Here is a 72,089-nt window from a genome sequence, read left to right on the forward strand (position 1 = left end):
TAGTTCAGTCAGCGAATGACATTTCAATTAAAAAACATGTTGCCTCGAATAAAAATAACTCCATTAAGTGGTAACTAGAGACTATGTAAAATGCAAATGGTTTAGGAAATCACACAGAGCGAGAAACAGCAGTACTGTTTTACATGTACAAATTTGCAGGGAGAATGAGAAAGCACAGTTGTCAAAATGAAGGCATGTTTTTTTTTTTTCAGTTTTGTCCCAGCTTTCTACCTGGTGACTCTGAAGTCTCTCCTGCACAAACTCCGGCTGACGAGAATGAGAGAAGTAATGTGGGAAGTGCCTGCAGTCAGCCTCTCCTTTGCATGCCTGAAATGGAATGAGTTTGGCAATTAGAGGAGGACCAGGGACAGAAAATCATTAGCTTTAGATATTTATGGGCCCAGTCACTGAAATGGACCACCTCAAATAACATACGGTGCCACCGATGGTCCACTGTTGACCACACAGAGCTTGGACCTTCCAGCTGATAAATCTGAATGGGTTTAATGCCTTCATTGTCCTGTAGCTGCAGACAAACACTAAGTCTTCACACATAAAGGCCACTGCAACAGAATTTTTTGCCTACATTAGCTAACTGTATTATTTTTAGTACTGTTTTTATTGCAGCCTCCCTCGTGACATTCAAAATCAGCAATAGGCAGCAAGGAAATGGAGCATTTGGTGTAGTACTCCACTGTGTCAAACATTTTGTTGGTTGTCAGCTAATCCCGGGGTGAACCTCCACCAGAGGTTAGAGTGAATAGGAATAGTTGGTCACAATGAGGCAGGAGCAGCTGCAAGCTCTTTTGATAGAATGAGGTCGCTGCAGCCACTGAGATCAGTGGGCCTGATTGAGGAGGGGGGCTCATTCAAAAGAACAGGCTACAAACTATTTTGTACTGAAGGAATGTAAAGCTGCAGGCCCTCCTCCTGCTCTTTTCAATGCATGTCTGTGTCAGAAATAAATCATTTTAATTGTTCTCTGATTCCCCCTCTCACCATTTTGCAAAATGATAATTGAAACATTAATAGGATGTTAATAGGATGTGTGTCCCGGTAACCTTTGATATAAATCTTGCAATAATGGCGAAAATTCACCCTGACCAACGTGAATCAGAAGTAATTAAATATGCGTAGACAAGCACCATTTGGGGGAATTACAAATACGGTTCCTGCATTGCAAATAAGGTTTGACTCATGGGAATCCTGTTGATATGGAAGACAAAGTTTTTACACAAGGGTTTGAAAGAATTACTGCAATATTGTGTTACTGAGCCATTTTGTAATGTTAATGATAATGAGATCAGTCTCTTTAAAATGCATTTTAAAATGTATACTTTGACCTTAAATTGTAGGCCGTACTCTAGCCTTAGGTTGGCGGGAGATTGTTATGGAGACCCAGGGGTCTAAACACTACTGTAAGAGCATGAGTTATTCATATGAGTGGGGCAGGGTTGGTATAGTGCTATTGCCCATGAGGAGAGAACTTAGCTGGAAGAAACAAGATCCTCCTTATAGACTAATGGATGTGTTAGCGAGTGCATTTTCAGACCAACTTTCATGTTGGCTCCACCAGAGGGTACAGAAGGAATGGCAAATTAATTATAGAAATGAAGCCAGCCTCCTTTTCTTATCACAGAGGGCAGCTGTGTGGCAGCTGTGGGTTGCTCCTGCTGGTTTTCCGTCTTCTCTTTCGATAGCACTGGAATGTCTCCTGTTCTACATCTCTTCTCTGCTTCCCTGCATCAATCCATGCAAACTTACTCAACTGAAGGATCTGCTATGTATGGGGGAGGTGAAATGTGAAGCTTTTATTGAGTGAAAATGACGAGGAAATTGCAGCAGATTGGCAAAGACCATATGTTGAAGAGTGAGGCTCTGCCTTGCCTTTCAACTGATTTTCTAGCTTTTAGAGTTCTACCCATCAAAGTCTACTAATAAATCAATATTTCAAGTGGGATATAGTGTCATAATGGCATCCTGCTGTTGGCTGTGAAAGCACATTACCCACCAACCTAATGTAAGTGAGTCTCAATGACTGGCTGCATGGTCCTGATCAATGTCGGTATTGTAGTGTTTTGAGAGACATTCGGGAATGTTAAATGCCTCAAAAATGGCATGTGACCCACTCTAGCAAATGAAAAGAGCGTTGCCATTAGAAATAGACACTTTGACTGGAGCATTCCCAAAGGTCTGCTTTGGAAATAATGGGAAAGAGCAACAGTGGACACATGGAATATTAATGCAGACTGGGAACCAGCCTGTACTCAAACTGTTAATTTCCATTTCATCATGACAGACATGATAGTCATCACTCCATGTGTTATGCTGCAGCTTTCAAGCAACGTTCTCTAACAGATATTCACATCACATTATAGATTTTAATGAATTATGGAAAGACAAAAGATATTTCAAAATGGAAAATTAGCTCATTAAAATTTGTAATAATGCACACACACTCACTTTCATTTGGCGGCTTATTCATTATGAGATATTTGATGGCAATTTCAAGACAGATATTAAAGCAGATATTAAAATGGACTCATGTTGAGTGAAGACAAGGAAACAAAGTGGAAAACATTTAATAGTTTAATTATAAGCTGCTGTATACATTCAGTGATTATTCCGATTTTCATGTTGCCAGAAGCCATGGGTGAGACCAGCAAAAACATTCAGCTACAAGATCTAGTTTGTTGTATGCAATTTGTCCTTTTTCATTCATATTTTTCCACATTGTACATAGTTTACTGCAAAGCAACATAAAACCACATTGCTGATGTGCAATACGGTTCTTCCAAGACCTTAGTTCGTTCAAACATATGATTCCACCCAGTCTGTTGCGTGGTGCCTGTAGGGGGGAGAGCCCTGCTTTTGCCACTCTGGTCTCAACCTTATCCTTGAGATTAACTGAAAGCAGATGGCACAGGGTGACAGTACTGCTGAGCAAAGCTAGTCCGCATGTCTGCATACTCTCAGTTGAAGTTGGAAAAAGACTAGTCTTGTTAAACTTGATTGGGCCCGATAGGGAACCTGACTCATTAGACAGATAGAATAGGTGGAACCCTGTCACCAGCTTTAAGAACAACGGTAACCCTCTTTCTCTTTCTTAGATACTAAGATTAAGCAACATCCTGCAATCTTTAAGGTTTTGTTTGCGTCTTTTTTGGTTTCTTTTGCTATCTCACTCTAAGCTCATTGAACTGACACACTAATGTTGGTGCTGAAATCGCTTCTTTTTTTTTTTTGTCTTTTTACATTTTCTATTAGCCCACACAGAAACTTGATGGCACAAGAACTGACCAATAAGAAACTCTTTACAACAAGGTAGACTGCAAGTCAACAGTTGCCAGGGGTCACACAGTAAACAAAAAATAATCCAAGTTCATTTTGAAAAAAAATAAAATAAAATAAAATAAAATCAGGTTCAATAAAAAAGCAAAAAACAAATAAACAAAAGCAAGTTAATTTCAAGTATAACTTACTGATAAAATAACTACACAGCATTAAATATTCTCATTATACATTTTTAAATTATTTATAAAATATATTTTGGCATATATGTTTTTTTTATTTTTGTGTTTGTGTAACAAACGCTACTGTAGCTTCAGTTGAACACCAATGTTTATTCGTTTTTTTGTTTTTTTTTTACTGTTGAAACAAAACATTAAAGGGATTGTCACATAACAACAGGTTATTAAAAATGATAATAGTAAACCCTATACAGAGTTTCACATAGCAAGACATGAGTGACGATCCCTTCTATCCTAGCCCCATAGTCAAAAGTCAGAAAAAAGTACAAGACCAGAGCACAAAGTTCTAATTTGTGCTCCACTGGCTACAATCAAGGTTGGGCACAGGAGATTTCAAAAGCAATAAGTCTTTTTTTTTCATACAGCTCAATTGGAACACAAGGATCTGTCTGTCCCACTTCCAGTGTTCAGAGTGGCTGGGCAGATAGCGAGAGTTCATTTAGCTCCATCCGTGATAAAACATAAATACTGTAAAGACCTCACAGTCTGATGACACTAGGATGTCCTCAGGGATATGCAGAGAAGGCTTCTCTTATTAGACAGGGAGAGGGGGAAATGAGACTGGATTGTGTGAAAGGCCTCCCTTTCTTTCTCCTGTGTGCACTGAAAATTGTTGAAGGAGCAAATTGAGGATATTGTTGAGATGAATCCTGTGTATGTCTGTTGCCGTTTATTACACTGACGGAGCTCACTATACAAAGGAACAAAGAGCGATTTTGGCAGCTAGAACAAACTGCAAAACCAAAGAAGGCAAATATCAGTTTGTGATACAAAAGTAGTTCAAAAGGCATAACTGTACTTCTGAATTGGCACCTTAGGTGTCCAAACAAGTTGCGTCCTGCTTTGGCGCAAGGGGCTGGAGAGCTCCACTGGCCACGTCCATGCAGTCAACAGTAACCTGCCTGTCCACTCGTTGCAGACTGATAAAAAGAAAACTGAACAAAAAGCAAACAAGGAAAAAGTACTGCGACTACAACAAAGCCACATCCACTACCTTGGCTGGAGCACACAGCTAGCTGCAGCATACTACAGTTCCTTATCCTCAGCTTGAGCTGTTTCCTGGATATCGTATACTGCAAATGGGTGTGTCTCTCTACTTCCACGGCCTGACTTTCTCCTGCGTACACACAGCTATTGCGGGGTATATATATGTGAGTTTACACTGTATGTGTGTATGCATGTGGGTGTGTGTCATAGAGAAGCTCGCTAGAGCACAATGTCCTTCAGGCGCTTGCTGCTGGGGGATTCCTTGTCTCGGCCATCGTGGAGAAGCGTGTTGATCTCCCTGACAGCCGGCTCACTGTCCTTCCCCTCGGGCTGCCGCAGCAGGCTGTGGTTGGCGATGCGCTCTGCGTCGCGGCATTTCAATGTGTTGTAGGCAGATGACGGCTTGGACACTGGGCTCTTCAGGTGCACAGGGGAAGTGATGGGACTGGCTGCCTCGCGCCCATTGCCAGCTTCACGGACAGCACCGCCGTTGGCCTTGGGGCTGCACACCTGAGACTCCTGAGTCCGCTTTCCCTTAATCTCTCCCCGCTCCACGTCCTCAGGGCCATCCTTGCCAAAGGTGGCAAAAGTCCTTTTGGTGGTGCCATCCTCATAGTGGGGCACATCCACTGTGGTGGCCTCGATAGACAAAGCGATGACATTGCGGCCATGCTCGGGCGACTTGGCACGTGCCGGGATCGGGACACGAGGCATCCAGCAGCGGTCAGAATGGCCTAGGATACGACACTCATCCTGGCAGTGGAAGCCTTCACTGGGGTCTGCAAAACAAATGGGGGAGAGAGACAGAGAAAATGAGACTGTTAGATTTCTCTGTTAAACCAGCCTATGTTCCACTTTTTATATTAATTTGCGTTTGCTTTCACAGATTTCATCATGGCATTTTTTCCAGGGCTTTCATTTTATTTAAGCACGTCAAAGCTGTCGTCCAGAAAAAAGCAACAACAACAACAACTAAAAAAACAATGCTGCAAAGTTTATATCAATTTGAAACTCCCAAGTTTAAATTGTTATGGATGATTTGCTTTCACTTTTATGTATGGCATTCTTGCCTCTACACAAGACTCCAGTTCTGCTGTCTTAACACTACTCGCTGACAACTAGAGCTGGATGTTTGAGGCACTTTTAATATGCCAATTAAATGATGTATTGTTAAATCAAAAGTCCATTTGCAGCTCATGCATAATTGGGTTTTCTGTAGCAACACTTGATGAAAAGCAGGTTTAAACAGTGCAATCAGATATCTCACTGAGAGAGACACCAGACGAGTTGCGGTATTGTTGCCTGGTTCATCTCTCTCTCTGTCTCTGTCATCTGGCACCGAGTTATAAATATGTAATGATGTTTAACGCTGGAGTGAAAAAAAGATTTGTCTGAGTCTGTATAACTGCACTCTTTCAGGCTTTGTTGTGTTGGAGGGGAAGGGCTTTCAAGACAATTTTTGCATCATTATAACAACAAAAAAGAGCCATGCGCTCTTGCTCAAACTGTGGAGCTGTCATTTTCTTTCTCCTCCTTGTTATCCAAAAGAAAACTGTCTTTAATTCACATATACACTTTAGTTGTCCAAAGGCCGATAGTTGGCGCTTGAAGTGTTTTGAACCCATACATATTTCATTATTAGCCATCTGCTCTAATAACCTAACAGGCATGTCCAAGATGCCCTTATGTTAACAAATGACCTCAAAGAGAGCTACTCTGCAACACTCACATAAAGAAAAATGCGTGGGGGACTCCAGCCTTGAAATGAAAATAGTTAACATGCTGACAAAGAATCTTCTGTAGCTCAGAAATAAAATTTGTTGAACATGAATGCAAGGTATCTTCAATAGCCTTATTGAAAATATGTGGAGTGCACCATTTCAACATGATTCAGCTCCAGCAAACATCATTTCTTTTCTAATTTTCTTTTCTTCGCTATGCCACCGTGTCACGTCTTCTCTCCACTGGCCCCAAAAGAACCTGACACACAGATGTGCAATGACACATTTCTAAGCTCCCCTACTGGTTGTCTCTCTCTCTCCATCCTCCCTTCCAGTGGCCCAAGGTGACAAGAAGGCATTGTGAGAAGGATTGCCATCGACCCAAGTGCATACGCTTACATCTGGCAATTGCGGCTTGACAGATCACCTAATTAAAATCACTAATTATCTGTTTTTTTCCCCTCTTTCCTGCACTCTGAGGGCACCTCTGCTTAGGGTCTGGGGATCAATATTTAAAGATTGGAGACAGGCTTTTCAGGGACAGACACGCCAGAGCTATCTCTCATAAAGCATAATCTGATTGACAGATGACTTGATGACTAAATGACTGACTGAATGAGTAAAGGGTGTCATGGGCTATTTGAACCCAACTAAGGTAACCTCAGTGATGGATTAAGGATTATGGATCTTGCCTACTGCCAGAAACATAGGAATACCGAGGCCAAGCAGGCAGGGACCAAGAGCAACCAGTGTCCATCATGAATGCTTCATGGCGAGACGGTGGCAGCAGAGGATTAGCCTACTTTGAGCTTGTGTGTGTCTAGACGCACACACACGCGCACACACACACACACACACACGCACGCACTCACACAGACATGCTGTTCTCTCCTCCAAATGCAGATTCAGACACCCTCCTACCCACAGGGGAAAATGATGCAATTAAAACAGAATAACAAATAAAGTTCTGGATTGACTGCAGTAGCCTAAGTAGCTCAAATTTAGTCTGCAATTATAAGACCTAGGTGAACACACACAAGTCCACATCTTAGAAAGACTTCTCATTATCTTAACTCAGTATCACAATAATAACTCGGTATGAATTATAACTATCCATTGTGCAGCAGAAATTAGGTATTTTACATAGGTATTTTCTACAGAGCTAAAATCCTTTCATAAAGGTGAAATAGAAGAATGAGCAAACTCAATATATGTTTCACAGGTTGCACATCTGTATGTGTATGTAAATGTGTGTGAATGCTGATTGACCCGAGCAACTGCACTGGCAGCAGCCAAGCAGACAAGAGGCATCAAGCAGGGGGATTTGTATAAAGAGAGGTTTAAAATTCAATATACAGGGATCCAATCCAGAATGTAATAATGTAATCACAACTGAAAATCTTCACTAGGTACTGGGAACAAAATGCAGGGCAATGAAAAAAAGAGAAACATGCCCACACACTAGATTAATGCTCCCTGTCCACCATGCAGGTATTTTTTAATGCCCTTTCAAATCCCATGTTCTTTTCTTAATCCTGCCTGCATCCTCATGAACTGTATCTTCAACTTACCTGTTTATACAAATACCCCCGCCTGATGCCTTTTCTCTGATATGGTGTTGCCAATAGAGTTGATTGAGGCAGTCATATAGCATCTACTTGCAGTATATTTGGAGAGATTATGTTTTAGTTCTTAGAGGCAATTATAATCTGTGTGTGTAAACACCACAATACACATTTGGAAATTGTTATATAAATTTGCAACTTGTGATACGCATATGCTTGTGATCTAGATTTTAACTCCATACCTAGTTTTCTGAAATCCCCACTAAAAACTTCATGTTTAACAAAGCAGATCTCCTTCTCTAAAGATTAAAGATTTACTAGCATCTTCTTGATGAATGCAACTTCCTCTAAATAGATTTGCTTCTTTCTACAGCCCGGAGCATTTTTCTAAAGCCTGAAAAGCCTTGAGGCACAAAGAAACATACACAAGTCGTATGCTCTCTACTTAGCAGCGCATGCATATGCAGTGAATACCCTTTTCCCCCTTTCCTTTAGGGTCTATGGGAGAGCAACTGGGTTGTAAATGACATTGTTATGAAAGCCAAGTGCCATTAACACTCACACATCCTGCCTCTGCCTAGAGCTCCACAAAAAGCAGATGTCACTCTCAAAGACCCACAAAAAATGGAAGACAATTTTTTTATAAATAAGTGATAGGCCATCGACCTCTGACAAAACACAATCTCTTCCTATTCCAAAGAAAGAAAAAATTCTAATGCTAAGAGATGAATTAAATGGCTTTCACATCAGCGCTGAGATTTGGAGGCAACATGCAAAGCGTAGAACACAGAGAAGATACCTCCTGCTGTGAATGTCTATTCAAAGTCATCAGGAAAATAAGCTTGCCAATCAGTTCCAGGAACAGACTTAAAGTACAGTACAGAGCAGGATGTCAGTGGGAACATTTCCTATCTAGGATTTAATACCTATTAATTACTGAGGGAGCTCCATCGGGAGGCAAAGGCTGCCCGTGTTCTTCAGTGTTCCAAATTTGAAATAGAAATAAAATGTAATGGCAGAGGAGACAAAAAATTGAGGTTTCAAGTACTGCAGCACTGCTGACAAATCGGGAATGCTGTGCTTTTATTCTGAATTAAGCTCCAAAGACTAGCAAAGGCATTGGGGAGCACTTTAAATATGTATGTACTGATGCGCATGGCATTGGCGAATAATAAATATTGCCACTTCAAATGCAAAAACAAAACTCTCCTGATAGCACTGGCCATGTTTTGCTGTTTGTAGTTACCTGGAATAACATCACTTTGCATCAGCAGGGAGAGAAAACCCACATGTTCCCTGCCATTTCAGCTTCATCTGCTGCAGTCTGCCAGCAGCCGACTCAATTCAACTTCACTCCCTCAATCAGATGAAGGCGTCTGAACTTCAAGTCACAGCAGACAGGTCTTCAGCATGGGGCTCCGGAACCTGACAAGCTCATTGCTCAATTTACCCTTGTGCACAGCCTATAATGATCCCTCCAAGTCATACACCTGGAGGTGCTATTTGTTTGTTGCTAATGTAGCAAAAGAGGGGAAATCAGTGAAAGACCAAGCGTATAATCCCCTGCCACAAAAGGGAAGGGCTGTGTTCACTGGAAGAGGCAACTCCCCTAAAAACTCTCTGAGCTTTCGCCAGATATTTTGCGTTCTGGTTGGCAGCCGTTGAAATCTGGCTTGGAAAACAGAAGGAGTTTTCCCTCCAAAAGTAGTGCACAAAGCCTGCAGGTTGAAAACAATGATGTAATCCTATACAATGAGTGTAGGCAGGCACAAGAAACAGAGGGCCAGATTAGAGGGCCAGACGCAGGGTTGACTTGATGTGAACCCAGATTCAGGTGACACACTCTCATATTCTATTGGATAGTTTAATTGTAGCCATAGGGCTATGGGGACTTGCAGTATGACACAATTCAGTCAGTTTGGGTTTACAGCAAGATGAGCCCTAAAAAGAATTTGGAACAGCAGTGTGGCATGATAAGTCATATTATAAAGAATGTCTGCCACTTTTGACCTAAACTGCTTTTTTGTATTTTTTTCTGTATACTGACATTTTTGTTACAGCAGTAACAATAAATGTCCTCATTTTGACTGTCATATGAAAAGAGACACTTCTAAACAGAAAGCCAGACAGTATCAAGTAAAGTTATTATCATGCAAGGAAATAATGTCAAGACATTTTAAACCTGGAAAGGCTTTCCTTGTGGCCACAGTTTCCCTTTGCTTTGCCTTGCTTTCCCCGTCTTCCCTTGCTGTCGTTGGTATTACACCCTACATCCAAATCCTAAGACAATGGCATCAAATCTGGCCTGTGTGAATAGACAATTAATCGGCTCTGGTGACTGAGAACAGCAACCCTGACATTTTGTTTCGTCTCTTTCCTTCCAGCTGCATGAGCGGTGCTGGGGAGTGGCACAGAATGAGACTTAAATGAATGGGGCTGCAGTCAGTCCTGCTGACCCGCTTTGAGGACAGACTGGTAGCCAAGACTCCCTGTCATGTCTGGGTTATGTGCAGTAGATCTGCATTACAGAGCTCTCCGCTGTCTGCTCTCAACTTGTTGGTGTACTATATGTTTGACAGTAGAATGGCTGTTTTCTAATTGGTCTCCACATTAATTTTCCATCCTAGCAGCCACATGGCAAAGATTGATTAAATCTAAATTATCACTACAGACTGTTGATGGAATCCGTGATGCAGAAGCTGATGGGGAATCACGGGGGACGATGAAATTCAGGAAATGAGGCACCTGCGGAACAGAGGGTGACTCTACTGTTTGTAGTTGGTTGGTACAGGGGTCGGGACAGGCCAGTTAGGTCTCGAGCAGACCTAACTGGATGGAGCTTAACGTCTAGTCTGCCCTAACTACAGCAGAGGACAGTTCTATGGCCAGCTGAGGCTGAGGCTTGGCCAAGCAGCCTCCTACACTACTCACCAGGGAGAGTCCAAGCGCTGCTGTCATCCCAGCCAGCCAATTCAGTCTGTGGGCCATAAATCAGCCTGGAGGCCTGGCTCCTGCGGGAGCGGCAAGATGGAGTGTGATGGTCTTGTTTTTACAAACAGTGGAGGGGCACCCTTACTGCGCCACGCAAGCCATCATTCTCTGCACAGCGCCGAGTCCTCTCCCTCTCCCCACAGCATCTGGTTCAGTCACATCAAGTAACCCCCCCACCCACCCCCCCAAACACACACACACACACACACACTGCATCCATCCATCCCTTGCAGCCCATCCTCTATGCTTCTCCTTCTGTCCTCCTCTTTCATCTCATCAGTATTGCTGTCTCACGTACATTGGCTTAATTAAATAAATCCTTCACCCAAAAATCTCTTCCTCTCTTTTCTGCCTATCTGACCCTCCAGACTTCCTCCTCCTCCAGTCAGATATTAATTATTGAGGAAATTAGACTCACTGGGCGGCCTTGTTAGGACTGTCGTACGGATGGTGAAGCCAGGGGTTCATGTGGCCCCAGTTCTATTTCTGAGCATTAGTACCAGTCAATTTATCAAGAAGGGATTCACTATCTAGTCCATCGAGCATCGGTGAGTGTGTCTGACAGCTCGTCACTTCCACCACGCCTGCCTGTGTCTTCTCAACAGCTAACACAAAATGACTTGTTAACTTACAGTATATCTACAGTATATCTAGCATCAGCACTACATCGTGCCTGTTGTTTATAAGCATTTCTTTCATTAATTGCTTTAAAAGCTAGCAGTAATTCAAGCCACATTCAGGTTTACTTCCACTCTTCTGCTTTCTTTCTGCCTTGCCTTCCTTGCTATTAGCCCATCCACCCCAGTGTGTGCATTCTATAGCAGGTCCTTGTATAAAGAATGAATTTCCAAACTGGTGTTGACAAACAATGCACTAGCTTCTAAATTGGTACAAACAGCATCTGTTTAACAGCTGTGTAACTGCGGCGGGAGAAAAAAAGCAATCGCTATGCTGTTTTATAAATCACTTTGTCATCGCAGTGCACTGTTTTGTTCAAAGGCAGGACCACTAGCCAATGGACTGCTTGATGTTGTGGAAACGAAGCAATCTGGTTGTCATGATGACATACGTGGGTGGGCTGGTTTCAATGCCCTGGCAACAAATTCTATTTTGCTGAGAGGAATCTCCTCACACCCTGCTTTACTGTGGCTCTATACCTACCATCAATGGCAGATAGAGGTCCCAGTTCCTGGGTAAAGGTCCTATAAATGCCACTGCAGGCTCTGGGGGCATTACCCTTGGCTCGTACCGTGACATATGGAGATATGGAACGCTTGCAGCGGCAGGTTTCAGAGTGATAATAACTGATCTGGTGTGATCTGTGGGTTTCTGTAACTAGCCAATGTAATAATTCATGCAGTGGCTTTCATACATTATATGAGCCTGTGAGCCCGAGGCTGCCTCAACAGCCCCTCTGAACTGGATTTAACCTGGGCAGACACGCATGAAGAGTTAAGACAGGCTGAGTGAGGCTGAACTGGGCTAAACTGAGAAAAGAGGGTAGAGAGAGTTTCCCTGGAGAGGGACCAAGACCAGTATGGCACACATGTATATATCCACAAAATGCCAGGAAGCCACTGCACAGACAACCTTGGGAGAGAACTATGTCTGTATGAACAGAGACTTGGTGGAGAGAAAAGGACTTCTTCCAGAGAGCCTTTCTCACTGGAGTTTGACACTGACTGTCTGAAGACTGTCTCATGATGTAAAAATAATCACATCGGTCAGGTTTTACCGTGAGTGCCATGTCGCTGCCCTTAGAACCAATTAGTTATATTGTTGCCTGCAAAAATATAATTATGTCATTACAATAACAATTTGATAACTTTGCAGTCACCAATACCCAATACAAGAAAAACTTGTCAGTGATGTGATTCAGCAGAGGAAATTCATCCTTCATCATTCGTCTTTTTGAGAGATTATTTTTTTAAATACGAAGGATACAGAACAGGAAAAAAAGAACACTCTTAAACTCAAAATGAAACAGCATTTTGAAAACATCTAGCTTCCATAATATGACGTATTTATAGTTGAAATAGGATGTTGGGGTGGAACATAACGCAGCATTGTTCATAAATCTGTGATGGTATTATTGGTTGGAAATTTTATGTATGCCAACTGTTTTTTGTTTTTTTTGTTTTTTTATTCAACAATAATGTCTGCCAACTGTTACATTTAGATAACCACTAAAGATTTCAACACCGTTTTCCATGAAGTAAAAGTAATGCAACATTGATAAAAAAAATACAAGAAAATAAAAAATGAAAATAAAAAAAATCATTCTTTGGCATATGGCCTGGGAATAAATATAACCCTCTAGCCTGAACACCTTTATAAGTTTTTAAAATACTTCTTCCTTACAGAAATATAACACAGGATATTCTTGACTCTTCTTGAGTTGTTTTTTTGCTTTTATGGTTTTAAGGGTCTGGCTGGGAGACTTGATGACTTAGATCTAGCTTAATGACTGGGGTAGTTAAAACATCAAAAACAGTTCAACATCTCTCTTATGTGTGTAAACAATTATTGAACAATATTAAATTGTTGACTAAAAGTTTAATCATTTTAGCACCAATTACTTTTACTTTCCAGCTTCATATTTGACCCAGGAGGTATTTACAGTAAACAGTGGGTTATAAGTGATGTACTTGACTATTTGGAAATGGAAAATGTCATCCTTGTCCATGCTCATCCACCAAATTGCCCTTCTAATGATGGGCCTCAAATTAACCTGGGTCCTGGCATCCGGCCCCACAACAACAGCGCAACGCACTCCCGAATCTCAGCACAACAGGCCATTGGCGTCCCGGTTGCAGGCCTGCCCATGCCGCCATGCCAGCCTGTCTGCCTGCCTTTGTCTGCTTGGCTCATTTCCTCTACAATGCATCTGCAGAGGACATCTTTAAATACACTGGAACAAATGCAGCATTTCTGTGTTTAAGCTTGACCGAGCTAGCAAGCTAATTTGCTCCTAAACCCTTGAGTCTGAGAGAAGCAAGGGGGACAGAAACAGACAGTAAATTACATCTGTGAATGGGGTTTGGGGGGCAGAGGAAAGCTATAGGGGGATGGGGGATGCAGAGGAGCAGGAGAGAGCGGGCTCAGGGACGCAAGCCCACTCTCTCCTCTGTGTTGTTGATGTCATGACCTCTGAGTAATACATTGCTTAGGTCACTGAGGTGACTTTCTCTTATTTCTAAGTAAGCACCCTTAAACCAGTATTGTCAATTAGATATTCATAGACTGAATCTAGTGATCTGCTGGTCTAAATCCCAGTTACAGAACTGTGAGGTTTTCAGGAATTCTATGGGGGGGGGGGGGGGGGTTACACATGCAAATACCAGTGAAATAAAACAATGGATGATGGATAAAAACAAGCCTTTTTGTAGCAGGCAGTGCTTACATGGAGCTTTCCCTCCTTGAACAGGAATTCTATGCAATTAAGAAACAAACGTGTTTAGTAAAGCTGTTGTGTTTGTTCTGTAAAATCTATATGAATAAAGATCGTTCACCAACACTCCGATTTCTATTTGCCGATCCATGTTTTCCTCCCTATACTCTCACAAAACACGACCAATCATGTTCGCAGAAATGGATTTGTGATTGAACATGGTTTTGAACAACCTATACAATCCGCCACAGCCTACTGTAAGAAACCACTATATCCTCACACATGTTTTACCATAAAGAGCCATTTCTCACATTGTTTCCTTCCCATCCAAGTGCTATTTGTTGTAGTCAGTGGAAATAAACACAATACTTCAATGCCTCATCAAAGGCAAACCCGTTTGAGTATCCCATAGCCTGAGCTCAACAAATCAATGTGTCTTGGTCCAAACAACTGGGCCCAGCACACCGGGGCGGCATACTAACATCTTAGGATTTCCCCTCCCTCTGTGAGCTTCAGCTCTGCCTCAAAAGAGTGCCCTTACATAATTAATGTAATGTGCCTTCTCATTCAGTCATGTTCGCTTTGTGTCATCCAGGACTATGTGTTTTATATTCCATTTTATCTCGTCGCAAAAGCACCAGCATCCTTTCTACTCTCTCTCATTTCTTTCTATCTTTTTCCCTGTTCTTTTTTCGCCTTCCTCTTTTTTTTTTTTTTTTCTTTTTTCCACTTGTCCCTTTTCCCTACAATTTTAACAACCTCTGGAAGTAGGACAATGTAGCCTGGTGAGTGTAGTGGTATGTACTGTATGAGGGGCAGGTTTAACTCAGCATGCACAGACATTGAAAAGGGGTTGGCCCTCCTATGGAGAGCCCAGCGTTCCATTAGGATTTGATAAGAGAGCCCTGATTCCCACTAACCCTGACTGACAATGTCACTCAGGGACAAGTAGCAAATGAAAGAAATAAGCAAAACACAAGTGTGGCCATCGCTGTGCGGCAGTGCATTAGATTTAGATCTGCTGGGCTGAGGAGAAGCAAGAGGGAAGGCTTTCTTACTTTTTATTTCCCAGTCAGAAAAGGCCATTTTGTTTGGCATCTGGGAGGCATGTTGATTCTCTCCAAGGTTCTCCATTATCCACCACAGTGAGGCCTGGGCCGTGATAGCACTTAATATCAGACAGTCAGAACCAATGTCCGTAGTATTCCTTCAGCCACCCACCAGCCAGTGCTACACTATAGGGGAGATTGTCAGCAGTGAGCTAGTCTAAGCGAAGAGCCGCAGCTCGTATCTAAGACACACAGATTGAAGTGGAGGTGGGAGACTGGACTGAAGAAAAGAGAAGGAACTAATAGGCACATCTTTTCTGATTTGAGGAACATGACTATAGCATACATAAGGATGATGGCAGGGGTCTGACACAGTGGCAGTAATTGGATTTCCCAGGCCCTGTGCCCACTCGTGATACCACGCTGAGCTGTGACATGAAAAGCCCTTATGTGTGGCAGGGGAGCAAGGTGCAGTAGAGTGGAAGTGACAGGTGTCAAAGATCCAATTCCCCCGCTCCTCTCGATCCCCGAGTTCCTTTTCTCTGGAGACAGCCGAGGATCAACCTGCCCTGTGGTAAAGCCAAACACCAAGCCTGACACAGTTGCAAATCCACGCTAGTTAAAACTATGTAAGATGCAGTGGAGGGGGGAGGGGAGGGGAGGGGGGGGGGGGGGGGGGGGGGGGGGGGCATGAGTGCGTGGGGGCGGGGGCTGTCAGCAGCACTGTGGGGATAAATGGTCACAGCCTGATTGCACAACAGATGCTTTTGCACTTCTTACTATCGGTTGCTTGTAAATTTGAATTAAAGCTTACTCTACAGATGCAGTCATTGTAAGTCTCTCTGGATAAGAGTGTGAACTAAGTGCCTAAAATGTGATGTAAATAGAACATGTAAGCACACTCACAGAGACATGCACACAAACGCACACACACACACACACACACACACACACACACACACACACACACACACACACCAACAATATGCCATATCAGATGTCAATGGTGAATGCTGTACCATGTGATGCCAATTTCTGCTAACATTCTAATTAGGACTTATGAGAATGCTTTCTTTAGATATTTTCTGATGCCAATGTGAGCTGAATGTGGAGGAGCACAAGGTTTCTATTATAGTATCATGCTGGAAAAGACACAAAGGAGCCTGAGACCCCTATTGTGGTTCCTGAGTGTTGGGGGCAGTACAGTGTCTGGCCATAGCGCTCTCCCTGCTCTCTGCATGCATTCTGGCCTCATCTTTAATGGGGAGTGCATGAGAATAGGGACATCATTAAAAAGAGCCATTCCGAGGCTTTCCTGTCTGCCATTAAACTTAACAGCCGACCTCTCCCATTACCTTTTATCCTCCCTTTAAAGGAGGTAGGGGGCAGTGGGGTCTGAAAAATCACAATCCGGCTGGCCGGATGCATCAGTTTATTGAAATCTGTCCCTTTTTGAGAAAAACACAATCAATTGTAGATGAAAAACACTATTCCTGGAATGTACTGAGAGTATGTTTTTTCTATCACTTCTCTCATTGAGAAATAGCCAGAAAATGGAGGTTTAAGAGACTGGGAGGCATTTGCATATGAAGGTGTATTGGAAGAGCGAGTCCAAGCAAGGAGTAGTGGAGACCTTGTGGTCAAGAAAAGGTTGAGTGAGGCACCCTGGGTCCACACACACACACACACACCTCTGCGGGTCCCTTCTCTCTGTAGTTGTGACTTTAATCCCTCATCAATAGTTCATAATCTGGGTCGCTAGCAGCCACGGAGCTCCCTCTATTGAGATCCACTCAAAATGGTGAATTACAACACGGTGAGCTCATCCTGGCAAGGTCATGCGGGGGACAGAGAGTGGACACTGACACTGAGTGGTGAAGCAAATATGGCAATGATAGAGGTGCTTTGGATGACTTCTCCTTAACCTGTGCTGCTGAGGAAAAAATCCACAATGTCTGCCAATGGTGTATGCTTTATAGGTCTGGTTTGAGCACAATGTTTCTGCAAGAAAAAGTCTGTATTTCAACCGATAAAATGTTACAGAATAAATCACTCTCACTGAATATACATGAGGGGAACAAAATATGGAAATGCCATATGCCCGAGGTAGTAACCTTTTGTTGCCACAACTGAGGAGGACGACATGACTTTACTGCTACATATTCCGTCTGAGTTGTAATGTTGTCAGGAGAAACGAGGGGATGAGGCACAAGATAAAAACCAGGATGGAGGTGACAAAAACAGTGGCAGAGACATCAGAATGAAAGAAAAAGGGAGTAGAGGAAATCTCATATGGATTAAAGAGGAGAGGTATACTGCTTTTCCCACAGAAGGGAAGTGATAGGGGTTAAAAAAAGAAATGCACGTTGCCGCAGCGCAGGAGAACCCCCCCTCTCTCTTCCTCTCTCTTGCCCCAGCTGCAGTGATAAATGTCTCTTTGTATTCTGGACAGAAAACTGCGGGCTACAATGTACTTGTCAGAAGACAGCTGATTTTCCCCTTAAACAGAGCAGAGTATATTCTTAATCTTTCCTTTCGCAGAGGGAGAAGATAAAACAAATGCCTCTTGCCAAGACACATAATGCCCAGAAAATCTCCCCCCATTCACCACACGTTTGTGAGGCGTGCGGCTGCGAATGTGCTTGTGTGTGTGCAATGTATGTTTGCAGGTGTAGTTATAGCATGTGACACTGCATATTATTTGTACTTTCCTATATTTCACAGCATCCTTAATCCCTATAGTGTAGCCACGGTTCCACTATGAGGGCTCCTAAATGGGAGTCGGTGCTACAGCTAATGGAGCTGATTATAGCTATCTGGGCTATGGGCCAGCTGCCAGACTCTGCCCTGCCTAGAGGGAGCACAGGACGCCTGGTGTCTGATACCCTGGGATCCCTGTAATACAAGCCTTGCTTTGGCAGTCACTCGGCGACTACCCTGCCCACTTACAGCCACACACTGAGACTTAGTTGAGTTAGTCTATGTGCACGCTACATCCTCATCGTACTGTCCATCATGGCTACTGTACACGGTACCAATCAATAGTCACACCATTTCAGTGTGCCTCACCGGACCGGTGATAATGAGTAAAGCTGGGCTCAGATTACAGGAGTTTTAAAATCCTAACTGATTTTGAAATCGGGTTGCATCACGCACATAAGGAGAAACTTAACCGATTTTCTTCTTTCAAATCGCAAACAAGCTCACACTACAAGTTTAGAACATGACGGTGCATCACACACTACAAGATATTATTAAGATTATCTTGCCCGACGGAGCTGCTGTATGCAACAACTCACGTGACCAGGCAGGAGGCAGATGTTTACAAACATGGAAGCGGAACAGCTGCTTTGGTGTGTTCAGTAGTTTGCAGTAGTTTGCCAAAGAAAAGCGAAAGGCCAGACGAATTTTTTAATGAGGAAATGGTTGGAGAGACAGACATAAGCAAAGCGGGCTGTCTGTTCCGTAGGACCGGAGGTGAGATTAACCGTCAGTTTTAATATCTGTTCGCTATCACTAGCCTAGTGCTAAAAGTGCTAAAAGGTTTACCGTTGCTAGGCAATACCATCAGCTGTCCTGGCCGGGACGTTAAAGTTGCATTGTCCAATGTTGAAAGGCATAATGAAGTGACGTCGCCGTGCAGATACCCGCAAATATCAAACAGGTTAGAAAGTATTGGGGCGGCTCCGATGCATCTTGGAATGGTTCGGGAGGGTTAAGATTTGATTTGTAAACCGCTCACATTACCGCTCACATTACCGCTCACATTACCGCTCACATTACCTATACCTGACGAAGGTCGCGTGACCGAAACGTTGTGTCATTTAATAAGTTCTTAGTAAGTGAAGACAGTGTGCGGGAGTCTACTGATTTTACTTTAAACCGCTCACATTACCAGATATTCTGCACCGAACTTCGGTTCCGACCAAGACTCAGGTCCAGATTTCTCCTCCGATTGTCGGGAGGGGCGAATCGAGGATAAATCAACGAAAAACTCCTGTAATCTGAGCCCGGCATAAGGTCACATGTACTGAGGTGGTGATAGCAGGTCGTGGCATTATAAAGGTGTGGCACGGACTTTGCCTCTGGAGAGGAACTGGGGTCGTCACCAGAGGGCCAGGATCAGGATCTCATGGCTGTCACTTGGTGTGTGTGATTCGAGTGCAGATGGGGCTGGAGCCTCCCCAGCCACCAGACCTCTGCTTCAACCCATAGTCTTATTACAGCTGGCTCTGTATTGGAATGGAGAAGGAGCTGGGCATACACTGTGACCTCAAAGGACTGAAACACACCGGCCCGACTAGGAAAAATGGCTACTGCCTTGGGTTCCCAGACAAGGAGCAGAATCAATCGAAGCCACAAGCTGGTAGACTGGAGACGGTGCAATAGCCCTGCTACTTGAATTTCACTCTATTTCCCCCTACCCACAGTATTTCTCTTGTGCCATCTCTTTATCTCTCTCTCTTTCCCCCTTCCTGCGCTCATTAACCTTTAAACACACACACACACACACACACACACGCACACACACGCACACACACTCACACTCCACATACTGTGTACACACACTCAGACAGATTTAAAATTCAGGTGCTCTCTCCTCTCCCCTCTCTCTAACACACTCGGTCCCCATCAACTTCAGCACATTACCTGTTCTTAATCTCCCTCCCTCTGTCTGGGATCATCCTGATCCCCCTGTTTTCCCATCTGCTGTCGATTGGGGCCCAGCTTGGCTAGGTGTTCGACAAACAATTGTGATTCACTTGGTTTCTGAGGAGATTATTAACACACCTAGCATGCCACAGCGTCATGAATAAGCAATGGAGATCCGGAGCCCTATTTTCTCTCTCTCTCTCTGTTTCCCCTCGCTCTCTCTTTCTCTCTCTCTTACCCTGGCGCGTTGTGAACTGAATGCCAGGATTGTCTAGAAAATGAGCTGTCAGTGGAGGGTCTGCAATGAGATACATCAGGCTCATTGTGAGCCCTAGAATATAATGAACCATTCCCATTTCTCTCTCTGATATGTTCAATACGCTATCCATGACAAGTGCAGAGAGATAAGCAGTCCCCTCTTGAGCTGATTAAATACACTGGGTGTATTGAGGAGAGCTTTGGCAGAATGAGGGTTCAGGGGATGCCATTATAGCATTATAACGTTATGTTGTGAGTCATGGGCTGGAGATGAAGACCTTTTGCGTGTGCTTTTGTCTGCGTCTGTGTCAATGTGTCTGTTCATGCATGTACACGTGCAAACGCATGTGTCTGTGCCTGCATGCAGTTCAGGAAGAGCTTGTAAAACTCCACAGAGATCCAAAACATTTCTGTCAAGTTCATGAAAGTCCTTCCAAACAACTTTTAACGTATTCTCCCGTGGAATTAACTAAAGAACTAAAGGGATGGGCCTGCACATGATTTTGAAAGAAACTGTTGATTTACTTGTGCTTGTATTGCAAACAAATACTACCAAGAGGCCATAACCCATTTTTCAAAAAGTAGAACACAGACATAAAAACTGGTTTGCCTGAAAGCAGACTTGGTTTGCACAAAGAGATATGTTTGGAAAAAAAAAAAAAACTTCAGATCTTCCCGTTAAGTGATAGAGTGGGTGTCGTCTATTTTACCAAGGGCAAAGCCAATATAATAGGTCAACTCTGGTTTATTATAATGGGTGTAATTTCAATAAAACCGTGCCAGACAAAGACCTCACTGACCCGCACTAATTTAGACATGTAAAGTACGATAAAAAAAAGATGAGCACAGATGGACACAGCTTGAAATTACATTTTATATCTTTATATTTATTCTAGTCTCTACATCTCAGAGGCAAAATCTTCAACTTGGTTGTTCATTACAGATTTCATTACACCTGCTTGCATGAATTCTCTGGTGTGTTTGAGCATACAGTGTGTGCACTGTATCTTCCTTAATGCTTGTATTGCACTCTTTGTCATTGTCAGCCATTTTACCTCCACGGGTTCCACATTAGATTAGGCAAATCCAAATCAAAATGGATGGTCCCAGTATAGTGTTTGTATGTTAATCTAATCATAAAATATCATAAGGCGACACGCGTTGTTGCCAGCCAGAAACACAAGGAGAGTTTTGATGTTTAATTCAATCAAATGTTGTTTGAGAATCAGTCAAATCCTCTGGCGCACTCATGGAGTTATCTTGCAGCGAGAGAAAGAAAAAAAGCACTCCTACCTGTCAGAGAGATTGTTTCCTCTCTTCCTCTTTTTATTTTCCCTCCCTAAGACTGCTTACTAGACTCGCAGCTCATCTCTCCATCTCTCTCTCTCACACACATACTCTCTCTCCCCCTCTCGTTGTCAGCACAGCCCTGTTCCTGTTGCTGTCCTGATTCTGACACCTGTCAGCATTTTCATTAGTAGATCAGAGAACTGCAAACTAGAGATGTTCCCGTGTTGAATTTAGGGCAAGTTTGCAGCAGAAACATGTAAGGTGCCTTTACTCTTTCTTTAATTCAACAGGGGAAGGGAACTGCTTGACTGGCACAAAGTTGGGAGATGTGGGTTGGAGATGTTTGCAGTCAGTAGATGGAGACAAAAGAGAAAAAGAGAGAGAGGTAGAGAGGAAGAGAGAGAGAAGGGGGGTGTGTGTGGCTTGAAATCAATTAGGAACAGTGAAACCCTGCGGATCCACCAATGGAAGAAAGGGAATATGGAGAAGTCTGCGGCCCACGGAGGGGCTTCCATTCCTGGGCTGCAGCTTCAGGCACACACCCATAGGGAGCTAACAGATAGATGAGAGATATCCTCCAGGGGTGAAGGCCATGGAATATGTCAGAAATGACAGAAGCCTGTTCCCTGCTCTGGCTAATTGAGCAGTCTTGGGTCCCTTTGAGTCTAATAAGCCAAGAGGAAGAGCTTTTTTTGACAAACACTAGCACACTGACCCGGAAATAATTCCAAAGCCAAGACCGCAAACCTCTAAACCCGCAAAATGGACACTGTGAAAAAGACATCAAGATTATACTCTCCCTCTCTGTCTGTAGAGATAGCTTCAGCGATTTAACAATACATGAATCTTAAGCCTTAAAAACCATGGCTCATCCATATCCGGGAGGAATTAAGTGTGAGCTATGACAATCAAAGGAAGTGGAAAAAAAAGGAGCAGATTTAGCTCTCTTTGTCACCAGACCCCCTCGGAGTCTGTTCGCTTGCTTCTCCCTTGACATTAATGGTTCTCCAGAGCCAAAGCTAGCATGTCGTACATTTCAGCCAAATCCCCCTAACTTCACAGACATGCCTATAAAGATAAAGGAGAATTCATTTTATATAGCTCTTCTTCCCAGTTTATAGTTACAGTGATATCACCCATATCCACTGTATTGGCAGATATGAGGGAGCCATTACAAGTTAAAGATAGCCCTTCCTTTATAGATTTTAAGAGATTTAATGTAATTTGTTCTTCAGATACTCCCCTAATCTAATCCACTGGGTGAGGATATTTCAGGTCAGGTTTTCAGAAAGAGCACACACTCCTCTTTAGATTCTTGGCAGGGTTTCAATGAAGCAACATTCACCCAGATTTAAGTCTGTAAAATGTCTCTTCAGAAGCACTTCGCTGAAAGTTACCTTGGTAGTGGCTGGTGCAGGAATAATGAACAGTGTTGTTGAAACCCATTACTGAAGAAGAAAGAATAACAGTGCAGGAGATGGACAAAAGCCAAATATCCAGCTCCTCAATGGAAACACAGAGGAACCATGCCCATTGTGATATGGGGCTGCATTTGTTCGCAGCTGGATCTCGTCACATACATGGATTCCCACGTGAAGGCTGACAAGATGGAGGGTCTTTGTATAAAGGTAACGGCTTGTCCCCTGGGCAAGCACCACCTTTACATGGCACTGGGAATGGTAAACATTTGCACTGTAAAAGCCCGGGAGTTTAACCCTTCCTCCCTCCCCCCTCCTCTCTTTCTCGGCACTTATCAGCACAAGAAAACAGAACAATAAAAACACAAAAAACAAGGCTCCTCTATCCTCGGCTTGTGTTGGTTGTTGTCCTTTGGCAATTGCAGTCTCTCAACTTGTTTTCTGCTTTAGCTGGCAGGAGAGGCACACTGCACAACAGAGTTATTCCCAGCAGACATCTAAACAGCGGGGCGTTTAGTGAACATGCCTATTTGTTTTCTGACAATTCCCTCCATTCACTCAGTAGAACTACCGGATGGTGTCCATTTATGTCAATTAAGACAGATGAGCTCAAAGTAAAACCACGTCTTCACGACTGTAACCACTGTGGTTCTCATATTATACAAACCTCAACTGTTCCATTCCTGCCTTTGTACTTGAGTCAATTAGCACAGTGGAATATGTAACAGGGAAATCAGGAAGCTAATGTCCTCTTGGGAAAAAAGAGAAAAAAACTGATGATGTAAAAACCTCATCCAACGAAAGAGGCAGATTCAATTGTGTGTCATGCTGAATCTGTCCAGCTTAGCCAGCCCATCATGCACTTTAACTATGTAATTAGACCGTTGAGATAGTAATGGAGGGACAATTTCATTTGCTATGTCATTACATTTCTGCATGTGTAAGGATCTTTGGTCAATTCATTTAATAATTATGAACAGCTCTCATTACTCTCTGGCCTCACCACTGCTACTGACTGCTTTTCAAGACAAAGAGTAGGACAGATTCCAATGAAGCCATTTTGTTCAGTCCTCACTGCCTTTTTTTGAGGAGGGAAAATGGCCTATTGCTTGGACATAACTAGGTCTGGAGAAGACTGTAATGAAAAAACGCCAATAACAACCACCCAATTGCAATTCCAAACAGATACTTTGTCATTATCTATTCGTTCTGGTCAAAAGAATGGACAGCACTGTGAAATAGCCTCTTGTTCTGTTTACCAGCAGTGTGTGTTGCATTACACATTCAGGACGCATGCATCCATTTTGCTGAAACAGATACAATCATCGGTGGCGTTAATGAAAAAAGAACTGCCTCCGAGAGCTCTTCCCACTTGTAATATTCTTCATGTACATCATTTCTAATTGTCTCCAATAATGAGATCCCAGCACTAGAGGACCTGTCAGCATGCATTTTTTAGAGGCATAGGAATTTTGCGGGTTGTGAAATAATTACAGCTGGCAACCAATAGTCAGCGAATTCGCTTATCATTGTTCATTATGTCTGACGCTGCCGAGGGAACACCCAGTGCAAGATCAGTCCAACGGTCCCCCATTTTCTGACCCTATCTATGTCTATCTTTATTTCCCAACCCAGTCAACACAAAGCTACATAGGCAGCGGCCACAAAGGCAGATCCTCTCCTATGGTCACACTTGCATCCATGCCTTGTGGAGATGAACACAAAGTGGACGTTGTCTGAAGTCAATATTCCCCAATCACACCATTTAAACAACAGCCAAAATGCTTCAGGCCAAACGTCTGGTTTCTGAGTCATAGGGACCAGATCCACAGACAACACGAGTCTCTTACTGCTTCTTCAACCACACCCTCACACTTCACGATCCACTGATAAAAATAGATAAATAATTAAAAAACTTGCACCCACATAAATTACTTTTTTATGCATTTTCATAAAGTATGATTCCCTTTCCTCTTGCTCATTAAAATTTCCTCCCTATGCGAGTTGAGAAGCGAGAGAGTAGAATAGTGAGAAAGTAGACAGCCTTACTAGGGCAGCGTTAGTAAAAAAGGAACCGAAATCCTGCAGACGTTAACTGAGGGGAGAAAAAAAACTTGGGCAAAGAAAATCACAGCACAAAATTTGACACAAGTTCATAAAATGGAGCACAGTGTAATCAGCAAAGTCCAGATACAGTGTGTGATATCATTAAGCCGGGTCCTTAATAGTGCATTTTTAAGATAAAATGTCCAGTGTTTCCTCTTCCCTCAGTAATAAAATTGTTAATGTGAGTCACCCTAAAATGTCTTCAATTTTCACACACACTGACTCTTGTGCTCTACTGAGCCTGTGCACCTGTGCATGCTGTGTTTCCTTTGAGCTCAGTAAATACCCTCAGGTGCATATAGTTACATACGAGTCTGTTCCAGACAGCTTTATCCGTCTCTCTCTCTCTCTCTCTCTCTCTCTCTCACTCTCTCTCTCTCTCTCTCTCTCTCTCTCACTCTCTCTCTCTCGCTCTCTTTCTCTCTCTCTCTCTCTCTCTCTCTTACTGACCCACTCTCCTCAGTCTTACTCTGGAACATTGACTGGCAGTAGTTAAGAACGAACATGACCCTTACACTGACTTCTGCCAACCAAGTGGATGTCTTTTTAAACGGCGAGTCAGAAGCGTAACATCAACATTAATTCCCTGCTAAATGATCCCGCTGAATAATGGATGAGGGCACATAGAGATATGTAGATTTCCACCTTCTACCTTTGTGAGCCTAAGTGCTGCCATTCAAGCACATCTGAAGTCGGCCACCCCTCAAGAGCAGACATGGCTACTATCAGTCAATAATGTTACCTAAGCCTGTATCAAAGGCTAGCCTTTGCTGTCAGATATCCCTCACATTAGCTGCCTTAGCAGGACATCAAAGACAGGCACACTGTGATGTTATTCATACTTGCACATCTGAGCCTGCGATGGGCATAATGCACCTTAAAAGATGCTCTGGCAGCACAAACAGGCTCGGACACACGCACACGTGCACACCAGTCTTATCTTGAAATCGGCATAACGCACTCCTAAGGATGTTCCAGTTCTACAAACACACACACACACACATTTTCTTACCTTGGTCAGGCAGCTGGCAGACGTTGGGGGGGACAGTCATATTGAGCACGTCATTGACAGCCGTGTCCACGTAGTGACCTCTCTGGACGTCGTGCTCACTGTCGGTCTGGTCGCTCTCCTCGTGGCCGCTGTCCTTCAGACTGTTCCCCTCCAGGTCCTTGAATGTCGATGTGCTACATGGGGGCCAGGAGGGAGCACAGGGAAATGTTGATTAACTGTCACATCACCTTTTCTCACATGTTGTCTCTCTTCCCTTGTGTCTGATGGTCTGTGATGAGCTGTCCATCTATCCCCCTGTTCTTGTGCTTCCTGTATATTCTGTCCTTTTATGTGGCCCATTTCCAAGTATGTAGCTGATGAGTAATTAGTTTTGAGATAAATCTTAGTTTAACCTTACACAATTTCACTATGTCATTATTTCGCAGGATTACGTCATTATTTCTGCAAAGAACAATGCCTCACTTCTGCCTCTACTTTTTCAGCAACCATGAAATAAGGAGATGCAGTTTGCAAGTGTTGAGGGCCTTTTTGGATTAAATGGGCATTTTTAAACCTCAGAGATAGCATGGCAGCTGTGGGCTGTTTCAGGCAGGGACATTTTGAATGGATGCGCTGACTTCAAGGACATCACATTGAACAAACAGGAGACACTCACTCACTACAATCAAACAAATACTGCAGTAATCAGGAATTCCTGGAAGGAAGATGGATGTAGGAAATGCTGGAAGCATACAAACTGAGCATCTGTCTTGTTTGGGGCTCACAGTCAATAAAGAGGGTGGGGTGGGGGGCACAATCAACAGCTGCACAGTAACAGCGTGATTTCCCCTCATTTGATTTCCATCCCACTGGAACAAATTCTGCTTTACAAACAACACTAAATAGGGGTGAATATATGAACATGTGTTCTTGCAGGAGAGAAGACTGTATAAATATGGGTTCCTGTAGGAGGAGAGAAGAGTGTGGAGACGCAGAAATAGGCAGAAAAGGAAAGGAAAGAAAACAAAATTGTGAAGAAAAAAGAGAAAGGTAGAAGAAATGAAGGACAAGGTAGCTGCATTCCCCAGCCCAAGCCTAACATTCTCCAGCCTGGGAGAGAGGACTGCAGTGGAGGTAATGCTGGCTCTCTGATGTTATCACTGTAATTGCACCTGTCCCAGACCATAGGCTCACTGGCTCCTGAGGGGATTTCTTTGTAGTGTGCTGCAGAGCCCCACACTTGAACGCTCTTTGTTTACATTAACGCAGGGAATCTTTGTGGAGGGAAATTGCCATAATGGGTTTTCAAAAGGCCAGGATGGCCTCAAACAAAAGAAAGCCTGGAATGTTCCATAGCTGCAGGTAAAAAGGGGGAATTATAGTATTGAAGAGAGCCTGGTCACAAAACCCTCTAGGCCGGAGGGCATTATTATGACAACCCCCCCCTCCCCTCACCCCTGCATTCCCACAACCCTATATAATACCCCACTTCAGGTGGACTGAAATACCCAGTAGTCCTTATCTCCACAATGAAAATGTTTGTTCTTCACTTCTTCACTCAAAAACAAATCTCCTGTGTATCATTTAATCATCTGTATATAATTTAATCACCAGCTTTAATCATCTTAACAGTTAAGATTGAGTAGTTATTTTAAGCCATGACTTGATGCCATTTAAACCAGGAGTTTTTGATGTTGCTAGTGAATAGAATTATTATAAGTGATAAGGTTATTTGTAATTGTGAAAATCACTGCTTTGAGATCCTACTGATGTATGTAATCTAATACCAATACTACACATATGAGTTTGTGCCTCATCTAAACAAGTGAACTTGAAAAATGCATTATGGAGTAATACGATTTATTCCTAAATTAGATCCCCTCCCCCCAATTAAACTGAATGAAAAAAAAAATGCAATAATTCATAAAGTAACTGCTGCAACTGTAGCTGTGCCTTCATTAGATAAAACAATTACAGATAACAATGGTTAAGAGGTGCTGGTAACAGTTCTTAATCAAGACATACCTTTTAATGAGGTGGGCTCTGCTGTTCACATAACTGGAGTCAATGGAATAATTCTCCGTCTGTAACAGAGGGGATGCGGGGGATGGGGTGGGGTGGGGTGGTGGTGGGTGGGTGAGAGGGGGGCAACACAGAGGGGTACTTTTAATAATGGAAGGAACCAAAATAATGTTACCAGTAATTGCCTTTCAATAGAAATGTTATTTTACACAAAGGCCCCGGTGAGCAGCCTCAGCTTTCAAAGGGCTGAATCTTATTCTCTTTCAAAGCACACACACACAGAGAAGCTGACTGGGAGTTGAGAGCTGAGGAGAGTGCTGCAGTGAGCGCAGCCTCTCTTCTCCTCTTCACCCTCCCCTTTCTCTATCCCTTGCTCCCTCCCTCCAGCAGCCTTCTCCTCCACTGCCGGTCAGCCCACAGTCTTTAAAATGGAGTCATTAGGGAGGACAGAGCATCATGCAGAGAGAGGGAGAGGAAAAGTTTCCTTTTTTCTTCTCCGAACGCTTCACTTTCACCATTTTTGAGAAGACATTAATGTAGGAATATTAAATAAATAAGTGCAAGAGGAGATGAAATTAAGAGTGTACCAGGGGAATCTTAACTTCGCAATTGCAGATGAAAAGGCTTTCAGAATATGCATACGATGGATCTCTGACCCACATTACTGAACACAGTTCAAAGGCATCCTGCATTAATTTTTTTTTCCCAACGTTTATTTAGTAAGGAGAGTTTTTGAGGAGGAAGAGCACACTGACAGAGGAGTCAGTGTACATTGAGCAGGTAGCCCCCTGTGCCTGCCAAGCATCTACTCACACTAGATAAGATGTCAGAGGGCCAAAGGGTATCAAAGCCTCTCAAAGGACTTTCCCAGTCCTGCGAAAAGCCAGGATACGACCCTTTCGACAAAGTTTGATAAGATGCAGGTGTTTTCTGCAGAAAAATAGCAGACCCTTCACTTTAAATTCCTCTGTGCTGATACTGTATCCAGATAAAAGCTGCAAGTCAATGGCTGACTTCCGAGGGAAGTCTACATTCCCAGTATCAAAGCCATGATGAAAAAAGTCACCCCTATGATAAGAAAGGTTAATGCAGGCACTGGAGCACAGTTGCTGATTATCAAGTGAGCTACACATTTGACACAGCCCTGCTGTTGAGGCAGCGGCAGCCCTGTGCAGCTGTCATACATGGTGACCAAACACATTTGGATAAAACCCGATGTGCGCACACTCCCTTTTAGATGTTAATGGGGTTGAACTTTTTTGAATTCTCTCCTGTTTACAAAGTCTGTGTGGAATTCAAACCACAACGCGGAAACAGAGCAGCGAGGACAGTGGAAATGTCAAACATTAGCCCCACTCTTCTTGGATCTCTCTCGAATAAGAACAAAAAAAAGTGACGCAGGCAGATCACAGCAGCCAGTCTGTGCTGTTTACCTCTGGTAAATAGCTCCCACGACCTGTCTGCGGTCTATGAAAAATGTAAGAGCTTGTTAATGCTACCAAATGCACGTCCTTGTTTGTTTAGACTCTTGGTATCCATGCCATATTCTGACGGCTTCAAAGACAGTATACACACACTGTGCAGCATTCTGCTGCTCTCTGCTGCTGATGTGGATCTCTTCTCTTCCGTGAAACTTGAGGAACTTAACAACGTATGTCAGAGGGGTAATTATTGCCCAATATTCTCGAATGTCCTTAGGTCCACTTGGCCTATCAAAATACCTTCAATCAACAGAAAATAAGGTATTGTTTGCCGTCTCACCTCCATTGCTCCTAATTATCTTTGCCGGCAAATTATATAATGATTAGCAACAATGCAAGGGCAGGCCTCTGATTGAGGTTTGAATGAGGCTAAATGATGATGCAATGTGTTTGTACTGAAGGTTAGCATCATTCTCTCTCTTTTTTCACTGTTCACCCCTAATTAAACTTTAACTCATTACTATCAATGAGATAATTCATAAAAGGCATTTTAATTAACATTTTATTATTAGCCCTTAATTTGGAGCACACCATGTTTGTTCACTAGCATTGGTTCTTACGCCTTTGTTCCTGTCCAGCTTGACTCCATTAACATCAAAGTAATTGGCACCAGCAAGACTCTTACAGGGGTGTAGGCCTATTATTAAAGGGTCTAATAATAAAAAAAACCATACAGATTAATTAATTAATTGAGAAATTAATATATGGCATGCTTGACCAAAAAGAGCACAATATCATTTTCTGACTAGAATTAGCTCTATAATATTTCTATATTATTGCTAATGTATCTGCATAATTATGCTTTTGGTGGAGTATACCACCTGTGCTCAACCTTGGTCCCAGTGAATACTCATTATACTGCCTCTCCATCTAGCTGTGCATCCAGTGAGAGACTAATGAACATGCATGGCATGAGTAACAACGGGAAAACTTAATTTAAGAGACAGGATACAAATTTCCTTGTGAATCCCACTCTGGCTCCAGCCTGTAATTGGTTTGGATGGTAGGCTGTGTGAGCACGGCCTCCAGAGGAACACAGTATGCCATGGCTCTCATGCTGTTCTAGTACTGAACAACTATATTTTCCAAATGCAACATTCCCTCAAGGTCTTTACATAAAGCCCTCTTACAAGTATATAGTAGGTGCCAACCAAAAGAGACCCTTCATAATACTCAATCATTCAATGTTTTTGACATTTTTGAATAGCCTGTTCTCCCAATGCTCATCTTCAATGGTCGGAGTAGTTGCTCCCAGAAACTCTATTAATCAGTGGAATCGGAAAAGATAACCATATTTCCTCTTTTATCAAATAGTCAGTGGAAATAAACAAACAAAAAACAAGAGAGAGCATAACCTTGGGCCTTTATGAGTCACTCAAGAGTGCCTATTCTGAGAGAGAATCAGATGCATTATCTCTGGCTTCCTGTAAAGAAATGTTCGCCCCCACTTTTCTGACTGACCTCAAATTGGAGGACATGTCAATATTTCTTGCTGGGAGGTCAAGTTTCAGGCAAGAGGATGAGAACTGCTTAACTACAGCGAGGACACCACAAATAGCTACTTAATCAGGTTGGACAATGTGTTGTTGTGATCTGAGCAGCCCCAGTTTGCCGGCCAGAGCCACTCTATCCCCGTAATTATTGTTCTGTTTCATCTGGAGGACGGCAGGGAGGAACGTAGTCCCTTGCGTCACAGAGTGACTGATAGGTAGTGTCAGGACTAGTGGAGAGGGAAGTGGGAAGAGAGGGGAAGGGAGGGGAGAAGATGGGGAGTGATGGGTGAGACTTGACCTGCGGGAGACTTGTGGTCCAGCTGCAGCCCAGCAGCTTTCCCCTTTTCACCCTTGCTTCTTTCTCTCCAGTAAACCTGGGGCACAGGGACGATGGACTCAGTTCTCTGCCACTGAGAGGAAAAGCAATCTCCTCGCCTAGTTGCTGCCGTGAGATTTGATTTGCCTTCCTCCCAGCGTGACAATTGGTTCCGTAGTCTGGATGCAAGTGTATTCATTGTGTGGGGGCATGGGGAGCACCAGAGAGAAGAGGAGGGGTGGGGGTGGCGGGTGAGTGAAGACACTGGTTGTTACACCAGTAAGCACCAGACAAGTTCAGCAGATGTCACAGAGATAGGAGAGAAAGAGAGAGAGAAAAATGTCACACAGCTGCCCTAATATATATATTATTGAGGCTGATACAGCAAACTATACAATTTAAACAGCAAAGCAAGCCAGAAAAAATATGGACAGACTGAAGCAACATGTGCTAATAGCATATTATTTTTTAAATAATGGGTGCTTAAAATGGCAGCCTCCTGTTTGTAATCACTCATCTGCCTGGCTCATTCCACAATTTAATATGTAGCCAGTGTTTTGTTCTGCATCTTCCCCTCTGTCCAGAGTAGCAAGAGTGGAGAGTGGAGCCATTAATAGTATTGACATAAAACCAGAAGGCTGTCATCTTGATACACATGCTCCACTATCAGGCTGCATCTTTCTCTGGATAAAATACTATATTTTTTTAAATGCTCACATTTACTATTTAGTTCATTTAACAGAAAAGAGACAATTACAGAATTAAACCTTGCTTATGGGATGTGTTAGATAAAATTGTCTTTAAAAAAAAGAGCATTTAAAAGATGGAAAATCGATTGGAGAAGTGAGTGCTTCACATCTGTCATGGATACAATGCTTTAATCTTATCAATGTAGCTGAAAAAAACACAAACATCCAGCCACAGCTGTTTTGGACTTAAAACTCCCTTATAGTCCTCCCATCACACTAAAATACACAGTGAAAACATATACACGTACAACAGACTAGACAGAATCAACTAAAACTGTCAGATGGCATTTTGCTGGCTGATTTTGTGTTTGAACAGTTTGAGTTTATGTCTCAGTCTTCATTCATTGTGGAACAGGCTTACTCATGCACTCCCTTAGGTCCGGGAAGGAAATGTTGCACATAATGTGCCTTGTTATTGATATCCTATTCCTCAGGAAAAGGACGGACGGAGAGAGAACCAGGGGGTGTACAGGGCAAGCCAAGTGTAATTTGAAAATAAAAGAAGCTTTATTGTCTGGCTAGATTTGGTGTGGCAAGGCTGAAAGAGTAGTGATGGAGGGAAAAGGAAGAGAAGAGAGGAGAGGAAATAGGAGCAAATCCTCTATTGGCTGAGGAAAGGTCAGTGTCTGAAGCTGCCTGTTTACAGATGCATATATTCCTCCCTGTGTAATGCTGCAGTGAAGCTGCAGAGGAGATGCTGTGTGTGTGTGTCTGTGTGTGTGTGTGTCTTGCGTGTGTGTGCGGGTGTGTCTATGCATGGATTTGTGTACATGTTCGTGTGCCTGTGTGCCCAGTGAGACAGTACGGCAAATAACTTCCTTATCCCTGATCTGCTGCTCATACATTGCGACTGTGAAAAGAAATGCTTCACTTCGAGCCTCTCACACACTCTCATTCTTGCGCACACATGTCCACACAATCTCTCTCTTTCCGCTTCTCCAAAAAAGCGCTGCTCCAACAATCCCTGATTTGCATGGCTGTGCTGGCGCCCCCACCACCTCGGCTCTAGGTCTGCACCCAGCAGCACCTCTAAGCAGCTCAGATTCACTCTGTGTGGCACCCATGACAACGACACAGACCACCAATGCACCTGCTAGGAGTGGGCTTATTTTGTGTTTACCATGCGAGAGGGAGGAAACGCTCCTCAGTCCCTGTAAAGCTGCCAGATCGCCCCGCTACCACTAACCCCCCACCCTTCGCTGCCCCCCCCCCCCCCGCCCTCTACCGCGACTACCATCATCACCACCTTCTTCCCGATTATAGAATTTCCCATAGATCCTCTGCCATCTGCTAGATTATAGATTTCCCTCTTCCTTTAGAGAAGGCTGGGCCCCTCGGGGAGGATCAGCGGTAAAAAGGGTGAAAGAGTGCCTGAGGCGCAGCCATGGTTGTGGATGAGATTACATTTTCTATTTCTGCCTGCTAAAGGGGGCCTGCCATGATGAATACAGAGAGTTGTTACCATTTAATATCAACTGGCTCCCCTGCAAACTCAAATTATACACAATCAATCGTGACAAAGGGGTACACATGTGACAAATAACCTGCCACTTTCTCTGCATCATTTTACTTCATCACCCATCAATTCACCCCAAACCCAGTTGCCCATTTGGGAATCAATCATGTTATGAAGGTGAGTGATTTTGGAGAGAGATTGTTGAAAGAGCCTTTTAAAACTCCCTGCTTTGCAATAGTTTGTATATGTCTGTACTCTGTTTGGCTGCAGGTGCTGCTGCATTTTATGCAGGACAAAAACATCAACAGGGTGAACTAAATGTCATCATGGGGTCACTTGTGACCTTGACCACATTTAAGTGTCGTTGGTATTGTTTGAGTGAACTCTATAACTGGTTGTCAGAAACACAATGAAACAGATACGTAAACACAATACTACTTCCTGGTTGTGTTTCCCACTCATTTATTCTGCCTTCCCGTGTGACATGGACAAATATTTACCCATTCTGACCAAAAACAATCACCCCATGCTCTCGTGAAGTGAGGAAAAAGGCCTAGATAGTAGGACTACTGCCTTGCTCCACCTGTGTATCAGGCCCAAACACTCTAGGAAACTACAGATCATGACCCGTCTTTTATTCTGAAACAGAGACAATAGCCTGGACCAGTCTCCATGCCACTCAGGCCCATAGGCTCCATACAAGTCCAGTCAGTAGAGATGTGATTAATTATACATACATTGATAGCAACAGCATTAATTATTCATGAGCTTCTCAACGTCAAAGCTATTTCCCTCCCTTTCAGCATGATGAAAAGATTTTAAATAATAGGCTCCCCTTGCAGACGTCTGCATTCCAGCATAGTCGGCTGACGCTAGCGAGGCTTAAGTCCGGACTGTTGTCTTACCAGGGAGTCATTGTTCAAGCCTGACGAGCCCATGTTTCGACATGCTAGTCGACAGGGCAGCTGAGTGGCTACCTGGGTTAATGTTTTTGTTTGGCCTTTGTGCTTTCCAAAACCGTCTCATAAAATTTTGTGAAGCAAGCACAAACACAAAACAAACACAGATTACGTGTTAAGGGCGCAAATTATGTGAATATTACATTCCCCCACAAATTGCACAGGCCATTTTCACCTGTTCATCCCATGAAAAGGTTTGCTTAAGTTAAGTTTAGGCAAGTAAAACAACTTTGGTTAAGATTAGGCTTAGGTTTAGGCAACTAAAACTTGGTTTAGGGTTATAGGCAACTAAAACAATTTGGATAAGGTTTTGGTCATGTTAAATAAGAAAGACTTTCAGTAAAATGTAAAAAAAAAAGTAGAGAACTTCTTGGCATCAGTTGGGAACTGAACGCGGGTCGTCAGAGTTGAAGGAAAGCGCATACGGCCATCTACCACCACAACCTCCACACCCTTACTTTCCACCGCACTACTTCAATGTCAAACTACAGCTGATTCAAGCCATGCCTCCTACATGTAATCCTTTTATAATGGGGAAAGGTATTTCTCTCACTTTGCACACCGTATGTATTTGCATTTTAAGACATCGTGCTTGTTTCAAATAGTTTCGGGAGCTCAGGCTGGTGATTTCATGTAATTCAGATGAAGGCACAGTATCCACCCAGAGTAGTAGGTTATCAGTGTATCGGTGCAAAGGTGTCTGCTTCTTCACGCCATTCACATAAGGCTGGATGGGTTACATTTAACACCTGTGTCTGAAGCTGAACCTGCGTGTGTGCGCACAGGTCTGTGCGTGTGTGCTTTCAGACTTATTCTATCTGCCTGTCTGTTGAGCATGAAAACCTGAGTATTTCTATGAGATTAAGATTCATGGTTTTACATAGTAAAAAGGGGGAGGGAAAAAAAAGACTTGACTATCTATGCTGTTTCCAAAAAAGAAATCGGCTTACTTTTCTTAAAGCCCGTGGAGCCTAATCAAACTCAAATAGCAAGAACTTCCCCCTTAGGCGAGTCCTGAGGGATTTTCCTTAATTTGGATGTCAGACCGAAAAGTTTTCACACTCCTCTCATCCCAAAATCCGTTAATGTGTGTATGGCGCCACATGAGAAAGGTAGGTGGTGATTCTTTGAACATCCGTCCGGAACTCTCAGTCAAACGTTGAGGGTAACATCTAATCCAGGTAGATTTAGAGGGATTCCAGTCCTTCTGGGAATGAGCATTACAAACAGAAGTTATTAGCAGCCATTTAAGTTTCCTAAAAGAATTACCAGCAAGCATTTTTTTGTGAAGTCTCTTCTCTGTTGTGGCCTATATCTCTTAACCAGTGTTGAAGGGGAAGGGGGACGCACTAATTTAGTGTACAAGGAATTCCCAAAGGTTTAGCCAACCTCCCTGGGCTGGGCCTTAAAAATAAACATTCAGAAACACTCCATATTAGGCAGCCATATTCCCCTAAAATGTGTACCTGAGTGCAGTGACTGATTATACACAGTATTTTGTAATAACGCTGTATTTTTTTAATTAATTTTTGACTAAATGAATGCACGTAATATTAGAAATCTGTGCGGATGAGGACTGTGAATCTGCGAAAAGAACTGATCAGCTTGTTCAACGCTTGATCAACGCTGCAGCATGGTGGAGCATGGCTTCCCTCTGAGGTATATTTTCTCTTAGCAGCTTGTAGGTGGCAGCCAGTCACATCAGTTTTGCTATAGTCCTCCCCCGTCTCTCTCTCTCTCCCTCCCCCTCTCTCTCTCTTTCTCGCTCGCTGTGACAAGGCATCTTTCCAGACATTTTTGTTGGATGGAGATTTGCGGCAGCTCATTACAGACTGGGAGGCTCTGTAAGCGGATGCACTCACTCGGAGATGGATTGAGTGGGTCTGTTTATTGACATGCCTTAATCTGACACTGGGTAAAGGGAATGAGTCACCGCCTCCAGACACACTACCACATCACAGCCACTCCAGCAAATAGGGAGGCAGCGCCCAGGATACAAGTGGAACTTCATCAGCGCTCATTAATCCAACTACCCCAGGCCACTTGCTCAAACAAACCATGTTTACACTGTGTGTTGGCCGGATGGAGGGGTGATGGAGCTTTGCAAAGGGCATGTGTGCAGGTGCTCAGACCCAAAACACACACACACAAATGCATGTATTGTCGGCACACAGACACACACATACACACACACGAACACATCCACCCGCCCTCCTAACCCACAACCCCCTAAACACAATATCTACATACACCAGCTGCTGAAACTCTGTTGATGCACTTTGTCTCGCAAATGAGAGCTGGTGCTCAAATCAGGGCTGGATATGATAGGGCTTCATGCCAATGCATCATAGAAAGGAGCTTTTTAATAAACAGATGGGCACACTAGATCTTCAGCCCGCGTCACAACAAGGCTACTCCAATCAGTGATCTAGTAATGGAAGCCTAGTTAGCTTTTTGATCCTGTTTGCTGGTGGTTCAATGTGAGGCACATCTGGTGCTAATATTTGGGATGGTCTATCTAGGCAGCTGTCAGCAGGGGGATTGACAGCAGAGTATTAGCTGCTTGCACATCACCACCACATCTGTAAATCCAGCTTGTTAACAGGACTGTGACAGGCTGCATCAGGGCACAGGCAGGACAAAACAACATCCAACTCTATACGGTTGAACTCCTGACCTCCTCCTATGTGAACAATCAAATTCCTCTATATTTTAGATTTCACTGTAAATTAAACAATCAAAACTAACATCAGCATAAACAACAAGTATGGGGGAGTTGTGTATGCCAGAAACAAACAAAAAATCCTGAACAAATGCACACACGCATACACACATGAAACAAACACAGGACAATGCACATTGTGCATTCACGGTAAGACACACAGGGAATAACACACCACAAATTTACAGTAAAACACACACACACTCACACACACACACACACACACACACACACAGTCTCAGTGGGGTGGAAAGGCTGAGCGGGGCCTGCTGTCGTTTCCGTCAGGGAGTGGGAGCCTAGCAGCTTGAGAGCAGGGCCAGTGGAGAGGGGGCAGATGCAGCGGGCTTGACCCACTCGTTCGTGGGGGGCTTCCAGCAGCTGAAACACACAGGGATTAGCCACACTGACTTCATTTAATTTAATTTGTATTAGGGCCGTCTTTAGGGGGCAAACATCGTTTTTTTCACTGTGAGAGAGAGTGTGGGAGGATATCCAGGGTCATGGAAAACAGCAACAGACGGTGGGTCTCTGCCTCCTATCCCAGCGCTGCATCCGCAGGCACACTATAACCCAGACCTCGAGCACACGCACACACACACACACACGCGTAAACAAACCCATATCTTGTTTCCCCCTAATTATGTCTACATTATGAAGTCAAATCCTTCCAATTGAAATGCATCTGAGACCCCGCATACACCTTTCCACAATATGACTTCCTTGAAATGAAGACCTTGAATCCTTTTGTTCTGCCACCGTAAACAACTTGTAGTAATTGTTGGTGCTTATCAGAGCTCTGCTCTGTGTCTGTGTGTCTGTGTGTGTGTGTGTGTCTGTGTGTAGGTGTGTGTGTGTCTGTGTGTGTAGAAAGCACACACACTGAGCTGTTATCTACCAAGAACATATCTTAGGGGTGGATGTTTATCTGGTTTGATGCAGATTGGAGGAGTTCTCTTTGTCTCAGCGCAGTGGTACATAATATTATTTGTCTTTTGTTTTTTCATCACTTATTTCTCCTAGGCTGATATAGTTTGATATCCTATAGCGGAGAAATCCTTTTAGTTACCCCCAGGCATCTAATGTGCTTTTACTTGTAATCTGGGAATTTAATAAATGAAAAGGAGAGGAAAAAATCTGTACACAATCGAATAATTCAACTCCCCACTGTATACTATGGAACATGACTTACACTGTTAAGCAGAGGAAAAAAACAACTGCAGGTCTGAGAAATGAGAGCGCACAAGCTGACAGTGGATACGTGGGCTATTTGAGTGAGTGAGCACATCTCATACCTCGCCACAATTTACAATAGCTCTCTGGAAAAATATGGCAGCGTTCAGCCATCAAGTCTGCTGTAGCCAAAGCCTGCGGTCATATGAAAGCTTCCTTTTTGTCTTGTGCAGGTGACAGAGTCTGAGAGAGAGCTAATGTACCATGCACTGGGAAAAGTAGTTTTATTACAAACACATCCAAACAACAACAGAAAAAAATGTGTGAGCTGCAAATGCATAGCTTTGTCCCTGCGAGACAGAAAAGACTACCGCTGGCGTCTGTTCAAGACTATCAAGCGCTCACTAGCAATCGTTTTTTTCCTCTCTCTCCCAGCCCCTATCAAAAGATGTTACTGTGTAAAATGTCAAAGAAAAAAGAGGCAAGAGAAGTAATCTCCTTCTCCTTTTTGATCGCAAGTGGAATAATTGGAGCCCTCTTAGGCTCATTACATGAGTTGCCCGCCAGCCAAAAGAGGCTCCAACTGCCCCTCTTCATTCATGTTGGAGCTTTGAAAAATATTGCTTCCTCTAGTAACCACTCTTTATGAGATGCAATGACTAGAGGTCCCGGTACCTACATTAATGGGTAATCCCACAATGCCTTTGAAAATATGTCTTTCAACTACCACTGTCAAACATCGATTCACAGAAATGGGAAAGAAACAGCAACAATCTGGCTCTGTAATAACATCATTATGCATACTGCACAGCACTTCTCACTCTCACCCTTTTTTGGCAGTGTCGTTCCTCTCATTTACATAAGGTATTGCATATGTGCAGCGGGCTAATTTGGATTCCTATTACTAATAGCCTGGTCTTCAATGTTATTACAACTATGCTTGTAATTATTGTGACTATAATTACTATTACTGTATTACCCAAATTAACCTTATTCCGAGTTTAGATCACCCGCGCTGACGGTAGCAAAGACATGCCCATGAAGAATGGCACCACTGTCCCTTCAGATAAATCCAGTATAATTAGCTGTGTGCCTTACAGGGCCTGTGTGATGGTAATAATTAGCGCTACTGTAGCAAAGGTCATGCAAAACAATTTAGAGAGGATGCTAGTTGCATGGGTAATGGGAAGAGAAGGGGAGAGAATAGGGGAGGGGAGAGCCAGGAGGGATGGAGGTGACTCCACTCCAGTCTTTTCCATTTGTTCCGATATGGAAGATGCCAAAGCATATGGCTGCTGCTTTACCTCTCCAGTTGGTTCATTTTTAACCAACGCTCTCCAAACAATAGAAACTGAAAGCCCATTATAATGGCAAGTAGACTCCCAGCTAACGTAGTTAAAATGGATTCATGATTAGATTTGAGGAAAGTGCTACAGGGTCTACCTGTGAACTGGCATCAGCTGAAATTGATTCTCTACCTCTGAGGTGTAATGGCTGCCCCATCACCCTGTTGTTGTATGTGTTCATTAGCTTAAGCCTAACGTTGTTTATGCTTACCCTTTGTTATCATTATTAATTGAGAGAGAGAGAGAGAGAGAGAGAGAGAGAGAGAGAGAGAGAGAGAGAGAGAGAGAGAGAGAGAGAGAGAGAAAGAGAGAGAGAGAGAGAGAGAGAGAGAGAGAAAGGGAGATGTGTTGCTCCACCCAGGCGCATAGGTTAATGGTTAATGAGCGGAGTCAAAAACGTTGACACAGAGGTAAACAAGTACTCTCAGGAACTTCTATTTCTACACTCCCCCCACGCGGCTCAGCTCGCTCCGCAACTCCCAGGCTGCTGCTGACGCCGGAGCCCGAGTTTCTCAGCCTGCACCCATGAGGAATCCTCTCCTCTCCCTTACCTCACCTCCATTACACCCAATGAGATAAGCAACAGCCTCACACTCAAATATAGCATCTCAAACAACACATGCGCTTACGTGTGCTAGATTGGTCCCTATTCCCTGTTGAAACTCTGACAGCCCCCCCCCCCCCCCCCCGCCAACAACACTTCATTAGCACTGAGAGATACAAACAGCCGTAAATTGGTAGGATAAACCACTCCTATGTCTGCTGTCTGTGCTGGAAAGGTGCTCTTTGTTCGCTGATATCACCAGAACTGTGCATTAGCTGCTTAATACTTATGTAGTTCAGTGATTATTAGCTGAGCAGATATCAGCACCACTTGCACTAGTAATTTAGAGATGGAGAAATGTGTAACGCAAAGGCTCAGCAAGGGCAAAGCAGTAATTTCAGCATGCGCCAAAAAAAAAGAAAAAATAATTATCCTATTTTTCATACGGCCCATTTCCTGAAAAGAAAAGAGGGTTGTTTACAAAGCAAACTGTGTGTTTATTTTGTATACACAGTAACCTAGGGAATAAAAAGATAAATAAAAAGATATTTTTTTTTACTGTTGATCATTTTATCTCTGACACTTGCATGTTTAAATTAATTCCTATTTGGTCTTAAATCCATATCTTCCCACAATAAAGAGCAGGGCCGCTGTGTCAAACGCGGTTACTTAATGTGTGTGTGAAGGTGACTGTAAAAGCGAGAAGCACTGAGCTCATGAAGCGCAGCTGGACATCTGATTTCGCTGCTTTATTCAGTCAGATTCTACTTACTGATGAAATTCACTAGGGTGGAAGTGGAAGCATATGCTAAGATCCATATGCCTTTGTGACTGTGGGGGTTTAAAAACCGTAAATTGTGATTATCATTGATCTCAGTTGTCAGAAGTCTAATCTGTATGACTCAAATACGCAAATAACCGGCCACATTGGGTGACTGTGAACCATCCTCCCCCACATTTGAAGTCCCTAAGAAGTGTTGAGGGAAGCGCTGATAAGCAGGTCCTTATCCTTTTAAAGACGTTCCCATAATCCAACAGTTGTGGGAGGAGGGAGGGGGCTTCAGCTTTAAGGGACTTAGTCTGGATTATAGCTAGTCCTCCAAATTAAACCAAAAGTCAGCTTTCTGCAGTTGCTCATGCAAGCTGGCAACGAGCTTGGCACCAGAAGCACCAGAACAAGGCAAATGGAGGAGGTCTGTCATACGGAAATGCTCTCAATCAGCCACCAGGCAAACAAACCCAGGTAAGGCAGGAGCCAAACTTGATCCGGTCCTGCCCAAACTGAAAATTCCTCCCTTCTCTCTTCTCTCCCGCCCCGGCTGACCTCCTGCGACTACCCTCACAATGTCTTCCTCGCTGTGTACCTGACTCTCTCTGCCAACCAGCTTAGCTACAGACAAGCTTCTCAGCCAGGGCAAGGCTGCTCTGTCCCCGTTGATGCTGCTTCCCACAGCAAAACAAGGCCAAATCTGGGGCTTAGAGGCTAAAATAATCATTACTGGGTAGCAAACAAATGAAAAGTCAGAGCACCACTCCCATTTCTGTCCTCCCCCACCACTCTTGGTATTTTGTCTGGTGTCCTATCACAGACAAACAAAAAAGGGACAGCAACACATTAACATTTAGGACAGACAGAATTTTGGCCTGATAATGTAAATTGAGGCTGCTGGGCAGCACTGAGGCAGGACTCGTTCTGTTCTTTCTGGAAAATATAACTTCTTTGAGGAAATTACCAAAAGGACATATATTTCTCATTTGACCAGAGAGCGTAATATGAGAATGAGAAACAGCAGTACGTTTTTATACCCATATCCATTCCCACTACAGGACCAACAAGAGAATATATGTAGTGTGTGTAATAGCATCACTCATGAAACTTGAAGCAATTGTTAAACCGTTTATTTTTATGATACACCAACAAAGGGCCTAAGGTGGCGTTCATGTGTCCGTATGTATATGCTTGCATCGCTTGCATGCATGTGTGTGTTCTATGTGTGTGTGTGTGTGTGTGTGTATGTGCTTGCACTATTAACAGCCCTGTCAGCCTGCTTTGATATAACGATCCCTCAACTCTTTGGTGAGATCAGAGCGCCCAAGCACAGCTCCATAGTGACCTTGTTGCCACGCTCCCCAAAGGAGCATTCAACCCTTGTTATTACAGCACAGAGATTATATGCAATCTTCCCTATAACAAGTAAAGACACGCTCCCTTCCTTAACCACTAGCTCCACCTAAGACTGATCTGGGAACAGCTGTCAGACAGAGAACAGGTAGAGGGGAGTAATCTGGAGCTAAGGGGGTTACTGGGGGAAGTACTGCACTCGGAGCAGTCTGACAGAGGCCGAGTGCTTTTCATTCATTAACTTTGCTACCTGCACTGTGGTATGTCAAGCGGCGGACGTGAGAGGAAAGTTAAACCTGACGTCCCATTGTGCTCCACCGCCAGACACTGGCTGAACCCTCAGCATTGTTTTCTGATGCCATGACAGACCACAGAGAGACGGGCATAGTCGTTATCAATTCCCTGGCAAAGCAATCATAACTATTATAATTAGTAGTGTTTTCATCCTCCGTGCTCAGCCCAGAGTAGATATTTAATCTATTCCCAGACACACGTTCTTGTCTTTCCAACTTGACCTGGTATCACTCAAGCAAAGAAATGGTTTCCCGCCTCCCAGGAAACCAGATATGGGCGTAAATAATATGCCCAGGCCCTTTCTGAAAAGCCCTAATCCCAGGAAAACAAACCTGAGTGAAACAGGCCTACCTGAATTGCTTTCAGGAAAACTAGATAATCAAAATGCAAAACAGGCTTTGAGGGAAAAATGAGCCGACTTCTAACAACAAATCCCTTACACCTAACATCAGCAATTTCTCCTCCTGAACTTTTATTTGTATGCTCTGTGTTCGGGTTTTTAATGTAGTCACACACACTGCATAGCCTGCTCCATCAATGAGCTATTCTGGTTTATGTCAGGCTGAATCCGAGTGACTGCTTAGAGCTTTACAGACAAGAGAGAAAAAAAGAGCCACACACTGAACACGTTAGGGGTCCCAGCACCTCCCACCACAGGGGGACAATGGGTAGGGAAGGGGAGATAAAGAAGGAGAATCACAGAGGTGAAGGAATGTCTGAGGATGATGGAGCAGAGGGAGAAGGGAGGATGTGAAACGAGAGATGAGGCTAAGACACTGGCGACACAGGGCAGAGGGAGCGCAGGGGCTCTGAGAGGCCTATACCCGGTCATAGCCCATTAGGCTGGCTGGAAGAAAATGCTACAGCTCATTACATGCTCTGCCTCTGTTCTGTGGATGAACAATGCACAATTACGCTAGCCTGCTGTTCCTCTAGCCATACTGCTGCAAGCCTCTGAGGCGGCCGATATTGCTGCTATAGTGGCTTTCCTGCCAACAGCATGTGTGCTCATCAAACATCCCATACATGCACTCCCTAATGCAAATCCAGGTTTATGTCTAAGAACAAAGGCACTGTATGAATTTGCTCAAATGAAAGCGGGAGAAACAGGAAAGTCTGCTCCATCACTTGAGCAAACACAACAAAAGCATTTCTGTTTGTAATACAATGACTCCCTGTTAGCGCCCTGTTTTCTACTTTAAATTCATTCTCTGCACATTAAAATAAGTCGACATGTGATATAAGGGTGTTTTTTTATTTACAATTGAATTAAGTCTAATCCAATGTTAAAGTTCAAAGTAGATGCAATGCTAAAGTACAGATCCAAATATATCTACAATTACATTAATGACAACAAAGTGCAACCGGTCCACACTGAAAGTGCGTGAGTGCCTGACATATCTGCACTGCAGTGAACAACTAGACTGGATTCATCCATCCACCAGCAAATTGGTGCACTACTAGTCTTTCTCCTCTCCATTCTACAATTATGCATGCAGAAGTTGACATTTCATCTGATGGGGGAAATGCTAACTAACATCCTCCTGCTCCCTCTTTGTTTTAGCCGGAAAACAGGACACTTGGAAAGGTCACTCTTCCCTAGTGTCAGAGTTGGCTGCTTGGAAAAAGTGTCTGTTCACAATGAGTATTGTTATATTTCACTGCATCCCTCCCCCATTTCCCTGTCATTCAAAGAACATACTATCACCGCTTCCAAGAAGGCCGTGGGAACCCTCTCATCAATGCAGCAACAAGTCTCACAGTAAGCAGGAATTCAACTACGGCAGGGCAGTGGAAAAAACATTAGAGTCCTGCTGTTATCCATGCATTTTAATTAATACCTTTTTCCCTTTCCACATTTGGATGAAATTAATTTTTTGTACACTCGAATAATGATGGTCATTACTATAAAGTTGTAATTACTTTTTCGTCACTTCTTTTACTTGGTGAGAAACATTCTGGTTTTGTTTTTCCTACCAGAACAGAAAAGAAAAAAAATATGTTAATTTCCCCAAAGACAGATTGTGAGTCCCTTGTTATTCTTATCGGCTGAGAGGGACAAATATATTGAAGGAGTGTCTGCGTTATCAAATCCTACAGCGCATGCCAACACATGTACAAAGCGTTCGTCTTTAATATGCCTAAGCCAGAGGGACAGAAGTGGGCACATTACACTTGGCATACACTGGATATGATAGAGCAAATAGTATATTGGTTTATATGGAGTGTCCACAGCAAATAGCTTTTACTCCTGGCCATAACAAGTCTTGGGGTGTGTGTAGTAGTATGTAGGCTGACCTTTCCTATCCCATATTAATTTAACTACAGGCGTTTTCAAAACCTGGCAGCAAAATGTGCATTAATGAGAGATGAGGTTAAGTTATTTTCCTCCTCTCCTGGAGCCTTCCTTTGACGCAGGTTTTCCTGCGACGCGTTTGCTTTCATTAGGAATCTAAAAAAACGACACCTTAGTTTTGCTTCGCACCAAACACCACAGGAGGTTCACACACAAAGTGTGCGAGAAAACGTGTGAAATGCTACACATGATATTTTCAAAATGTCTTAAATGAGGGGGGGGTTGAATTCTGCCGACATGGTGAAATTCTATAACAGATATTAATAAGGACAAATATAGTACACTTAAAGTCGTACCAAAGATTAAGATGAGATTAAGACATATTCATCAGTAATTTGTCTGTAGAGCAGATTCAAGACGTCTCTGTTTTTTCTAACCACGGCGACAAAACATGTTCGTATACAAGCTCTGAATCTTTAATGGTTTACCGGGTAACTGTCTTGAGGCTCACAGTGCACAGGGAGGCTGCAGAAGACAGATACTCTAAATCTATTTGCTCGACGGTAAATTTCCACAAGTGAACTCGCTCTAGGTCGGCACTTGTGAGAGTCCAAGGATTGCCATGAAAGAAAACAGAATGCGGCATATTTGTGTCACAGAGTTTAATTTGAGAAATAAAAACAGTGCTGCGGGAAACTCATTTAAATGGGTAATTACGTCCAAGCAGCACTGCTTGCGGGGCTTAACAAGGTGCGTAATGATGTCCCCTTCCCCAGCGATAAACATCATCACTATGTCCATTTCCTCCACTCCATTTAGCCTGTTGGCCTTGCATTCTCTCATTTATTCTTGGACCCATCACCCTAAACCCAATGTCATTACACCCTTATTGCATTTACGTATCCAGTAAAAATGTTTTTTTGTAAATTGTTGAAACACTGATACCATTACATGACTAACTTTTACTCCACAAAAATCCCTTTGTTAGATGTTTTAATAGACTGAAAAAAGTGGTGATTCTTTGCACATGATACAAACTTAAAATGAAGTTAAAATATATTAAATTAAAATATATCTTTATTTTCAGTAGTCTTGTCTTGAAACTATGAGAAATGAGTAGTGACGCATGAAGCTGCTTAGAAGATGTCTATTGTAGTATATTTAGTACAAATGAAGCAGTAAGGTCAAATTTCAAATTATAGTCTTGACTATAAGAAATGGTGGCAATGTGCTGACATTCTCAAGGAGTTCAACCATTTGATGTTTCTAGTCTGGACTCTCATGGTTTTAAGGCAATAATTGTGTGTGCAAACTCTGAGCTTTTAGGTGAATAACTATTCAGGTAAAAACTTCAGATAAATGTCAAAGTATCAGAATGTTTTTTTAACAGTACCTTCAAAATTTTCAGGTACATCGATCCTAATATTTGGCAGGCGAAGTGGCAGAGGAGAAAAAGCACCCTGAACCAACAAAAAGAAAATCACATTATTTCTCTCTCCAAGTTTAATACGGTTTGAATTCTCAACAAACGATGGCCTCTATGTGTAATAAGAAAATATCCTCCTCATCCTAACACCACATTTCACAGAGAAAAAAAAAAATGTTTTTCAGGCAGGCAGTTGCAATACAGGTTGTGGAAAATCATCGGCATCCTATAAATAGAAATTTCTCTCTCTTTCTCTCTCTCTCCCCCTCTCGCTCTCTCCCTCTCTCTCTCTCTCTCTCTCTCTCTCATCACTCTTCCGGGCCTTGCCGTTTGTCTACAGTATTAGTTCCTCTGCATGCTGCTCACCAGTCACATGTGGTTAAGGACAGACTACAGTGACATGTGTACGTCAGGCCCTGTCACTCATGTGTTTTGACACTTAAGCTCTTTGGCTGGATGCTCTGATCCCAACAAGAGGGTGGCTTCCCAGAGGGCCTGGACCGTTCTGACTGGCTGCCTGGGGTTGTTATGTCATTTTATTGTACCTCTCCAACATCGAGAATGACACTTAGTGGTGCTGGTGTGTGTGGGTGAGTGTGCGGGGGGAGGGTTGGTGGGTGGGGGTAGGGGTCAAGGCTATAAAAACCCACCCAAGTGGAAGACTACCACTGTTTGTCTATTGAGCGAAAATGCGTCTTGTTGGGTAATATCACTAAATCACTCCACAGCGCCACCAATTTTGTGGTGAAACATGGGGAGGAACTGAACGGGGAAACGTAACAAAAGGGCATGAAGTGCACCGTTGTCACGACGTTCGTTTAAAATTCTGACAGGCAACGCTTTATTTCGTCTTATAAATACCGACACTTAAAGAGCGGGGCATTTTTCAAGTCTCTGCCTGGCAAATACAACCTTTCTTAATAATTAACAGCTTCGTCTGCCACTCAATCAGCGCGCATCTGAAGGTGTTGGAGATGAGACGATCCTCTCTCAAATCCTTTGAAAGGAGGAGACATTAAAGCATGCAACATACACCGCCCCTACTCTTTCAACAGATCAAAAAAATAAAACTGAAAAAAAAAATCCCCCACTGATTTTCACGTTCAGGCAGTCATGGCTGTGTTCCCTCATTACGCAATATCAGTTTTTTTTCTCCCCACCATGATTAGTCTCTTTTCACTTGCTTGACATGCTGTAAGAAACACCTTTTATTCATAGTATTGAAGCAGTTCTCCCTCATCAGAGCTCCGGACATCTCCGAGTCTCACGGCAGCTATGCCATTTAGCTTCTCGTATTGGATTCAGGATGATTAGCCAGATTACTCTGATGAAATTTACAGAAATATAAACACTACCTTGTTTAAATGGTCAGAAATCTGTAAATTCATATTTAAACATGGCTTAAAAGGAATGGTTTGTACCACAATTATACCTCTCACAAACCCATGTAAAATCTAACACTCTAATGAGGGAAAAGGGTCAAGAAAATCTGATTAGCAATATTTTTTCAATTAATCAAACCTTGAACAACTTGGAATAATAACAATTTCAAAACAGCCGTAGAAGAAAGTATCTGAAATGCTCAAGCGAGACAATATTTGAATATAACTGAACATGTTGGAATAGGTTTGTCATTTACTTCTCGGTTTAGTTTAGTATTAATGATGTAAATGATAATGTCACAGTCCATATTTCATATAAATGTGACATCCCGTATGTGTGTGTGTGCATGTGTTCATGAGCATGTGCGTGGGGGGTGATTGGCAGTTTCAACAGATGTGTAGTGTGCGCTGACAGCATGACATGTACTTTGCATGCTCAATATGACACGTCTGAATGCACCCTGTGCGTATTGTCCTGTTGTGAAGTGATTGCGGGGGATGTGCAGCCGCGCTGGAACCACTCCCTGTTGTCTCTGCTACATCAATATCAAAATGTCTTCCTTACTAACAGGGAAAAAACAGCAAGATTGGTATATTGAGACACCTTGTAACCTATTTTGTTTCAATTTTCATTTTCTTTGATTGACTGTGACAATAGAAAAAACAAACACAGATTTCTCTATGTGCCTCCATTTTTTATTCGTCTGGAATCTGAACATGAACTTTAAGGCATACGCCATAATATATGTTAAAATAAATGGTAGAACTTGCGTAGCCATCTTTGAGGCAACAGCGCGGAGAGCACCGGGAAGATTACATCGATTAGCAATGAACTACACTTGTAGAGTGCATTCTCCACAAAATATGTAACATTTTGCACAAACGACTGCAAAGTCCACCTCCTTTTTTCCGTTCATTTACCACCATAGAAAAAAATGACAATATAAATCGGCAATCTCTTCCCTGCATAAGGCTAATGTAAAATAAATCAATGATCTAAGAGAACTTATTTTCCAGCTATATTCATTATCTGAAATCACAGGTGTGAGGAACCTTGGTACACATTACAAATTCAAAAACACATTCTAGCCAAAGGCCATTCCTTTACTGTATAATTGTCTCCCTCACCAAGTGATTCACTATAATTAAGCCATGCAAGACAGCTCTATTCTCCTGCGAGCGCTTGTATTAGCGCTACCACAGGCAGGTCTAACAAACATCTCACAGCTGATGCTCTTCAAAACAATGGACAGGGATCTGCAGGGAGGTATATACAGGTACACACTCTCACAAGGGAGAATACAATATACACAATGCAATTGCGAGTATGAGGCCTTCTGGGAGACCTGTCACTGTTATCTTGGCCAAGTCTGCTCCACTCCACAGTGCGTGTGTGCGCGCACAAGCACGCGAGTGTGTGCATGCGTGCCAGTGTGTGCGTGCATGCGAGTGTGTGCGAGTGTGTGCGAGTGTGTGCGTGCGTGCGAGTGTGTGCGAGTGTGTGCGTGCGTGCGCATGGCAACACGCTTTGTCTGAAGCAGGAAAAGCTAGTCTACAGCTGCTCTGACATAACCAGGATGCTCACTGCCCCACATAAACTAACAATTGGACTACAAGTAAAATGCATCTATCAAAAATATATATTACACATAAACACAAATAAACACCTCTTTTCCTTGATTACTGAACCTGATTTGACCTCATATCCACCTCCTGATGTCTATGATAATTTGAGACTACACATGTTTAGAAAATAAACAAACACACAAAGACATTGTGCCCTGGTGTAAAAACAGAAAGCTCTTTCGCAGAGGATGAATGAATCATGGATAATTATGAGGTTGCCCTCAGGATGAAAACAAATTTTTGGGACAAAGCAGCCTTGGTAATCACAACAGTGCAGCCACTCGTGTGTCCTAGCCACACCAATGGGATATGGGTTGAGGACTTGTGGAGTCAAGTGGTTTCAAGCCTAGGCTTGCTCATCGTAACAAAGCAATTATCGGTCATTTCACAGAAGTGCTGTTTGTTTTGCTATAAATGGCATTGTAATTATATTGAAAACATTTTTATTCAAGAGAAACATTTGGATATAGAGCTTCTGTATTTTACAAATGTCACAATGGGGAGGAAAGAACTATGGCTACTGTCGTTGCGCAAGGCTCGCCCTGCTGGAGGGTAATGCATGCTCTCTCTCTCGCTATCTCTCACTCACTTTCTCATACACACACTCTCTTTCTCAGTCCAGAGAAAATATGCAAAGGCCGGGTCAAAGAGATGTTTGTCAACGTCATGTGCAAGGCGGAGCGCGATGGAACTTGCATGTTAAACAGCCCCGGCCTCTATCAAGCCAATCAACTGCCTCTAAGAAAATGAGAAAACGCGGTCGGGGCTCAGACACCTGGCACTAAGACACATTCACCCTTGCTCGCTCATTCCCTCCTTGTCTCACTATCTGCCCTGATATAGCCCTATCAAGGCACCTCCGAGCTTTGCATATGGAATCATCTGCAACCCTATTTGTCTCCCTCTTCTCTTTTTCATTAGCCGAAACAAATAAAGGCTCCCCTAATCCTGCGGCGAATGTGCTTTTATTGGATGCTTAAGCCACAGAGACAGGCCACTGCTGGAGCTTTTACAATGTCGGGTAATTCCTTTGTGTAGCCAGACTGCTGCTATATCCTGCTGTTTTGTCCATAGAAAGGGTGGTGACCTGCATACCACTACCTACAGGCAAATGCAATCCTGGTCACTGCATGTACCTGCTGAATCCCCCACCTCCGCCATCACTGACTAGATAACACCGCGAGACAAACCCTGGCGACATTTTTCATGCTCTCCACCTGTGTTATTCACACACTCACACACGGCTCAGACAGTCCCAGTAAATCAGCATGCCTGTAAGTGGGTCTCATTGAACCCTCAGGATCCATCGGTACCCAGATCTCTCTGGATCATCCAGTCAATAGATCAATAGCCATCTTATGTTTCTTGTTTTGTTTTAAGACCCCCAGCCCCCTCCTCCCCACCTTCTTCTCACTGAATGTCAAACAGAGATTGGAGTCATCAATTATAAGTGTGTGTGTGCGGAGCTGGGGCTTATTTGTTGCTGTCTATTGGAGTGAACACGGTAGGGTGACAAACACACACGGACACACATACACACACACATTCTCACGCACAAACACACACATGCACACACGAACACAAATGCCCCTTCCTCCCATGGGATCAGGAGAAGTGGGTCATGGAGAGAGGTTGTCCAAGGAATCCAATAGACCAGTTCATACAGACGAAAATCTATAAACTAAAAATCAGCTTGTTGGCGTACACTCTGTCAGCCTGAATAGCCTTTCAAGTCAGACCTTCTCTGCTCTGCTGCAGCCATGCATGATATGTCAATGGAATAAACAGGCTATGCAGGGTAATTCAATGGCTGGCTGTGCAGAGCGACCATGCAGTAACACTGCAGCCAAATGGACGGTGCACAGATAAAGCATTTAAGCAATGATTATTCTTTCTGCTAGCACCTGAAATGACATGTGGTGGAGCTGATTAGCTGGGTCAATGCATCTGGCAGGTGTTCAAGCTCCTGTTCTTTTGCAATAGCTCAGCACACACAAAAAAAACAAGTGGAGTAAGGGAAGCCAAATAATCCACTTTGTCAGGCCTCCAAATTCTGCTTGGCAAAGCTCTCTCAGTCACAGGTCAGGCCCAGTGTCTCGGTTCCCTGAAATGCCTTGAAGGATTCCACTCAAATAGACTGACATAAGGCCACACATGGCATTTCAAATAGCTTTGCTTTCGATCAATAGGAAAGTACAACTGCACTGACTTTATAATTTTTGGTATTATGGAATGCTAAATAATATTGGACCTTGAGCTGTGTTGCAAGGTGCTAAACAGCATTTCTACATCTTATCGTCTTTCTCAAGTCAGATTCACCATGATAAAGTGACCTAGTGAAGCTGACTGCCATCTAGTCAATGAGTTTTGGAATCCGACCTCTCCCAATGTCCTCCCCTTGTCTCCTACCCCTCTCACCCCAGGCAGCCCGGACAAGGCTTTAGGACAGAGCACAGTGGATGGAGTCTCACCTCTGGCAGCGGCATGCCGTTGATGATGAGGTCAGGCTGCTGGTGGCCCTGCCCGGTGAAGGGGTGCTGATAGCCATGGTTGGGGGCCGCATTGCGTGAGTTCTGGTTCTCCACGTTGAGGAAGGTGCTCTCGGAGCGCCTGCAGCCCAGTGGCAGGCTCTGCTGGTGGTAGTCGAAGTAGTTGAGCGAGGAGGTGAGAGACGAGCAACTCACCACGTTCATCTTGTCCGTCTCCTCAACGTCACGCGGCACCAGTCGGATGTCATTCTTGCTCAACTTCTTCTTCTTGCTGGACTTCTTCTGGTTGCCATATGAGTACTCCGCCACCCTGCGCAAGTAGAAGAAACTGAACAGACTCAATAAAGCAGTGTTCTGTCTTCCCCTCCCCTGTCCACACGGTCAAATAACTTGCCCGCCATGCCAGCTAGGGCGCTGTTCGACCATGGGTGCCAGACAAAGGCTCATTGGCTGTGTCCGGGAGTGGAACGCCACACTCAAGTGACTTCCCACTCCCGGCTTGCAATGGAGCTGTCATCCCTTGTTTGTTTGCATTTGCATGCTCGGCAATCGACATGTCACAAACAGGCAGACACTATGCAAACATGCCAAACCACAGAAGCAAAGCAAAGGAACAAAATGATACTGAGCAGCACTACCGGTATATGCAATCATATTCAAAGCACACAACCCACACTAATTCTATTTTTTCTTTCATTACCAAGCGAGCCCAGTAGCAATACGGAGTGCAGGAGAACTGCAGATTCAAATTCATTTAGCTACTCTCTGTGGCTGCTGCAAACTTAAGCTGAGTATTTTGACTCTAATCAGACCAAGTGAGAAACACAGCCAAGCTTTATCAAAGAATCCTCGGACTGGGGGAAATATCCATTCTTTATGCAGACTTGCAAATCTACACAGGAGAGCTGATACCATGTACTCTACAGTCATGCTTCCTATCTTAACAAGGCCTATTCCATAGATTTTGTGATGTCTTTAACATCTAGATGGTTTCAAACTCTAGAAGAGATGAAGAGAGATTTTTAACATATGGCATGGAGCATATGATTTACTTTCTGTCCACACCCACAACAAAACTATGGTTACGCATAATAGTACCATGTCTGGAACGGCTCTATTCTAAACATGGCATACTAGCCCTTACTGGCCTCTATTGCTCACTAGGACGCAGTCAGTTCTGATCCTGTCTCTTTCTAACATCACACTGGCTAGGAAACTGCATTGTACTTTCTTTTTCATTTTTCTTTTATATTACATCTTGGAAACAGCCACCTCCTCTCGATTCGGAAGAAAGAAAATGGGAAGCTGCAAGGGTCAAAAATAGTGCATCTTTTTGTCATTTATCATTTTTTTATGTGTTTTCTCTCTACTCTGTGCCCAAAATGAAATCTTGGAGGGGAAATCTTCAGTCAGACAGACTGACAGAGGACAAGAAATAAATTGGAGATAAGCGCTCCTCATATTTGAGGTGGCTACTGAAAAGCAGAGCACATCAATGCTGATTAAAGCACCCAGCAGGGAGAGTGGCTCATACTAGGAGAGTAAACTGCTGTGAGCGGTTTTGAATTTGTTGCTGATCATTTTATTTATTTTACGTAATATATAATGTATTATTGAGATTAAATCTATGACATTTCAGCGGTACATGATGTCTGTTCTCTTCAGAAAATATTAAGTGTTGATCAAGACATCAATACATCACCTCACTCTTTCAATAACAACACATGCAGTAGTGAATGTATTCATACGCTGAGAAAAGCTGTTTATTATTTGTTTCAACAAGGTAATTCTCTTGAAACTGGAGTAGTTTATATGCGTTGTGACATAACTTATTCCCCAGAGCTAACAGAAAAGGAACGAGCATTCATTTCAGCCTCCATGATGTGCTATAGGCGAAACCTTGAAAGCACAGAAGAGTGGTACTCATCTCCATTCAACCATCACATGAGAATGGAAATAGATGACATTTAATTTCTAATCAATATTAATAAATATTCAGAGAAATATTGGCAGTTCATTTTTTATGACTAGGGATGTTCAACACTTTAGAAACGGCCTGACTTAACTTCAAATCAACAAAATTATGTCAGGAGCAAAATATGATTATGGCTTCAGGTTAAATTCACAAATCCAATCTATATGTAAATTTATAGTGGTAATGTAGCACAGGGAAATCAAAGCCAGAGCTGATGTTCAGATTGATGAACAAAACAGAATTTTCAATACGCAAAATCCAGAAAATAATAATCTGTTAATTTCCAGGCAACTGGTCAAATCAAAAGTTCATGACTTTGATGTCACTTATATGCTTTTTATATAGGCCTAATCAAAATATAAGTAAGGAGATTATTTGCTTTATTGTTAGTATTAGTATTTTTATTGTACTGATATTTATTATTATTATTAGTGCAGAAAAAACACTGAACGATCCTAGAGGATTGTTAACCTATCTATCCATAATCACACTAGATTAAAGCTGAAAACCGCCAATCAACCATGGTGGACGTTAAATAATAAATGTCTAGGACTGATATTGAACCAGTGATACGTTAATTGCCTGGTAACACACCCACAAATTGAACATGACAGTTGGGCCGTCATATTTATGAGCCAATTGGTTACAATCGAAAGATTAAATCAATCAATCAAATTCCCATAACATAGAGAGTGGGCCTCTACGGAAGGACTCTAATTTAACGCCGTTTTATTATCTACCTCTACTTCAACTGTGGAAACCTGCAGTCCTCGTCGCCCGCCTCACACTCGGGCCTCTGCATGCAGCATGACAAAAGCAATGCACTGACAACCAGCCTGCGACTAGCACTTTTCAGGGCACGACCGCGGGCGCGCGCACGGGCACGCGCACATGCTCTCTCCCTCTCCCCTCTGTTTCTCTCCCTTTCCCTCTCTCTCTCTCATGCGCGCACATAAGCACTAACGAAAACACACACGCACACACACACACACACACACACACACACACACGCACACACGATTTGAACTTAGGGCAAGTGATGTGGCCACTGAACTCACTGAAACACAAATTTACACATAAGATGTTGTCAGTACCTGCAGTTGTACGTTCGGATCTCCTTGTTATCCCTTTTGCACTTGACCGCAACAAAAATCATGGTGACAAACAAGATAGCGGCGATAGAGCCCAGGGCGATGATGAAGATGAGGGACAGGTTGACGGGTCCAATAGACTCCTGTGCGTTCAGGTCGGGGGAGAGGTAGACCACGATGTAGGCCGAGGCGGACAGGGCGGGCTTGCCGTGGTCCCTCGCCACCACTGTGATCTCGTAGGTGGATTTTGCGTTTTCTCCGAACATCCTGGTGGAGCGCACCTCTCCGTTCACCTGGTCGATTTCAAAGAAAGCCCTGTCCCCCTCCGAGATGGTGTAGGTCAGCCGTCCGTTCTCCCCCTCATCATAGTCGTCGGCTTTGACTTGGGTGACCATGTAACCCACACCAGCGTTTCTTGGGATGGAAACCTCGGCTGTGCCATTAACCAGTGGGGGGTTTGTCATTACAGGTGTGTTGTCGTTGACATCCAATACCACAATACGCACCGTTGCGTTACTTGATAAAGAAGGGTTCCCGTTGTCTCTGGCCAAAACCTTGAAATCAAAAGTCCTGGTGTATTCGTGGTCGAAAGATCTCATGGAGTAAATGCGGCCTGATGGGTTTATGCTGACATACGTGTTTACATCCATGTGTTTAATCTCGCCGGGGACTATGGAGTATGAAACAGTGCCATTCATGCCCAAATCCGGGTCTAGTGCTGATACTGAGAGCAGACATGAGCCCGGCAGGTTGTTTTCCATGACCATCTCTTGATAGTGGGGCTTTAGGAAGTGGGGAGGGTTGTCATTTTCATCTGTGACTTTGACTACCAAAGACTTTGTGGCGCGCAAAGGAGGGATGCCACTGTCCTCTGCTTGGATAGTCAAATTGTATGTGTCCCTTTGCTCTCTGTCCAGCCTGCCATCGACAAGGATGGTTGAGAAGCTCTCATATTCTTGTAGTCTGAAAGGTACATTGCCCTGGAGCCTGCACTGCACTTTGCCATTTGCTCCAGAGTCCTTATCTGACACCCTCACTAATGCAATGACATATCCACGCTGCGCGTTCTCACTAACTTCAACCATCTCTGTGTTCAGTGAGAGTAAACTAATGACAGGTGGGTTATCGTTCGTATCCATCACATTCACTGTTACTTTGCAGTGAGCTGGAACAGAATTGGGACCTAGATCTTTCGCCTGGACGTCGATCTCGTATATTTGCGTTGTTTCATAATCCAAAACACCGTTGACAGTGATGATGCCAGTTCTGGGGTCAATTTTGAACGCATCCCTCGTTTTCTCGGTGACGTAACTGTTGAACGAGTACACAACCTCTCCATTTGTGCCCTCGTCGGGATCCGTTGCATTCAAGTCTATGACCAGTGTATTGATTGGGGAGTTCTCCATCACATTAACAGTATACACTGATTCGTCGAAAACCGGATTGTTGTCATTCGAATCAATTACCTTGATATTCAACTGGACCGCGCCTATCTTTGGAGGGTCTCCTCCATCTTCTGCGCTGATTTCATATGTGTAGTGGGACTGGGTCTCCCGGTCTAACGATTTTTGCACCACAAGCTCAGCAATTTTGGACCCATCCCCTCTGGTCTTTATTTCTAACCCGAAAAGCTCATTTGGGGTGATGGAATATGACTGCACTCCAAAGATCCCCGAGTCCGGGTCGCTTGCCCCCTCTAGGGGAAACCTGGTACCAGGGGAGGCATTCTCTGAAATTTCAATGTCAATGTGGCTCGTTGGGAATCTGGGTGCATTGTCATTCAAATCCTCAATTTCAACTTTGATGACACAGATCTCCATAGAGTTTGACATCACTTCTAGGGAAATAATGCACTTTGGGTTCTGTCGACAAACTACATCCCGATCAATTTTCATTTGGGTCGTAAGGATTCCGGCTGGACTGAGTTCCACCCATCGTGGCTCTGAATTAGAAATAACCCGCAAGTACGGCGGCTGCGGTGCAATCTGAAATCCTTGCTTCTGTGCGTCCTTTGTCACGTTTCCAATCACAGACCCCGGCTTCATCTCCTCGTTTATTCCATACTTCAGGTTGATAACAGCCTCAGCCCCAACCCAGAATAAGAGGACCACACAAATAAATTGTATTAATTCCATCTCCTTAGATTGCATTATACCTGTTGAGTTGCCTAATGTAGAATGATTACGCACACGAATGCATGTCAGAGAAAACAGGCAAAATGTTCCAAATTATTCATCTCATTGAAATGTCCGGTAAAAATGTTTTGATGAAGAATAGCTCTTCTGTATGCAAATTACAGCATGGTGTGTATAATTCTACAATAAGTGCTTTATTGTACTCTTCTCAGGCAAAGCACATCCCCCGGTCTACTGCAGCGAGGGAAACATTGGGGATGACAGATCTGTGAAAACATGCTGAATCTTCTCAGAACAGTGATTTACCCATGTAAATCTGAGCAGCTCTCATCAAGCAGCAAACGGTGTTAGACACGGCTCAAATGATGAACTGTCCATTTTCAAGTAGGTTAAAATAAACAAAAAATCTTCGCACTGCAAAAAGACAAAATGAGAATTCCGATGAGCAAGTCCTCCAAAACTGTAATCTTCCGTGCAGATGAAATAATGGGGTTCAAAGGTCCCTGTTAAATTCTCCCCAACGCCTTGATGCCTTGGAAATGTTTAAGCCGCATTTTGGATAAACATGTTCGTCTGTATGAGATGTTACAAGTTGTGATACAATTTCCTCTTCGGTCGACAGCTACAGGCTATCAAACTGCACATCGGATGAAAAAAAGCTAAAAAGGATCAGTAGTCACAAAATTATTCAACAGCTTAAGTCCGGTTATCTCAGCCTAAAGAGCACGGCTGCTATTGCAGGAATGTTTCATGATATCACTGAAGTCCACGGTTACCTTTTTATTTCCAGACAATTAGATTTAGTCTTCTCTCCCCTCCGCCTCTTCACAAGTATTGAAGCTTTTACTTGCGAATTAATTTCCTCGTATCTCTCACTTGGAAAGGGCTACACATATCCCGATAGTTAGTCCGTGCAAAAAAGAAAAAAGAAGAAGAAAATCCGTTGAAAATGTAGCCAATAGCCGGTGGGAGGGAACGATGCAAGAGCCTACTGTATGTACAAAAGACAATTCATGTTGGGTTGCAGCAAACTAGAAGCAAAGAATATCCAGCAAAAAACACCACTCGTTGCCAGTAGGCTGTCTAGTTGACTCCAACAAGCGCTCCTGTCGCTTCACTGGTGCACACTGGCAGACGCACCGCTCAGAGCCGAGCGCTCAGTCTCAGGACCCGCAATCCCCTCAGCCAATCAGGGGTTACACAGGGGGGTTGGATCTGCTGGTGGGTGGGGCAAAGCACGGCAGTGAAACACGGCCAACTACCTGTGCTGCTGCAGATGGACGACTCAATGGGCAATTACAACGTACAAGTTTAAACAAGTAGCTTTGTATTAGGGTATAGATGTTCGTTAGGGCAGTGGGTCCCAGAGTGGGGTCTGGGGACCCACGGGGGGTCCTTGAGCGGGGTCCAGGGGGTCCCCGAAAAAAAAGAGGAATAGTTTAAGTTCCCTAGCACAAAGGAAGAATGTATAAGGATAACTTTTCATAGATTTCGCTCTCTTCGTTGCTGTTATCGCTCCACATACGCTACAGTACAGACAGTTATCTGTACCGAGTCTAACAAACCTCTTCTCAGACGGGCTTCCTCAGGACAAAATCTTATCGAATTGGCGGTCAACTATGGATTTATTTGAGGCTCATTCACGTGAGACAAAAGTTTGGCAATCTCTGCTAAGAGGAAGGGCCGATAGCAGGGCTACCAAACAACTTTTTTCATGCGGTTACCATATGGCTTATTTTTTCTATTAGGCAACATGTGAGCCTGTTGATCTATATGGCTATTATAACTATGAGCACTGCATTATTTCAGCCTAACGTGGCTGTCAATTTTATGTGCACGAGGCTATTTCTAAATTTTAGCATCACGGTGAGGCAATAACCAATACTGAGCAAACATGTCTAGTCTATATAGCTAGTTGCCATACTGCAACATGCTTGAAAGAAATCTTAACATAGGCCTCATCTATTATTCACCCACAACCTTTTGATGTCACGAAAAAAATCCATAAGGTTTTATGACAAATTCTCCCGCAAGTCCATTTATGGGGCAATAATTGGTTTCAGTTTATTTCAGATCCAAACCAATACGCATTTGTTTCATACCTAACCAGTTACTGTATTCATGATTTCAGTGAGCATGCTGATGCTAGATATATCTAGCATAATTCACTAATCATCTAATGTATAACTATCAGCTCAAATAAGTTATTTAACACTCTTCAATGAACATGTCATAAGTAAACTTTTCTGTCAGATTGTGAAGGCATGTGTTTCATTATAGACAAAATCGGATCGATTAATCTTCATGGAAGATAATAAATAACCTACATTCTTATTAAACCGCTAGCATTTGTCAGCATGAACTCTCGTGAGTCCATATCGAGTGATGTAGTGGTAAATATGGAGGTGAATAAACTATGACCTCCAGTCGGTATTCATCATAAGGCAAACGCCGACCATTTATAAGAAAAAAAAATCAATTCTATTTTCAGAAATGTATTATTTTCTGCTTTCCCTCTCCTTACAGGACCTTATCCTCATATAACTGAGACCAGCATCACTTCGATGCTGCTTACTGTGATGTGTGGTCTACAATATATTTCTGTCATAAAGATCTATGTCATTTTAAAACGAAGTGGGTAAATTCTATTCCGCAAATTTAAAAACAAAGAGGTGAGTAAAGGTGAGTCTAGATGAGTTTACCCGCCACATACCTGCAGATATCACAGCAGACTCTCATCTAACTTCACTGGAGGCACTCCTCTCACTCACACATAGGCGACCCCCCCCCCCCCCCCCCCCCCCCACACACACACACACACACACACACACACACACTCCCCACCTCCCGTTCAGCCAGTCTGCCTCTCACCAGTAAGCTTATTGGCTTCCATCACATGCTGTCGAGGGCAAGCCGGTTTAAAGTCACAAGGGTGACACCTAGCGTCCGGTTGCCGCTTGGGTCTATTATTTCAACTCCAGTCAACCCAGACATTTTCACCCTAATGCTAGAAAAATAAATAAACAAATTACAAAAAACACGCCACAAGAGGCGTAAAATGCATGACATACAATTCAACATAAGCCTCTTTATATTGGAATAGAAGTCGGCATCATGGTAATTGCACTTTGACCATTAGGCTATTATTCTGCTGTCCAAGAGGCATTTTTAGTATTAAGTCATACCTAATCGTTTTAATCAAAATACTTAAGCATTGATTGAACTGTATATGGAAGAGGAATATATAGACATTCTCATTTGGACTTGCAGTTTATCTTGAGATATTTATTTATTTGTTCCAAAACTTGAACAGTCAGCCAAATAAGGAATCAGTCTAACGGCAGCTTCAGCATTTTAAGGAAGGGTGGGTTAAATTTGTCACAGATGACATAAAACTATATCACTCAAAATTCAGGTATGGAATGAATGCTTTGTGTTACTTTAAGCATACAGTGTTTTTTTTTACAGGTTGCAAAAGTGAAGGAGATAATTTCCCCTGAAATGTTGGAATGACTCACCACCATCTTTGTATATCAGTCTTGTAAAAGAGGAGGCCGCAGTGTCTCTGCACAGGGAATCACTGTTAAATGCCTTGGATGTGCTGTTCTTGAAGTGGTAATATTTTCTTTTCTCTCGTATAATGTGAGTAAGTCTTGAAAAACAAAGCAAGCATCAACAAAAACAACTTGTTTGCTCTTCTGTAACACTTTGCAGGGCATGTTGCAGTTGCATAAGGAGGAAGCCAGAAGAATGTTTAAGCTTTTTAGAGTGATAAATTCTTAATGTCAGGGAGTTAAACAACCGTAGGCGGTGGCAGGGGACTGGCAGGGGACGCTTTTTTTCCTCAGGGCTTTTTGATGGCCATATGCACAACACAGTGCATAGTACATGTTGTATATTTATCAATCTGAGACGATGTTACACAGGCTTATGTAGGCTGCCCAACTGTAAACTGAACAGTTACAAGTTCTCCCTGGTGCCACTGTCAATTAAAATGACTGAACAACAAGCACTAAATACACACTTTAATTGTTGTATGGCAGAGTGAGAGTGTGTGGGCGTGAAGGAGACTAGACTGTGTGTATGGGTGAAAGTACGGACACATGAACTTTTGTCAGTGGGACTTGTATTATTTTTTAGGACTACTTTCTGTTTCTGTTGTGAGCAGCATTACTTTTTTTTCTGTCCAAGACAAATTTCCCAAAAGGGACTAATAAAGTTGACTAAGTTTATTTTATCTTATCTTATCTTATCTTATCTTATCTTATCTTATCTTATCTTATCCATCTTATCGTATCTGTATTTCTTTTCAAAGGGGTTAAGGGCAATAAATAAAAGTGATTCTCACACCCAAAGCAGTGAGTCAGCTCATGGCTCCAGGACTGAGTTTAGACTTCTGCTCTTATTCCTATAATGTTAGGGCTTAGAGTCACAATGTTAGCATCCTTGAGAGCAGTGCTAGCCAACCCCGGGCTAAAGTGTTGGCCCAAGTTAGAGCGCTGCACTGTGTTAGAGTATTAGCTAGACGAGGGCTAAGAGGGTTAAACATGTTCCGGCTGTTCTTAGCCCTGTGGTAAGTGCAGTGTGAAAAAGGCAATGGTATTTCTTAAAGTGGCATGGTTGTACTATAAACCGTAGCGCAGTGATTTAGCCACAATCTATTTCTTTGTCTCCCAGAGAGTGGTGGCATATTTCATTTATGAGCAATGCGCTGTCTCAAAATACATCCTGCTGTTGATGTTCTTTTGTGTGTTTCACTATTGATCTTACCACTATGTCAAAATCCTTACTGTTCTGTTGTGAGTGGTTGTAAAGATGGTTATCTACGGCGTCAGTTTTGTTTTCACAACCATCATTTGGTCAGAGAAAGAAATGGCAAAATTGATGGTAGACACATGATCTGTTTTGATCCGATCTATTAAACTGTCAATCATCCAAGCATCGTGGCATCTGAGTGACAACACTTTATGTTCTGGTTTAAGTTTATTTTTCACCACAGTATTTTTATCAGTATAGCTACCGATGGAGAAACAGTTTGTACCAAGGTACCAGGTGTTCCTTGGCTTAAAGATTTTCTTTATTCATTACTTTTCCATTGCACCCTTTAACACATACAAATGAAGACTGTAAAAAGATTAGGTTACTGTCCAAATGTTTATCTGGATTTTTAAATTCAATGGAGATTTTAAATCAACCTCCATTTGTTGTTAAAAAACATGAAACACAAGCAGAAATGGATTCGGTGGCAAAATGTCAAAAGTCCAAAGACAGTGGATTATATAGAGATGATGTGTGTGTGTGTGTGTGTGTGTGTGTGTGCGCGCGCGTGCATGTGATAGAGACTGTTTATGGTCCATCAACATAGGTTTTATATTTCGGAGACAACTGTAACATGATATTGCTCTCTTTATCCTCAGTATAGAAGAGAGAATTTCTTTCTTCACGGGTGTATACAGCACTGTATGTGCTTTAAGGAGCTGCAGAGGTTTATTCTTACACTTTAAAACACAGGGAAAAGCTAGGCTATTTAAGGCCATGGGAGTTTCACAACCTTGCTTGGGTTTTGAGCATATTTGAAGCATTTGCGGTGGAAAGCTTGAACCAGTGCAGTAGAAAGTACACAGAGAATGACTGATTTTATTTCATATCATTTTTTTCCTCTGCTGCCAAGGAATGGCACACTTCTGTAGTCTGTCCCTGCTGCTTGCTTGGAAAGCAATATCTAAGCTCCTCTGACAGATGCTGGCATTATCACCCCTATGTCCTGCCCGGCACTGGAACTTGGCCCATGCACAGACACAGACTTACAGGAGCTAGCGCAAGACAGCAGAGACAGACAGCGGTGCATTGATTCTGAATGGGCGAGATGGCCATGCTTATTTTGGCTGCAGCTGAAGATGACCTTATTATTATGGTCTTCATCCATACAGCGTCCCAAAAAATTGATTCCTCCTGAGCACCCCTTGCCAGAGGCATATGAAGGAAGGGGAACTGACAGGCTTAATCTATGGGCCTGTCGTCAATGACGATACGCCCTCCACTCCATTCCACACTGTGCCTGTCCATGATACATCAATTAGTATCAACCCTCACCATCCATCTGAGGGCTTAGAGTCCCCCGGGCAAACCAACATGGTTGCAAGTACAATTCTACAGCAAAAAGTGCTCTTTTCTTGCTCTGTCCAACTATTTTTGTTGTTGTGCTGGCGGTTGTTGTTGTGCTACTTTTAATTTAATCCTGTTTTTAATCCTAATTTCCCAAAAGCATTGGCCTGGGAACTCAGAGGGACAGTGGGTGCACCTTGGCTTTGTGTCATTCAATCAGTATTAATACCAAACTGTTCTCCACTTGCTTTTCTCTCCTGCTCCTCTCTTCCCTGTGAATCTGTGGGTGGAAATTAAGTGGATGTATTTCTGTTTGATGGCACGTTACTATTACAGTCACACTATTTGTGGTAGCCTGTTCTGGGCTTTGGGCTCTCCTCTATTATCCACTGGAGTGTTAGCATAGGACAAAAATGTGACTTTTCTCCATGGCTGTTGTTGACCCACAGAGTGGCTGCGATGTGTCTCCTTGTGTTGGCACAAGAACTGCTTTTGAATTTCATTTACAGAGTCAGAGTTTGATGTGGATGTTTTCCTGTCAAATGTCAACGGATCTTCTGAATCTGCTCCCTCAGGTTTAATGAAATAACCGCTCTCTCCTGGCTTTGCCTGACATGGCCAGGAAATGGATGCAGATGTTTTTGTATTAGAATGGATGTGGCCCTTGTTAGATGGAGATGCAAATTAATGAAAGAATTGTTGAATCTGGCTGTTTGAAGTTGCTCGATGGTTGGTGGGGTTCCTGATCATCAAAAGCTGCAATGATTTAATATGCAGTTTGTTGATGTTTAAACAATTAATAATTAGTAACCCAATGACCCATTTGCTTCTGAAATTAAACATGTTTAAGAGAAGCGTGTTCCATTTGTGCATAATTGATTAAACTATTTATGCAGTTAGATGGCAATTAAGAGACTTTGTATAGAGTCCTCTCATGTTTACAGCCCAATGTGCTCTCACTGTAAAACTTCAAATATGTCTATATGATAAACAGCAGTTTAACCTGTAAATGGCTAATTTTAAAGCAGCTTCTTCAAAGTGGAGTTTTGAGTTTTACAATATAACCAATTGACATAATATAACAATATAATATAATAGTGTATGTTATTTTAAATGATACTTGTATGATTTTCTCATTTGTATATTACTGTAAAATAAATTGAATTGAAATTAAACAATCAAATACAAGTAAAAAAGAAACAATTGTTGCCATTACAAACAGTTGACCAAATCATCTATTTGATCTACTTTGAACACTCTTGGTCTTTATTCCAGCAAATAGTAAACGTGAAAGTAACTCAGCAGGAGGGGGAAATAATGAAATATGCTGGTGGATAACAGTTTACAGAGGCTATAGAATATAGCACTGACAGCCATTATCACAATTAATTTGACAATAATATATTCAGAAAAAATCCCGCAGGGCGTACCTACCTAAATTATAGTTGATTCACCTGACAGAGGTCAGGTTACTATTTTCATTATTGATTTTTCTTCTCTGTGTCTGCATGTGAATATTCGTTTAAAGAACAAAACTGATTTGAGATATATTTTGGTTTCAATGCAACAGAGCGTCTGTAGTCGCACATAGTTGTTGTTGGTGTTTGGCATCCACAGCAGGTTCTCTGTTAAATCAAAAAAGTGCTTCTTTTAACAAATTTCATTTCTTCCCCTGAATAGGATTGACCAGCAAGCAGCATTCTTTTAAACATTCTTGAATTGGGAAATCGAACATTGAACAGAAGCTACAAATGCTCTGGGCAACCCAAACCACTAAAAAACATTCTTCGAGTCGGGGCAATTTGGACTGGGTGGGCCATATTGATTACAGTTTTGAATGGAACTCCATGTTTTTGCATGCTTGTCTGTTTAAACCACGATATATAACATTCTTTCCCCGTTTCCTAGCACATAGCACAATAGGTGTAATCACGGACACAATACCGCGCCAGAGATTTCATTTTGATCTGATTACCCCAATGTGCAAAATCAGTTGGCTTTGTTAGAAGGCCTGGACCATTTTGTTAAAGAAAACCACACAAACACAAGGCCCCAAATAGACAATGGACAAGATCTGTGAACACAGAGCTTGCTGTTCACCTGGTGTACGGTCAATTAGCTTTGTAGTGCTGTGTTTATTCAATGTCAACCCTGATTAATAGGCACAACATGGTGAATAGAACACCTGAAAGTGTACTAGGGGGCCTGGGTGGGGCATTGTTGCCATCTGATACCATCTCCCTAACACACGGCTTATCTCCTTGCCCCCTTGGGGGTGTTTACAGCTGTTTTCTCGTCAAGACAAATTAGTACGGCTGTTTACCACTTTCACCCCCTCAGAGTAAAGCAGCGAACGGAGGTATATCTTGGTCAGTACTCACTGTGCTTTTGGATTGGTGGATGCTTGGCAATGTTAAGCAGTAGTTCATAGTTGGTGGCATATGTCAGCTTTAAGTAAATATGTTTGCTAGTCATTGTATTTATGACTGAGGACCCAAGAATGAAAACATATTGTCGGGGTTTATATTCCCTCTCTAATCTGTCTATATAATCTAATATCTAAATATATATTTTCTGAGCGGCTGTGGCTGATTTAGCTGTGCTAATGCTCTAAATCCTGCCTAGTCTGACTGGGATGTGTGCTGCAACAGGAGAAAAAGAGGTTATAGTGATAGAGGATAACCCCCCCAACACACACACACACACACACACACACACACGCACTCATCCTCTCTGTCTCTCACTGCCTCTCTCTATCTGTCTCTCACCTTCTCAAATACACCTAGCAAAACAGCACATTTTCATTAAAGACTGAAACCTGAGTGATACTATAAAGAAGGATACAGTCTGACCATTATGGATTTTTTTATAATTTATTTCATCTCCGGCCAGTGAAAAATTGAGTTCCGTAAAGAAAATGGCATTTCCTTTTACACTGACCATGGTAGTGTAGTTAGCAAACTCCAGGGGGGTAAGCGAAGCCACCCTGCGGGCACCCATATGTTGTCTGTGTGATAGATGCAGCAGCACGGAGGGCCTTATGTTTATTGCTTTTCATAATGTGCCACTAGTGCCTTCATGGTAATGGGGACTTTGCCCTATGATTGTGTCAGCTTTAAATGTTACACTTCATCACCTTAATACTGGGCTCCAGCCACGTTCAATTGCAGAGTTCCGGCTCCATAAGGCAGCGCGCAAATTAGTTGTTTTGGTTATTTGAACATTAGCTTATCAACACCTCATGTTCATTTTGCCGCTGAATCTGAAACATATGAATGGAGACCTCCCATACTGTGGCTGATTGTGGCCATGGGAGCTAGGTGGTGTGTGTGTATGTATGTGTGTGTGTGGTTGTGTGCACGGGCGTGCTTGTGCCCATGTGTGTTTGTGCGTGTGTCAGCATGTGTATAAAAGGCAGTCTCCTCCTTAGAGAGATGTGCATTCACAATAACAGACACTGAGAAAGAGGAAGAGGGAAGGGGGAGGGGGAATTGAGAGAGAGAGAGAGAGAGAGAGAGAGAGAGAGAGAGAGAGAGAGAGAGAGAGAGAGAGAGAGAGAGAGAGAGAGAGAGAGAGAGAGAAAATAATCTCATGCTATGTTATCCCTGCAAAACCTGACAAACCACCCCCGAGACTGATCTGGCTTAGCATTCAGTGTGGTTAGGGGCTTGTTTGTGCTACTATGATTGGAGCAGGCTGGCTAACTTGGCCTCGTAACAGTCCAGTCACAGTGGAGCCCCAGTGGAGTCACGCTGCCTGGGGATGGCTGGTCTGTCTCTATCTGGCCACAGATATCAATAAAGGCAGCGATGCAGTCTTCTGGGAGGCTGGACAGTCCAAATTCTCTCCCCTGAAGGAGGATTATTAATTGTCCCTATGTTGTATGTGCACTGCTTGCACAACATGCCATTTTTTTCAGAACATTCTGAATTCCAGGCATGTATCCCAGAATGCAATTAGTCCTCCACCATTAGATCAAGCGACACATGTCTTCTCGCCTCATGCCTGGCCTGGAATTATGGTGAGGGGAGGGAGAAAAGAAAGAAATTAGTATGGAAATTAGCTGTCTTCAAAGCCTTTGGCGATTAAAGGTGGTGTACGGAGCTACAGGAAGGTGGCATTTCCCTTTGCAGATATCTGAGTTAGAGAAAAAGCAGGGATACAGGGAGATTGCTTTCCTTGGGAGACTCATATCCCTCTGTGCAATGGGGGATTAAGGAAATAGCATATGAAAGGCATAGCATGCTGTTTAGTATACACTAATTGCGCATCCGATACGGAGTGGTCTGGGGTAGGCAGATTGTATTTTAGCATCACACACTGGTTTTTGTCCCATGGAGAGTTGGAGTTCCTCAGCATTCCAAAATATACATACGAGATCAGTCTGAACCTGTAGCCTAACCAGTGAGTTGTTGCGCAGTTCATTTTTTTAACCCTGATTTATCCAGGGAAGGGTTGAGCTTTCATGCACTTTTTCAGCAACACCCTGCTTCACACTTACACAGTTACACATATTCACAGTTACACATATTCACACCTGTAAACTGTCCAATGCAACCACAGGCTTCTACTGTTGGCCAATGAGCAGCTCCACAGGACACATTAGGAGTTAGGTGCCTTGCTTACAAGCCAGCTTCTCTAACCTTTAGGCTATCGCTTCCCCTCGGTCTGATCTCTTTTCACTGGGAGAGACACATCTTGGCATAAGAGTGCAGAAAGTTGCCCCTAAGTCAACTTTTCTTTATGCCTTGCTTTCCCCCCTCAGCCACACGTTCCTTCAGTGGTCTTTTATTCCATGCAACCTCAAGGCAGTCTAATGTCCATCGTACCTGAGGATTTAAAGTAATTGCTCTTCTTGGCACCTCCTGGCTTCATTATCTGTCTTACTACTGTAGGTAGTGGGATGGTGCTACGTATTTGGGCAGGAGGCAATCTGGCCCGAGGCTATGGGGATTCCTTTCCCCCATGTGTCAGCTAATGTTTACCAAGGCCCGAGGACTGAGGACGGATCACAGGATTTCATAATCCACTGCCTGTACAGTGGAGCAAGGGCAAAAAAATAATTCTCTTTGTGTCAACAGTTGTGTCATTCATGGGTAATTTCCCCATAGCTAGCCACATGCTGGAGTTACTTGCTGGAGAGAGAGAGAGAGAGAGAGAGAGAGAGAGAGAGAGAGAGAGAGAGAGAGAGAGAGAGAGAGAGAGAGAGAGAGAGAGAGAGAGAGAGAGAGAGAGAGAGAGAGAGAGAAAGAGAGAGAGATCCACACTCAAGTGCTCTGCTTCCCTGTTAAAGCCTTGCCATTGGTATTCCACCTATATTCTTCATTTTCACTATATTCTTCACTCTCATTCATGTGTCTTAACTAACCGTGCATTTGCATTTATGAGAACTACATAAGTCAAGAGATGCAGATGGTGTCAGCAGTTTTTAAAGCAGGATACTGTACATCTCTGGAATCTCTACTCAACAATTTTCTTCTTGTTCTTTAGGTTGTTGGCTGTTTTCCAAGATGTAGTTCAGGATCAATGCACTGTGGAACCGAACTCGGAATAGCAGCACTGGGGGTAAAACTCGCTCAGACCCAAGCACAGGCAGTGTGAATCTGACTTGGAGAGATATGATATTTGATATGATATGAAGCAACAATACTTCCTCTTTGACAGAGGAGCCACCAACGCCTTTGTCGGGAAAAACTCATTCATTTATTGACTCTAGCGGTTGATGGGCTTTATCACACAGAAATGCATAGGTCCTGCAAAGGGACAGCCTCTGACCACCCATAAATTATGGACTCCCCAACCCCCACCTGACCCCCAACACACACACACACACACACAGTGTTTCTTGCCACTGCCCACCTCATTAAGCCTGGACGATGGGCAATTTAACCCACATGGAAACAACTGTTCTTCCAGCGTCTCCTGCAGCTGCACTCTTAAACTCGCCCATCAATATGTGTTTATGCTGCTGTCAGTGCTGCAACCTGCGTCCTGCTGCACTGTATCCCTCAGTGACCATAAGGGGGGAACAACCCTGCACTATTTGTGGGTAAGCCATCATGACCCTCTGCAGAACTCAAGATGTAGATCCGGTGCATACTCATTTACTTTTCTCTCCTCCTCTCCTCTCCTCTTGACTGATATCTGGACTGCACAGGACTGCAAAAGCAGGATCATCTTACGGTGGATAAAGCAGGACTTTCACTATCATAACACTGTGGATTTACTGGTGCCTTCTCTATGCTGATATGAAAGTGCACTGCATTGCAGGTATATAAGCCAGAGGTGCATTGTTTGGCAGTGTATCAATTTGAATGGGTGACTCAGAGTTACACTGTTTTGTTAGTTGACTTGTACGGTGGCAGAGGCATGCTACAGAATTTTTGTTAATCAGTGTAAATAATTACTGTGAATAGCAATGCTCTGTAACAATTAAAATGGGTTCACCTATGATGGCTCTTCCTGTCTACAGTACATGAGATAGTTGTGAAATAAAGACAGTCTATTACATGGTTTCACAGACTCTTACATGAGGACACATGCATTGATTTGACTCCTGTGCCGTCTTATGTTTCATTAACTTTTGCAAGAAAATAATTGATTCTAGCAGTATGAGTGCTAGTTCAGGAGCAGTGTATAAATTGAATTTAGGTCACATGCCAATGTACAGCATGTTAACAGTAGGGACAGAAGGTGAGGATTATAAAACATGTTTTGTATGTGTGTGTCTGTGTGCGTGCGTGTGTGGCTGTGTATAAAATGATGTACAGTTTATGTTTGTTAATGCATTTTCTATATGTGTGGTCACACCATCGTGTCTGGAGTCAGCCAGGTTCAACGGATCACCAAGTTTTTCTCACAGTGGGCTCCAGAGACAAGGAAGCAGGTTTGGACTTGCCTTCAACTGTCTCTGCCACACACAGCATCCAAATCACACTCTTTGCTACACACACCCAGACTAATTCATGCTATCACTGGGGCAATTTCTGCCAGTGCATTGTAAACAAGAGAGCGTGAAAGCGTAATCCACCAGCAAATCAGAGGATGATAAATAAATCATCTATTTTAGAGATTAACCGCAATGACCACAATGCCACTAAACCTTAATCAGGTGGCCATTTCAATATTTCTAAACAAAGGGCACTGCCGCTGACAGGCCTTTAGCCAATACCCATTACTCTGCCTGCCCCCCCACCCACCCGGGAACTCCTAACCCCTCAGTGTTAGATAAGGTTGTAATAAGATATAGTCAAAGCCTGGCAACTAATCTGATATTTCACCTCGGTGAGAGATAGGAAAGATATAAAAACGTATTAGGAGTGGGCACTAAGAGGATTAGAGTATGGAAACGGATGTGTGCCGCCGTTTTAATCCACTCATGCTTAACCCTTTCAAGCTGCCCAATCTGCTTCATGCAAATAATGATTCCTTTGTCTCGCCTTTGATGAAGACTTGCGCTAGTTTCAGACCAGTAACTCTCCACACACATCCCCCACTCTCCCCCTCCTCCTTTTTCCTTTGTTTTGTCTGAGAAAAAGGCGAGCAATGGACTGATTGAGCCCAGGTTTGATTAAGATTCTCTGTCCTGTGACAACACAGAACTGGTTTGCGTCTCCAGTGAATTACTCTGGTTTGGAGATTGACATTAGGCGCTTGGTTTAGTAGCTGTGTGTGTGTGTGTGTGTGTGTGTGTGTGTATAGACAATCACCTGTGTGTGATTGTGTTTTACGTATGTGTACACTTGGTCTACAGACACATCTCTGTCTGTGTGTTCACCAAGCGCTTAGCAGTTTAGTGCAACCTAATCTCGCGTAGCCCAGGTGTGGCTACGCGAGATTAAGTGCAACCAGACTGTGGAGGGCAATTAATCTTCCTTCCCACGTCCAGGAACAGCTTTAATTCCAGGGTGGGCTGATCATGGCCAGGGTGTGCAGGGTCAAAGGTGAAAACACACATACTTGACCTTTTGACATATGTGAACACCGGTATTAGTTTCAGGGGGGCAATCCCGTTGTTGAGTCTTGGGGGGGGGGGGGGGGGGGTGCAATGAAATCAAGTCATCACTCTGGAGGAGACAGCTGTTACATGGGATGTGAGCAGTCAAGCCAGAGAGAGCAGTCCTGTTCTGTCATCTAGGTCTGCCCTGAAGGGTGGCATCCAGCAGCCCACCAATCCCTGCTCTCTATGGGGACGTGACCCTTGTGACTGCATCGCCGGCTCAGAAGAGGTGTGTGTATGTAACCTTACAGAAGGGCACAGCCATCAATAAACAGCAGTCTGACGTGGGAGGCAGAGGCAGGGAGAAATAACAGGTGTCAATCTTCATTACCCGTGATCTGCTGCCTCTCCAAATTCCAAATTATTCCCCAATTAAGGAGAAAAATGAAGGCAAGGACGCTCTCTGAATTTGACATCCTAATTAATTACTTCCCTCAGATGAAGAATTGACTCCCACTTCATGTCACCTTGGAGCCCTCTTATGTGTTTTGCATTACATAATTAGTCCAGAGAGCTTACTGTAAAATATAAGTTTACAAAATAGAGAGGACCATAGAAACAGTTTACAAGTTATAATTGTGATTATATAATTGTGTTTATGTTTAAAATCATATATATCATGATGTATGTTCAAAGCATATCAATAAATGATGGACAACACAATGGATTTCCATGTGCCATAGAGTTGCTTTTGAGGCATAAAACTATAACTGCCACAATAACAGAACTCACCGAAGGCATAATTGGCTATACTGTGAAATGGGCTGGAGTTTTATTATCAAATCAGTTGTGGTGAATTAAAGCAGTGTCTTTCATCCTGTCCTGTCATTTGAATATTTAGTTCCCTTATGCTATCCCCCAGGCAATTCTATCACAGATTGTAATAGGCAATTTCATCCTTACAATCAATTACAGGTTGATTGTGAATGATTTACTAGGGA

The 72,089-nt window shown here is 43.2% G+C and overlaps 1 protein-coding gene across 1 annotated transcript; it reads right to left on the minus strand.

Moving 5' to 3' along the window:
* Positions 1-3,481: 3,481 nt before the first annotated feature.
* Positions 3,482-58,098, minus strand: pcdh19 (protocadherin 19). Its single transcript, XM_071541324.1, has 5 exons — positions 54,913-58,098; positions 51,826-52,153; positions 27,976-28,034; positions 25,972-26,144; positions 3,482-5,296 (listed from the first exon to the last, which is right to left on the minus strand). The coding sequence occupies exons 1-5, from the start codon at positions 57,057-57,059 to the stop codon at positions 4,737-4,739; spliced, it is 3,267 nt and encodes a 1,088-aa protein (XP_071397425.1). The 5' UTR covers positions 57,060-58,098; the 3' UTR covers positions 3,482-4,736.
* Positions 58,099-72,089: the final 13,991 nt, after the last annotated feature.

Source organism: Centroberyx affinis, unplaced genomic scaffold (assembly GCF_046629955.1).
Source record: "Centroberyx affinis isolate AG114_WGS23_722 - 3 ecotype Tasmania unplaced genomic scaffold, CSIRO-AGI_Caff_v1 ptg003852l_1, whole genome shotgun sequence".
In the NCBI taxonomy this organism is placed as follows: Eukaryota; Metazoa; Chordata; class Actinopteri; order Beryciformes; family Berycidae; genus Centroberyx; species Centroberyx affinis.

Coding starts and splice junctions, on each gene's coding strand:
- pcdh19 (XM_071541324.1), bottom strand. CDS start 57,059: ATGCAATCTAAGGAGATGGAATTAATACAATTTATTTGTGTGGTCCTC. Junction 26,145..27,975: donor AGAGCCCACCTCATTAAAAG/GTATGTCTTGAT, acceptor GCCCCCATGTAG/CACATCGACATTCAAGGACC. Junction 5,297..25,971: donor CTGCCAGCTGCCTGACCAAG/GTAAGAAAATGT, acceptor TTTGTTTTGCAG/ACCCCAGTGAAGGCTTCCAC.